This window comes from Peromyscus maniculatus, chromosome X (assembly GCF_049852395.1).
Source record: "Peromyscus maniculatus bairdii isolate BWxNUB_F1_BW_parent chromosome X, HU_Pman_BW_mat_3.1, whole genome shotgun sequence".
Classification (NCBI taxonomy): domain Eukaryota; kingdom Metazoa; phylum Chordata; class Mammalia; order Rodentia; family Cricetidae; genus Peromyscus; species Peromyscus maniculatus.
Window position 1 is genome coordinate 124594813 of NC_134875.1, and position 72089 is coordinate 124666901.

Here is a 72089-nt window from a genome sequence, read left to right on the forward strand (position 1 = left end):
CAGAGACCAGTTCCTTCCAAAACAAATGTCTGCTTCACAATTCTCCTCCACAGCCTTTCCTTTGACTTGTCTCCAGTGGAAGTGAATGTAATTGTGTCAGATATTTAATGTGAACCATTGGTTCCCCGGTGCACAAACACCACTGAGATCAGAGAACAGTTGAGCAACTCACCAGAGGTGCAGACCATCCTCTTATAAGCTGCCTGGTTCCCAGTATGAGTTCTAAGAGAACTAAAAGTAGCCCAGAGCTGACATCACCATCCATCTAAAATGTCATCTGCAAGGAGGGCACTTGTGTCTCACACCTGCCTTTTGACATTGACTCTTAAGTTGGGGCAGACCCTCTCCTGAGTTAGAGCTCTTCTGTTGTTTTTTTTAAGTGAGACTCTGGTTTGTTAGCATCAGCTGTTGTGTGCTGAGGCAGTAAGTTTGACTTAATTCTTAAACTCTACTAGCCAAGAGTTTAGTTTAGAAAGAAACATCTGGATGCTGCTTTTACATCTTTGGTACCTAAAATGACTCTACCCCTTTTTAAAACCTAGTTCGAACAATCCATAGAGAAGTATCAGCATCATAGGAACGAATGTCAATTAGATGTCAAACCAGAAAAGCATTCCTTGACAACTCTTTCAAAATAGGACCTAAAAACAAACTTTTTCCTGCTTTCAGTTTTCATAGACATTTGTCAAATTAGCAGATACATCTTATCACCAAGTTCTGGCAAATTGTAAAGAGCAAAAGTAAAGTTTTTGTGTTCATTTTATATTCCAAAGCAGAGGATGCTAACTGTGGCCCATTTGGAACATATAGGCAACCATGTTTTGGACACTCAAGCCTTGGGGATCAGTAAAAGGAGGGTCTGTCTGTTGTGCTGCTTTTTGAGAAGGCCTAAAGTGGATATGAGAATACATAGCACAGGCTATCATCTTCTCAGAACACCATTAAAAGGGCACAAAAGAATCTCTAAATGTCCCAGTCTACCTTCAAGTCTTGGCCAGTGGCAAATTTGCCTGGCTATCTATGCTGTATATGCTGAAGAAACTGAGACCAAAAAAGAAGTGAATAGCATGAAGCACTGATGGTTTGCTGTTGAAAGCAGTTTCAGAAAGTGATCATCCTGGTATTTATAGATAGGTACCTGCAAGGGTGCTTGGGGGCTGATTATGATGATTCTACTTGCAGGCCTTGGAGGAACAGGGGATGCTTTTCAGCTTTGTGGGTATGCAATCTGTGGATATATATAGTGCTGGAAGTGCTGTGGATATATATAGTGCTTTACATTTAAAGTGTAACTTCACAGTAGGGCTGTTTCCTCCTAGGTTTTCTTTTTTAACCTAAATCTACCTGATCCTTCTTTTTGGCATATTCCCACTAAGATAATTAAATGAGAAAACCATAAAGATTCATTGACTAGCTGGAAAGAAACTTTTAAAGCAGAATAGGGGGGATTTAACATGCAATGATGGGACTTTCTGGTGAACTTTTTCTAGAAAGCTGACAGAGTGTATTTGGGGAGAATTTTCTAGAAAATGACATCAAAGTGTGTTTTAACTGTGAATATTAAAGACTTGGAATTATCTGCAACCTTTATGTGCAATAAGGAAAACTGCAGTAGGAACCCAAAAGTGCTTTCCCTCGCTCCCCTTTTATTTACTGTTTGCCTTCAGATAGCTGTTTAGATTGCTATTGTAAAGCTAGCCTCGTGGTTTCCTGGCCTTTACTAATATTTAACATGTTTTTCCTCTAAGCTTTTTTTTTTTTTTTTTTTTTACAAAACTCAAAATAAAAAGATTAACTGGCCGAGCTAATGATGTTTTGTGTTTTCAGAGTCCCTTTTCCTATATGTATACAGTGTGGTCTTATTTCCAGTATGTTTCTTTTTCTCACTGAGAAGTTACTTCTTTTTTTTAGAACTATTTCTCTTCAGGGGAATTCATTCAAACTATAGTTGGCAAGAAATACTTGGACCCCGAGCAAATCCAGCCCACAGCCTGTGTTTGTCAATGAAGTTTTATTGGCATCCATTACACTAATTGCTTGGCATGCTATCTGGAGTTTCTTTATGCTACAGTGACAGAACTGAGGAGTTGTGATAGAGATTCTGTGGCACAGAATATAGTACAGTAAATAGCCTGAACTATTTACTATCTGACCTTTTACTTAGAAAACGCTTGCCAATCCCTAATTTAGGTACTTTTAAATTTTTAGCTTTGGAATAGGGTATCATGGGGGCTAGAGAGATGGCTCAGTGGTTAAGAGTACTTACTACTCTTGCAGAAGATCAGGAATCAGTTCCCAGAACCTACATAAGCCAGCTTATAACCACCTATAACTCTAGATCCAGGGGATTCAGTGCCCTCTTCTGGCTTCTGTTAGTACTTCATGGATGTGGTACACATAATCAAATATAGGCAAACATACATACACATAAAGCTTTAGGAGAAAAGAGAATAGGGTGTCATTTGGATATACTAGTACACACCTGACCCAACACTTAGTAGGCAGGTGCAAGGTTGAGACCAGCTTCAGCTGCACAGACAGGTTGACACTGGGGTCTGTGAAACCCACGGTAACATCTTTTTGAGACGTTTAGAGTTAAAAGAAACAGTTTAAACTTGGCCTCATCCTGGGATTCCTCCTGCCCCTAAGAGTCTCACAGGCTTTGGGTACGGAACCTTAAAAGAATGCATCACCAGGAGCTGGCAACATGATTCTGTGAGACTGAAGGATGTAAACTTGACATTGTAATTTTATGGTTTCTTACAGAATGACTGCTAAAATTCTTGAATCCAAGTGGCATATAGATGGCTCAGTAGTTGAGGGAATTGGCTTCTCTTCCAGAGGACTGGGATTTGATTCTCAGCATTCATATGTCAGCTTACAACTATCTGTAACTCCTGTTCCAGGGGATCTAATTCCCTCTTCTGGCCTTCATGGGAACTAGGCATGTACATGGTACACAGACATACATGCAGACAAAACACCCATGCAGGTAAAATACAATTTAAAAAGAAAAAATTCTTGAACCCTTGTAGCTGGAGTTTTCCTGTGTCCCACCCAGTCTGCAGCCGCTCAGACCCAAGTAAACACACAGAGGCTTAGATTAATTAAAACTGCTCAGCCATTAGCTCAGGCTTATGACTGACTAGCTTTTACACTTAAACTCAGCCCATTTCTGTTAATCTATATGTTGCCACATGTTCTGTGGCTTTACCTCTGTGCCATTACATGCTGCTCCCTGGATAGCAGGCTGGCATCTCCTGACTCAGCCTTCCTCTTCCCAGAATTCTCCTTGTCTGCTTATCCCGCCTATACTTCCTGCCTGGCTACTGGCCAATCAGCATTTTATTCATCAACCAATCAGAACAACACATTTACCACAGTGTTTAGACATCCTACAGCAAACTCTATATACAGTTTCCTTCATGGTTCTTATATTTCTTTTATATAGGCTACCTTTATTGAATTCATGCAATTGAGCCATTTCCCAAAATCTGCTTGGCACAAGAAAAAATCATGTCATTAGCATGATGCTAGAGTCATTTAACTGCATAGTTAAAAAATCACTAAATAGAACAATTTGAAAGCAAAAGAAAGTTTCAATTTATTGCAGCTCTCCCACCCTCAGTGAAAACTGACTTTTTAAAAAATGGTTCTACAGGAGGAGGGCTAATTGAAGGAAACCTAGATGAGTCCTTTTGGAAACAATACCAGCCAGAACTTCTTTTTAATATGAAGTAATTTAATCAAGATAGACACAACTGCACTTGGCTCTTGTTCACATTGATGATTTTGTCCAGATATCTGCTGATGTGAAATGGAATCATCTCGCATCTTCTTTGTTGTGAGGATGCCTTGTTGAAATGTCTCCAACAGAGCCAAGTTCCATCTCAGAACTAAACCTTTTCCTATTTTATAGCCATGAATATCCACATTGCACTGTTACTTCCTCTCTGGAAACTTCATCTCAGCCAGTGTGTCTGTCATTACTTAACAGCTTGTAATATTCCTGACCAGCAGATTTGCACAGCAGTTGGTACCAAATTGGTCCCAGTCTCTGACAGTGTGGTAGATTGCCTCCACCTTGCAGCCTCTTCACTGTTGGTGCAGCATGCTGAGCTCACATGTTTGTGGCCACTGACCTGGAAGGGAAAGAACAAAAGATGTTTGACCTTCATAGAAATCCATAGTGTGTTGAACCCCAGTGATTTAAACTACAGTTTTCTTTATCCAAGTTATATTACCAAGTATTGAAAATGCATACCAAGTCAGTGCCTATTATTTCTGGTTTGTAAAAGAGACAAGGAGAAAATGCAACTTGAGGTGTTCAGTGAAGGTGAAAAGAAGATAATACAGGCCCCTCTGCAAATATTGCTGTGCTTTATACAGCTACCAAGGTGGGATGCCTGTTGAAAAGAGCTTTCTGGCACTCTGGCTAGGGAAGCAGGTAGGCTAACTGCAGATTTTTTCCTCTCCCTCTGCTCCTCCAAATCCACTCTCCAGTTTAATCCCCAGCTCTACAGCAGATCACCTGTTGCAGCCTCCCTTTCCTACCTGTTCCTACCTCCAGTAGATTTCATAGATCTTCCCCTAACTCCAGCAGGTACTCCCTTGAAACACACAGGCCACTCCTGCTGAGGAAGCAGGTAAGCTAACTGCAGATGTTCACTTCTCTCTCACTTCCTCCAAATCCAATACCCCAGTCTCTTCCCTGGCTCATAGCACACCTGCTGTAGACTGTCCTTGTGGAAGGAGATTAATAAAACATCTTGAGATATGAAAGTGGAAATAGCATCAGTAAGAGAAACCCAAACGAAGGGGAATCTGGAAGTGAAAAATTGAGGAACTTCAACAGGTACCACAGGCATCTTCACCCATGGAATACCAGGAGATGGAAGAGAGAATCTTGGGTGCTGAAGACACCATAGAAAAAAATAGATAAATCATTCCGCAAGTGCTAAATCTAAAAACTCCTGGCTCAAAAAATCCAGGAAATCAGAGACACTGTGAAAAGACCAAATCTAAGAATAATAGGAACAGAGGAAAGAGAAGCAAGATGGGCCAAAGGCACAGGAAATATTTTCAACAGAATCTTAGAAAAATTCCCTGACCCAAAGGAGGTGCCTATCAGGGTGCAAGAATCATACTGAGAAGATTGGACCAGAAAATAAAGCCCCCTCAGCACATAATAATCAAAATAGTAAATGTACAGAGTAAAAAAAAGAATATTAAAAGCTACAATGAGAAAGACCAAGTAACATATAAAGGCAGACCTCTTAGAATTACACCTGACTTCTCAATGGAGACTAAATGCCAGAAGGGCCTGGAGAGATGTGCTGCAGAATCTTTATGAGACCATGGATGCCAGCCCAGACTGCTACATCCATCAAAACTTTCAATCACCATAGATGGAGAAAGTAAGATATTCCATGAAAAATCCAAATTTAAACGATCTACAAATTCAGCCCTACAGAAGGGGCTAGAAGGAAAACTCCAACCTAAAGAGATTACACCCAAGAAAACACAGGCAATAAATAATTCCAGATCAGCTAAATGAAAAGATGTATACACACCGAACAGCCACCACCAACAACAACATCAAAATAACAGGAAACAACAATGACTTGTCAGTGATATCTCTTATCAGTGGTCTCAATTACACAATAGAGACAAAGACAGAAGGATGTGAAAACAGTATCCATCCTTCTGCTGCATCCAAGATACACACCTTAACACCAAGGATAGATATTACCTCAGAGTAGTGTTGAAAAAGTTATTCCAAGTAAATGCAAGTGAGTTTAGCCATTTTAATATCTGACAAAATAGAACAAACCAAAACTAATCAGAAGAGATAGAGAAGGACAATGCATACTTGTTAAAGGGAACATGCACCAAGATGACATTTCAGTTCTTAGCATCTATGTACCAAACGTGACACCCAAAATCATAAACACTACATACAGCTTATATCACATACTGACTGTCACACACTGATTCTGAAAGACTTCGATACCCCACTCTCACCAATAGACGAGTCGTCCAGATCCCTCCCCAAAAATCGGAACAGAGAAATGCTAGAGCTAATAGACATTATAAACCAAATAAGCTCAACATATTTACAGAACATTTCACCAAACACAAAAGAATATACCTTCTTCCAAGAACTTCATGGAATTTTTTCCAAAATTGACTGCATACTCAGAAACAAACAAGTACCAACAGATACAAGAAAATCAAAACAAGCCCCCTGCATCCTATCTGACCACATGGATTAAAGCTGGATATCAACAGCAGAAAGCTTACAAACTCAAGGAAAATGAACAACTCTATACTGAATGAAAAATGCAAGAGAGAAATAAACTAAAGACTTTCTTTTTCTTCATTTTCATTCAATTCTAGAAATTAAAGACTTTCTAAAATTGAATGAAAATAAATATACAACATACCCAAACTTATGGGACACAAGGAAAGTGGTTCTAAGAAGCAAGTTCATATCACTAAGTGCCTACATGAAAAACACTGGAGAGATCTCATACTAACAGCTTAACAGCACATCTGAAAGCTCTAGAACAAAATGAAAAAAAAATCACCCAGAAGGAGTAGAGATGGCAAGAAATAATCAAACTCAGGGCTAAAATCAATTATAGAGAAACAGAAAGACAATACAAATAATCAGAAACAAATAGCTGATTCTTTGAGAAAAATCAACAAGACTGACAAACCCTTATCCAAACTAACTAAAAGGTAAAGAGAAAATATCCAAATTAACAAAATCAGAAACAAAAGGGGGAACAGAACAACAGACACCAAGGACATTCAGAGAATCATAAGGCCATAAAAACCTGTACTCCACCAAATTGGAAAATATAAAAGAAATGGATAATTAGCTTGATAGGTACCACTTACCTTAAATCAAGATCAGATAAGCAACTTAAATATACCCAGTGAAATAGAAGCAGTTATTAAAAGTTTCCCAACCAAGAAAAGCCCAGGGCCAGACGATTTTAGTGCAGAATTCTACCAGACTTTCAAAGAAGAGTTAATACCAATACTACTCAAATTATTCCACAAAATAGAAACAGAAGGAACATTGCCCAATTCATTTTATGAGACCATAGTTACCCTGATACCCAAACCACATAAGTACCCAACAAATAGAATTACAGACCAATTTCCCCTATGAACATAGATGGAAAAATACTTGCAAACTGAATCCAAGAGCACGTCAAAAAAGATCATCCACCATGATCAAGTAGGTTTCTTCCCAGAGATGCAGAGATGGTTCATTATATGAAAATCAGTCAATGTAATCCACCATATAAATAAACTGAGAGAAAAAAAATCACACGATCATCTCAGATGCTGAAAAAGCCTTTGACAAAATCCAATATCCCTTTATGATAAAACTCCTGGAGAGATTAGGGATACAGGGGGCCTATCTAAACATAATAAAGGCAATTTACACCAAGCCCATCACCAACATCAAATTAAATGGAGAGAAATTCAAAGCAATTGCACTAAAATCAGGAATAAGACAATGTTGTTCACTCTCTATATACCTGTTTATCTTATTTAGGGTTTCTATTGCTGTGAAGAGACACTATGACCACAGCAACTTTTAAAGTAGCTCGATATAAAATTAACTCACAAAAATCAGTAGTCCTCCTGTATACAATGATAAATGATATAGCCCTCCTATATACAAATGGTAAACAGAAGGAGAAAGAAATCAGGGAAACAAGACCTTTCACAATAGTCTCAAATAATATATAGTATCTAATGAAGTAAGTGAAAGACTTGTATGATAAAACTTCAGGTCATTGAAGAAAGAGATTGAATAAGGTATCAGAAGTTGGGAAGATCTCCCTCCTCTCAGATAACTTTAGCTTATGTCAAGTTGTCATAAAACTAGCCGGTACAGGAGGGAACCTCAATTAAGAAAATGCCTACATAAGATCTGGCTGTAAGGCATTTTCTTAATTAGTGATTGACTCGGGAGGTCCCAGCCCATTGTGGGTGGTACATCCATGGGCTGGTGGTTCTGGGTTCTATAAGAGAGCAGGCTGAGAAAGCCATGGCAGCAAAGCCAGTAAACAGCACTCTTCCATGGCCTCTGCATCAGCTCCTGTTTCCAGGCTCCAGATCTGTTTGAGTTCCTGTTCTGACTTTCTTCAATGATGAACAGTGATATGGAAGTGTAAGCCAAATAAACCCTTTCCTCCTCAAGTTGCTTTAGACATGGTGTTTCATCACAACAAATAAGACTAAGCAACTAAGTTCTCTTTTCAGATAACTTTAGCTTGTGTCAAGCTGACATAAAACTAGCCAGCACAGTCAGCAACCCCATCCTGGCTGTAACCAAGTAGGGTGCCAGTGTACTGCTAGTGGAGGCTTGCTAAAATGATTGAAACAAGATTCAGAGATAAAGAACATAATACCCTAAATGTGCAAAATATAAAGAGTACTCACTTCTCAAACAAAGAACCAATAAAATTTCACCCTGAATGAGAAAAACACCTGACAGATTGCAATACTGACACAACACTATTATTAAAATAACCAGAAACAAGCTTAAAGCGGGGTTATGGCTAATTGTGGTTGTCAGCTTGACCTGGATTTGGAGTCAACTAAAAGGCAAGCTGCTGGGCACACCAGTGAAGTATTTTTCTAATTAGGTTACTTGAAGTGGTATGTCTACCCTAAATGTGGGTGGTACCTTTTGGTGTTAGCCCAGATAAAAAGAAAAAATGATTAAAAAAAAGTTTTTGCCTTAATTCCACTCTTGTGAGCTACTTCATCTACACTACACTGCTGTTGCTGCTTCTACGTGCATTGCTAATACCAGAACCCAGCCTCTTCAGGTTTCCAACATGGAGTGAAGACCAGCCGCTCTTCTGGAAAATTTCCCCTACCTTCTGCACCAGATTGGGACTGCTGAGGCATTCTGACCCATAGACAAAGAACCTACTGTGTTCTTAACTTCTCCAGTATGAAGACAGTCTATGTTAGATGACTCAGACCATATAGAATAAGACAATCTAATAAATCTTTTATTTTTTTTTTATTTTTTTTTTTATTTTTTTATTTTTTTTTTTTTGGTTTTTTGAGACAGGGTTTCTCTGTGTAGCTTTGCGCCTTTCCTGGAGCTCACTTGGTAGCCCAGGCTGGCCTCGAACTCACAGAGATCCGCCTGGCTCTGCCTCCCGAGTGCTGGGATTAAAGGCGTGCGCCACCAACGCCCGGCCAAATCTTTTATTTTTTAATATATATTCATTCTATAGGTTTTGTTCCTCTAGAGAACCCTGATGAATATAAGCAGTTGCCATTAAAGTGCTTCAACTAGCTCTTACAGACACAATTGAAATAAAAAAATGACAAATGTTCACCAAAGAAATATATTTTTAGGGAATCAAATGGAAAACAAATTTTTTGAAACAAGGTCTTACTATATGACTCAGGTTAGCCTTGACTTTGTAATCCTCCTGTCTTAGACTTCTGAGTACTGGGATTACAGGTATGTGCAACAATACCTGACAACCAGCTGGAAATTTTAGACCTGTAAACTACAATAACCATCCAGAGAGGTTTTTAGAATTACTTAATCTGAAAACAAAACAAGATTACTTAATGCAAATTAAAGACAACATAGTGAAAAAAGATGAAGAGAGGGCCAGGTATGGTAATCCTAATACTTGGAGGCAGAGGCAGGCAGATCTCTGAGTTTGCAGTCAACCTGGTCTACAGAGTGAGCACCAGGCCACACAAAGCTACATAGAGAGACCCTGTCTCAAAACAAAACGAAACAACAAAAAAGATGAATAGAGCTGCAAAGAATGGTATTCTGCAATAACTGATCTACTTTCATGCCATCAGAGTTCCAGTAAGAGGCTAAAAGAGTACTTGAAGAAATATGGTTGAAATTTCCATAAATTTGACAAAAGACATTAATCTACAGATTCAGTAAGGTCTGAGAACGTTAATCAAGAAAGACCCAACCGGGCAGTGGTGGCACACACCTTTAATCCCAGCACTCGGGAGGCAGAGCCAGGCAGATCTCTGTGAGTTCGAGGCCAGCCTGGTCTACAGAGTGAGATCCAGGAAAGGCACAAAGCTACACAGAGAAACCCTGTCCAAAAAAAAAAAAAAAACAAAGAAAGAAAGAAAGAAAGAAAGAAAGAAAGAAAGAAAGAAAGAAAGAAAGAAAGAAAGAAAGAAAGAAAGAAAGAAAGAAAGAAAGAAAGACCCAAAGAAATCTTCCCCCAAACACATCACAATCAAGTTTCAGAAAAGTAAATTCTAGCCAGGCATGGTGGTGCACACCTATAATACCAGCACCTGAGTGGTGTAAGCAGGAAGATCATGAATTTGAAGCTATCCTGGGCTAAATAGACTCTGTTTCAATAATTTAATTAGGTTAATTGATTAATCAAATTAAGAAAAGTCCAAGAAAAATTCTTGAAAGTAACTAGAGAAAAATGACATTATTTATGGGACAATGTAATGGATTTCATGCCTGAAAGCATGGGTGTTTGAAGTGATGGAAAGAAAGTAACTGTCAACCCAGATTTCTATATCCCATAATAATATTCTTCAGGAATCATTTTGAAATAATGACTTTCTCACTGGAAAGTAAAGTTTGTTGCTGTACAATAACTGCTAAAGGAAGTTATTCCAACTGAAAGCAAATGATAAAGGAAAAGTACCACATATCACAAATAAAGAGAGAACAGTGTAAGAAAATACAAGTAAACAAAGGGACCATTTTCTCACATTTTAAAATTTATGTTTGCTATGTGTGTGTGTCTGCACTCAGGTGGGACAGCTATGCATGCTCATGAATGCAAAAGGACAAAAGAAAATGCTGGGTGTACTGCTCTATCACTCTCCACCTTATTCCTTTGAGATGAGGTCCTGAACCTGGAGCTAGGCTGGTAGCCAGCAAACTCCAGCCATCCTCCTGTCTCTACAGCACTATGGTTGCAGATATACAAGCCCATGTCCCATGTTTTATATGGGCTTTTTGTATCTATACTCAGGTTCATTCCATTTGCTTGTTTGGTTGGTTGGTTTTATTTTGTCAAGACAGGGTCTCTCTGTGTAGCCCTGGCTGTCCTGGATCTCACTTTGTAGACCAGGCTGGCCTCAAACTCACAGAGATCTGCCTGCCTCTGCCTCCCAAGTGCTGGGATTAAAGGCATGTGCCACCACCACCTGGCTGCAGGTTCTTTTTTAAATTCTTCATTTATTTTACATACCAACCACAGTTTCCCCTCCCTCCTCTCTCCCTGTTCCTTCCTCCATTTCCCATCTAACCCCCCCCCCAATCCACTCTGTGCAGCAAGTGCTCTTATCTGATGAGCCATCTTCCTCAGAGCACAAATTATATTTGATTTTAAGGCAAATTTACATTGTATGATTTTGCTTGCAATATATACAGAGAAAATGTTTAAGAGAATCATAAAAAGGGAACATGTTAAAGACACCCCAATACAGATTGGTTTTGTATACTTCTCTAGATGCAGAAAATAATTGACTCAAGTAGGCTATGATAAGTTGCAAATGTACAAGCCAAAGGAACCACTGAAATAAACAGACATAGAGGTCTGCTCAGAAATACTGCAGGGAAATTAAAGTGAAGTTTTGAAAAAAATATTCAAATAAGAAAAGGCAGAAAGGGGAAACCAGAAAAATGACGGATAGACAAATTCAGTTTGAAAAACAGCAGATGTAAGCCTTAAAATTATCAATAATCATAAATGCACTAATTCCTCAAAAGCACAAAAATACCATAACTCTGCCAGTATGAAATGGACAATTGGAAAAATTCCATAATACTGAAAACTGGAGTTAATAACTCCCCCAAAGGAAATCTCCTGGCCCATATAGTTTCAATGGATAATTCTACCAAATTATTTAAAGTAGAATTGACATCAATATGATACAATGTTTTCCATAAAATTTTAGGCCAGTTTTACTTAGATACTAAAGCCAGACAGACATGGTAAAAACTGCCTATCAGTAGCTCTCATAAACTTACATGTAATTGTTTTTTATATTTTTTGTTGTTCTTTGAAACAGGGTTGTCTTTTTTATTGAAAATAGATTCTTCTCTCATATAATAATCCAGACCACAGTTTCCCCTTCCTCCATTCCCCCCAGCTCCCCCCATACCTCCCTTCTCCTCCAGATCCACTCCCCCTCCATTTCCCTTAAGAAAAGAGCAGGCCTCCAAAAGACAACAACCAAACACGACAAAACAAGCTACAATAAGACAAAGCAAAAGTCATATTGAGGCTGGACAAAGTAACCCATTATGTAGCCCAGGTTGTCCTGGAAATTACTATGTAGCCCAGACTGGCCTAGAATACATGGCCTTCTATATGCTGAAATTAGCATATGCTCAGAAAACAATTGTACACAACCACATCCAGCTTAGATTTTTCTTTAGTCGCCCCCCTCCCTGCCCGAGACAGGGTTTCTCTGTATAGCCCTGGCTGTCCTAGAACTCACTTTGTAGACCAGGCTGGCCTTGAACTCACAGAGATCCACCTGCCTCTGCCTCCTGAGTGCTTGGATTAAAGGTATATGCCACCATGCCTGGCTTCCTGCTTAGTTTTTTTTTTTTTTTTTTTTTTTTTTTATCAAAAGATCACCAAATCAAGTTCAACAAAATATAAATGGATTTATATATCATGACAAAACTGGGTCAATCATCAGTCCATGTAATAATACTCATAGGCTAAAGAAGAAAAAATACATGATTATTTCTCATCAGTTGATACAAAATGATTTTGACAACATTTAGCACCCTTTCCTGATTAAAAAACCTAGTAAACTAGGCTAGGCATAAAGAGTACTTTAACTTGATAAGGAACATTTGCATAAACCTACTTGTAGATTCATTTTTTTTGGTTAAAGACCAAACATTTTCCTCTTAAGATCTAGAAAAAGAAAAGGTATTTGCGCATTTCAACTTTTCACTCTTGGATGATAACCCACTACCACTGAAGCAGCCAGATTCTTATTCAGCACAGTACATAGTCCTAGTCAAGGCCACAAGAACAGAAAGAGGAAAGTCATACTTTCTTGAAAGGAAAATAGATTCCTGTTTGCAGGTGACATGATTATATATGTAGAAATACTGTGAATGTATTAAACAGCAAAATAAGTGAATTTAGCAAATCTTCAAAATAAAAGATCTCTCTCTCTCTCTCTCTCTCTCTCTCTCTCTCTCTCTCTCTCTCTCTCTCTCTCTGTGTGTGTGTGTGTGCGTGTGTGTGTGTGTGTGTGTGTGTGTGTGTGTTTTGCCTGTATGTCAGTGTACCATATACATGCCTAGTACTTTCAGAAGTCAGAAGAGAGTGTCAGATCCCCTGGGACTGAAGTTATGTAGATGGTTGTGAGCTGCCATGTAGGTGCTGGAAATTGAACCCCCAATGCTCTGGAAGAACAGCTAGTGCTTGTAAATTCAGAACCATCTCTCCAGTCCCTCTGCCTTATGTTTTAAGAAAGGGCATCTTACTGAACCAGAAGCTCACCATTTCAACTATGCTGGCTGGCCAATAAGCCTCTAGGGTCTTCCAGTTTCTGCTGTCATAGTGCTGGGTTTACAGACATGTGCCATGTGCCCAAATTTTGCATGAGTGCTGGGCATCAATGTTTTAGTAGCAAGCACTTTATCCATTGAACTATCTCCCCAGACACAAGTTCAATTATTTTTTAAAAAATTCTTATTTCTCAACATTAGAAATGATCATGTCAAAGTCAAATTTTAAAATTAATATTATTTATAGTAACAAAGTAAATTAAATAACTATAATTCTAATAAATTGTCTTAAAACCTATAAATATCATGGAAAGAAGCCAAACAAGAGTTAAAACAACAGAGGTGTACTGTGTTGGTGGATTCAAAGACTCAGTTTCAGCTGGGTGTGGGGGTGCTCACCTGTAATCCCAGCACTATGGAAATATAGACAGGGGGACTGGGCCTGTGTACCAAGGCCAGCCTGTGGTACACAGATAAAAACTATCTCAAAATAATAACAAAAAGATATTTATTCATAAAAACTGATGTCTAAGATCACAAAATTCCTGTCAAATTCTATCAATTATATTACAGATACAGAGAATTTTCTTCTAAAACACATTAAAAGGGAAGGAAACTAGAGGTTCAGAGCTAGTTCAGTTGCTAAAGTCCTTGCCTTGTAAACATGAAGACCTGAGTTTGCTCCCTAAAACTCAAGTCATAATGTTGGGTATGGTGAGAAGATTTATAATCCCAGTGCTGAGGAGGCAGAGATGACTGGAGTTCAATGGCCAGCTAGTCTAGCATAATTGGTGAACTCCAGGCCAATGAGTTTTTATCTCCTTTCAAAGGAGATAAACAGCATTTTTTAAGATGGTACCTGATATCTTCTCCTGGTCTTTACACACACTTGCACATGTACTTAAAACAACAACAACAACAGCAACAACAACAACAAAAATCAATTTCCTAAGTCTGAACACATTAAAGAAGTCCAGGAATGTATTTCACATAGCCAGTCAAAAACCTGTCAAGGCTGAAGACAAAACAAAACCGGTTACTACTTAAGAAAATAAACATGTATGATGAAAAGGCTATCAGAATGAACAGAGTTTTTGTAACTATATAGAAGGTACTTGCAAAGTTTTCAAAAAGCTTCTCTCAAACCTGCACAGAAAGAGCTGACCTATCCCTCAGCAGCAGCATGAAAACGAAACAGCTTAAGTTGATTAATGGCTCAGCTGTACTGTAGTGATGATGTATCAAATTTTCCCAAGGAGCAATAAATTGAATGTTTTATACAAAACAACAATAATAAGAGGGACTGAAGAGATGGCACATCAGTTATGAACACTTGTGGTTCTTATGGTTCAATTCCCAGCTCCCACATGGCAGCTCACAAATGCCTGTAACGCCAGTTCCAGGGGATCTGACACCCTCTCTGGCCTCAGCAGACACCAGGTACCAACATAAAGCACATTTTTCCCTGCAGGCAAAACACTCATACACACAAAAAATAAAATAAACCTTTTTTTCAAAAGAGGAGGGGGGAAATGAGAAAACTGAGACAGCCAGTACATTTTTTTGAGAAATAATAAAGTAGGAAAAAATCATTCTAATTAATGTTAGATACTACATAGCTGCATTAAACACCGTGTGGAGCAGAAGGTCACATTCCCAGTCAATGGAGCAGAAGGAGAACTCAGAAATAGATCTGGGGTGTATGGCTGCTTTTTTACAAAGATGCAAATGAAGAATGAAGATGTCTTCTCAATAAATGATGCTGTAGCAGTTACACACCCATATGAAAAAACTAATCCTTCATTTAAAATTTATGTGCCATGTAAAAATCAACTCAAAATGAACTATAGAATTAAAAGCAAAATAAAAATATAAAACTTTTTAAAGAAAGCATAGGAGAAAAATCTATAGACCCCTAGGATTAGGCAGAGTTCTTAGGCATGGTATCAGATGGATTGTCCACAAAAGGGAAAAAATGATAAATTAAACAGCAAAATTAAATAATTTTGGGGACATGGAGTCTTTTCCCTTAAGGACATCAATGAATGAACCTGTTTCTTTTAATCACTGTCTGTCTCTTGTGGTTTTTTGGTAGCAGGGCTAGGAGTGTACACATTAGTGCAGACAGATTCCAGCAACAATACAACTAGCCTTTCTTAAAGTGCTTCAGCCACACGGGTCTGTTTTATTATTTTTTATGTGTATGGGTGTTTTGATTGCATATATGTCTGTGTACTTCTTTCATGCCTGGTACCTGCAGAGGTTGTTGAAACTCCTGAAACTAGCATTATAGACAATTTTGAACTGCCATGTGGGAGCCGGAAACAGAACTGAGGTCCTCTGCAAGAGCAGCTAGTGATTTTAACCACTGAGCCATCTCTCCAGCAAATCAGCTGGACCGATCTTTGCTCATATTTACAATGCCAAGCTCTTTCCTACCTTGGGACCTTTATAGATCCTATGCAGTCTGTTTGAAATGATCTACCTTTCCTCTCTGTCATGGCTGGATTATTACACTTTAAGCATCAACTTAAATTTCAGTTCCTTAGAGAGATCTTCAAAGACCCATCTAAATTTCACAGTTTTTATGTCCTTCACTTAAGTCCTTGTTCTCCACTGTAAACCCAATACCTAGCAGTTTTTTTACATAGAGGGAGACACCTCAACTTTTATCTGCAGAATGGGTAATAAAAAAAATCATTACTGGGTTCTCAGCCTCTCTTGCAGGATCAGGCGAAATTACATGATTTTTAAAAGGCTTTGCAAGCCTGGCATGGTGGCTCATACCTATAATACCAGCATTCAAGAGACTGAGGCAGGAAGATGGCTGCCAGGGCAAGGATAGCCCAGGGTGCATAGGTTCAGGACAGCAGGGTTACAAAGTGAAACTCTGCTGTAACAAACAAAGCCTTTTCAAACAGGGAAATAAAGAATGAGTAAGAACAAACTAGGTTGAGGATGTATTAGGAGGGGTCTGGAAGTAGGAGAAAGGAATCACACATTTGAGGGACACGAAAGACATTCTGGGGCTGGGTTGCTATTCAGTGGTAGATGACTTTCTTAGTTTGTGTGTAAGATGCCCAGTTTAGTCCTCAGCACTGCAATAAATAAATAACATTTACTTTTCAAAACATTTTAGAATGAAAAGACAAAATTGACACTGGGAGAAAATACTTATAACCACATATCTGATGAAGAACTTGTATCTAAAATATATAAATAACCCTCAACATTAAATAGTTTAAAAGTCTAATTAGAAAATGGGCAAAACATCTGGACAAGCATTTCACCAAAAAGGAGAGGTAGAGATAGCAAATGAGCACTTGAAAACATGTTCCACATCACCAGCCATCAGGAAAATGCAAATGGAAACTATAATGAGGTGTCAGTATGTACTTTTTATTTCTTGGTTTTTTTTTTTTTTGAGACAGGGTTTCTGTGTGTAGTTTTGGTGCCTGTCCTGGATCTCGCTCTATATACCAGGCTGGCCTCGAATTCACAGAGATCTGCCTGGCTCTGCCTCCCGAGTGCTGGGATTAAAGGCGTGTGCCACCACCACCTGGCCCAGCATGTGTTCTTTAAAACAGCTGCAGCATGGTCACAGTACCAAGTGCTGATGAGGAAACAAGTAACTTGAGCCCATATATAACTGGAAGGGATGTAAATGTGAACGGTCATCCTACAAAACAGTTTGATGTATTTTCAGAAAATTGAAAGTGCACTTGCCCATAATCCAATAATTGCTTCCCTGGGTATTCACTTCTAAGAATTGAGTGCTTCTATCTATAAAAACTTGTACATACTTCAATAGTCAAAGCAATCTCAAGCAAAAAGAACAATACTGGAAATATCACCAGACTTAATTTCAAGTTACACTACATTATGCTGGCACACACACACACACACACACACACACACACACACACACGCCAACAAAAAAACTATGTAGAACAATAGAATATAATATTGGATCCAGAATAAGCCCACACTACTGCTGTGGATATCACTGTATAAATAAAATGCTGATTGGCCAGTAGCCAGGCAGGAAGTATAGGCGGGACAAAGAGAATTCTGGTAAGTGGTAGACTGAGGCAGAGAGACACTGCCAGCTGCCACCATGACAAGCAGCATGTGAAGATGCTAGTAAGCCACAAGCCATGTGACAAGGTATAGATTTATAGAAATGGGTTAATTTAAGATATAAGAACAGTTAACAAGAAGCCTGAGCCATTAGGCCAAACAGTTTAAATAATATAAGCATCCGTGTGTTTATTTTATAAATGGGCTGTCGGACTGCCAGGGCTTGGTGGGACCCAGAGAGAAAACTCTCGAGCTACACACTACCATAGTTGCCTGATTTTTGACAAAAGGGGTAAAAAAACACATCAGAGAAAAGAAAGCCTCTTAACTAAATGGTGCTGGGAAACTGAATATTGGCATGTAGAAGAATGAAAGTTGATCCATACCTCTTGCCCTGCACAAAAATCAATTTAAGATGCATCAAAGGCTCGACTTACAGACCTGAAATTCTGGAACTTCTGGAGGAAATACTTCAAGATATAGATATATGCAAGAACTTTCTGAAAAATGACTCTAACCACTTAGGAAATAAAATCAAGAACTGACAAATGGGGTTGCATGAAATTAGAAAGCTCCTGCACAACAAGGAAAGAATCCAGTCAAAAGAGAGTCCAGTAGGCGTGTCCAACCTTTCTGCATTGCAACATCATGTTCTCATCTAAAAACATTATGCTCAAAAACTGTGTAATTGAGTTACAATAAAAACTGCAAAATGAAATCTCAGAATAGTTTATGTAAGTTTATGATGTTGTGTTATGCTGCATTCATAGCTATCCTCTGACACATACACAGAATGGGAAAATACTCTAGCTATACCCTGGACAGAGAATTAATATCTATAACATATTAAACACACAGAAAACTATTAGGAAGAAACCAAGCAATCTAATAAAGTGAAGAGACAGTACTCAAAAGAAGATGTACAAATGACTAAGTATATAAGAAGGTACTTAGTCTGCTTAGCCATCAGAGAGCTACAAACTCAAGTTGCACTGAGATTGCATCTCCACTCAGTCATTAAGGAGTCAAGTAGCAAACACTGGCAAGTGTGAAGAGGTTTAAGGCTACTGGTAGCAATGTAAACTCGTGAAGCCACTATGGAAGTCAGAATGAAAAAGAGAAATTAAAAAAAGGACATGACTGCTCCTAGGTATGGTGGAGGAGATGGTTTATTGTAAATAAAAGGGGGGGCATAGGCAGAGGCAGGAACCTCTGGGAGACTCCAGAGTGAACATGACCAGACTGAGCTGGGCTATGTGAGGAGAGATGGGAGAGGAGTATCCAACCAAGAGGGGCAGCCTGGGCCAAGAAACAGGCATAGCCAAGATGGTTGAGCTATGTTGGGGCCAGAGGAACCGGGAGGAGGAAAGCCCAGCCCAATACCTGTGTTGGGGAGTTCAGGGTAGGGGATGGGGTATACCAGCCAGAAGGGTCCTCGAATGGGTAGACTGTGGGGTACTGGGAGAATCTGGTAGCCATCTTCTGCTTTGATATGTACCTCAGTTAACCATTTGTTCCAGGTTTGAGATCTAACAGTCAGTATGGAGGTTCCTCATAAGAAGTGAAAAGAGGGGCTGGAAATTTAATAAACTCAGTTGGTCAAGTGCTTGCCTACCAAGCAGGAAACCCTGGGTTCCATCCCCAGCACAGCACAAAACTGGGAGTGGTAGTGCACACCTATAATTCTAGCACTCAGGAGATGGAGGCAGGAGGATAAGGAGTTTAAATTCACACTTGGCTGGAAGTTTGAGGCTGTCCTGGGCTACATATGAGCCAGTCTCTTCCTTTTGGCCCAGCTATATTACTCCTGGGTTTATACCTGTGACCATACCACAGAGATGCTTGAGCATCTATACTTAACTGCAGCACTATTCACAATAGCCAACATATGGAATCAACCTCAGTGTCCATAAATAGATCAATGGATAAAGAAAATGTGGTGTACATACAAAATGATTTGATCCAGCCATAAAGAAGAATGAAATTGGGCTGGAGAGATGGCTCAGAAGTTACGAGCATGGGCTGCTCTTTCAGAGGACCTGTGTTCAATTCCCAGAAACTACATGGCAGCTCACAGCTGTCTATAACTCCAGTTCCAGGGGATCTGACACCCTCACACAGACATTCTTGAAAAGAAAACCGTTATAGAAATGGAGAACAAATTAGTGTTTGCCATGGAAAATGGTATGATTAGACAACCAGTTGCCAGCACAGCTTCTTTGTGTTGATACAATGATTCTGTCTTGGTTTCAATGGTGTTTATAGAAATTTGTGAGTGATACACTTACACAGATCTCTGCATATGCATACACATAAGTGCATGTAAAAACTTGAAAGTAGAATATTAAGCCTTTAGGCTACACCAACATTAATTTCCTGGTATTGATGTTAATCTATTAATAAGACATCCCTTTGGAGGAAAATAGGTGAAAGGTACACTGGACCTAAGTATGTTGTTTTTGCAACTTCCTGTGAGTCTATAATCATCCAAAGAGAAAAGTTAAGAAAATTTTCTTATCACTGTTTCTTTGTGTGGTGTGTTCAGCATGTCACTTGGGTTGCTTTAAGGACCCAGAAATAAGCTTGGCAGGAACACAGTGAAGTCTTGTCAGTGACTAACCAAGTACTAAATGTTGCCAAGTCAGATCTCATTTCCTAACACCCATTTGTGGAAAGTACTCTCAGTCCAACCCCTGGACCATAAACTCTTTGCATCCTTTTATTAAACATTTTTATGTCCAAATCTTTTATTACTTTTTGCTTAGTTATTTGTGAGACAGATTCTCATATATATCAAGCTGGCCTCAAACTAGCTATGGAGCCAAGGATGACCTGCAACTCTTGATTCTCCTTCCTCCCAAATGCAGGGATTACAGGCATGTTCTACCACATGCAATTTACTGTTTTTGAAAAGAATGTTTTTAGGCCAGGTGGTGGTGGTGTACGCCTTTAATCCCAGCACTCGGGAGGCAGAGGCAGGTGGATCTCTGTGAGTTCGAGGCCAGCCTGGTCTCCAAAGTGAGTTCCAGGAAAGGCGCAAAGCTACACAGAGAAACCCTGTCTCGAAAAACCAAAAAGAAAAAAAAAAAAAAGAATGTTTTTAGTTAGCACACAAAGTACATTGATAACATTTTGAAAGTCTACCTGAAAAGTTGCTTTTCATTCAACTTCAATTGTTATTTTTGGCAGTGCTTTAGGTTGAGTCCAGGGCCTTATGCATGCTAAGTGTGGATTCCACCCCTGAGCTGCATAGACTTTTGATCAAATCACGAGTGGGACAAAGTGAGAGGAGGTGAGAGGAGGGAGTGCTGGAAAAACTGTTGCAGCCTTCAGGGTATTGTGTAGGTGGCAATCTACCAAAGGTTCTTTCTTTCTGCACACTAGAAATGGACTCCTATCCTTTTGTGTTTGGTTCAGAATGTCACTGAGCTACAATAATCATGCTTCGATAGACTTATACCTGCATGAATTCGACAGTTCCCCAAATAGATGCTAATCAACCATCAGGTAATTTCCTTCTAGTGGTTGTGTTCAAAACATAAATATGCCCAGGAATTCTTGGTCTGATGTTCCCCAAAATCTACTTAGCCCAATGTACCTTAGGTATAGATATTAAGCATTTAATTAGCTCCAGACTCCAATTCTTTTCTTTCAAATTTCATTTTATATGTATGGATATTTTGCCTGCATGTACACTGTATACCATATTCATAACATGTATTACACATGTAAGCCAGAAGACATGTCGGATCCCCTGGGGCTGGATAGTTGTGAGCTGTCATATGGGTTCTGGGAATCAAACCTGAGTCCTCTAAAGACGAGCCAGTGCTCTTAACCACTGGGTCATCTCTCCAGCTCCTAGACTCCAATTTAAGAATATTATGGGGCTATGTTCATACAGAGCAATGAAATATGAAATTTGCTGTATATTTTCTAAATGAAACACTTCACTTATCAACAAGCTACACTGACCCTCAGTAGCTCACTTTGTCCCGTTTTCCAGCCAGCAGATGGGAAACAATGAAAAGTTCAATGCTAAGCTCCTAAATTTCTTGACCTAGAGACTTGGCAGCATGAAAACATTTGACACATTGTCTGAAATGAATATAGACACTCTGGCTGTGCATAGGTTTAAACTATTAGAAATCTAGCTTGTATGATAACAGAATATGAACCATTAATAAAAGACAGAGCAACTAGTGTAAGAAAAAAATCAAAGAGGTTTCTACATTTCATTGTTTTGAGAAGTACATGTTAAGAGGATTGGTTTTAATATATGGCATTGATGTGTGAGGTCACTCATTAATATTCAATGAAATTGCAAATTGGCTTTCACTTTCTAAAATGGATTGTTTAAAAATCAGTCATATTCCAATGAGCTGACCTACTAATAGCCTTAGTGCCACCAAAGAAAGACTTCCTTCTGGGTGTGCTGCAATTTGTGTATCCTGAACTGCAGATTTTTGGCCCTGCTGAGGTTCTCCTGGTTGTAGTAGAATAACTCAGGAAGGCAGGCTTAGTGTTTTAATGGTACCATTTCCAACCTTTGAAGCTAGGACAGGGAGGGGCAAGAATCAACTTCCTGCTGGTTTTAAAGTTTGAGAACAGAGGCTCAACCAGCTGAACTTGCCGCTCCATCTTTCTCTCTGGCCTTTCTGACCCTTTCAGGTCAGACAAGGAGCCACAGTCCTGCCAAGTAGATTTCGATCTCCACACCCCCACAGATGCTTAGAACTTTTGACCTGCCTCTCTTCCTTTCAAATTTTCTGGTCTTGCCTGGAGAGTGGAGGTTATGTGCTGAAGATACTTCTTTATCCTGTTCCTCTTCACCTACTCATGCCAGGTGAGGAACCATGGAGAGTGACTACCCAAAGCTACCTAACAGATGCTCAAAATAAGAGTTGGCACTTAACACTTGGACTGAGAGCTGAGATTTCCGGGTATTCAGCAAGTCCCATCCTCAGGGCTTGGTTACTATTTCCCAGCTCATTGTCACAGCCTTCCTCCAGGACCACTTCCAGAGCAAATGGGCTGGCACATGTGGTAGTCTCCTTTTCAATTGACACTACTTCTGGTGGAAGCTTCTCTTAGCTACTCGACTGGGAACCACACTGTAAATGACACTAACATCTGAGGCTTATCTGATAGCCCAGGTTAAGCTTTCTTAACCTTCCTGCTTGCACTTCAAATCAGTGAAATACTGAGCCAAGGAAAAAGGAAATGACTGATAGTGTTGACAATGGAGCTATTAAGTTGTTTTGTTGTAAGGGACTTGCTTAGAGGCAATGGTAAGATAATTCTCAAAATGTGGGAGTGCCAGCATCTCTTCATTGTGGCTCTGAAACAAAGTATAATTAGAAATGGTTAGTTTGCTGATTGACACACACACACACACACACACACACACACACACACACACACACACACACACACACCTCCCTGAAATGGACTGCAAGAAACATAAATGTCAAACATGATTTCCAGACTTGCAATCTAAGACATTAAGTGGCAGTGTCAAGGAATGGCTGGTTAATATTTTCATTAGTTCACTACAGTCTCAGCCTTATTTAACTTGAAACAACTCTCAAGTCAAAAAATGGGTCGAGTTGAAAAATCAAAGCAGAAAACTCTTGCCTAGGAAGTGTATGTGGAGGTTGGGAGAAAAGCTAGGGACCCAGATAGCCCCAGAGAATGGCTGAGAAGACCTTGGTCTGGCTATTCCTACCATCTAGCCATCCTGGGAGGAATTCAGATTGAAACTTCAATGTACTTGATAATTCAAATCCTGGGATTGACCAAGGCCAAAAATTAAATGCCCATTAGATCTCCTCTAATAGAGTAGAATAAAATAATAACATTCTCAATCTTATTATAATCTCCACAACTAAAAATCCCCCAAATTTCTGACCTTACTTGAGAATAAATGAATACACACTAAACTAGTATTAATAAAACTGACATTGTTACATACAATTATAGCTTAATTTTTTTTAATGTATGTGTACATGCCTGCATGAGTTTATGTGCACCACACATGTGCACAGCATAGATGCCCAAGAAGGTAATCGGATCCCATGGAACTGGAGTGACAGTGGATTCAAGCTGCCTGGGATGGGGTGTTGGGAACTGAATCTGGATCCTTTGCAAGAGCTCTGAAATTTGGAGCCATCTCCAGTCACCAATCTTTTTTTTTATGTGTTTTTGTTAGCTGGGGACTGAACCTAGAGCCTCACACATGCTAAGCAAATACTCTACAACTGTGACAAATCTCCAACCACTATGCATCAGTTTTAAAACTAAAACTAAAACTAAAACTAAGAAAAATAAAAACAACAACAAAAAAAAAACAATAAAAGTGGGAAATAGCTGAGCTTGCCTGTTTGAGATTTTTTTCCTTTTGTTGAACAATTCTGAGATATCATTTCTGTTGTGCCCATTTCCATTGGCATATGTGGTTGCTTTTTTTGAGTAAAATTGCTCTCAACTGAAGCAAAGGAATCGAGCCAGTATTTTATAGTATCTATTCAGATGGGCTATCTGCAGATGTTTCCCAGCCACCACTAAGGATGAAAAGGCTTAAGAGGGCATAATAGGTCTGGGAAGTGACCAGAGTTTAGACCTATTCAGGGAGCCATTTGGTTCCCACATAGTTGTGAACCCAGGGAAAAAAGCAGCACCTGTGTGTTAAAGGCTGATTAACTGATCAGAACTTCAGTAGTTGTGGAGAGCCAGAATTTTACACAGCCAGAGGCAAATTACCTTGTTATCTTTACTTCCCTTAATAGCCATTCACTGCATACCTTTCTGTTTGGTGTTTGAACTAACATCCATACTGTGATCATTAGGTAACAGAGTTTTAGAGTGTGCAAACAGACCATTAGTTTCCACCAACTCAATTGCTAAGAATGTTATGAGAGAGCATTTGAGGCCTATAGCAGATTTTTCCACTTTGCTATAACCTACCTACTCAATATTTCCACCAATGTATCTTGAAATTGCTTCAATTTATATTTTGTTGCTGTTGTTTTGTTACCGTAAAAACTGCATAAAACTGCTATCACACTGGTACTTGAGGTAAGCCTGAATCTGGTGCCATGATCACACATATTTAGCTCCAAAATAAACTATCTCTCATCTCCTTTGAGGCAAGTGCTATGTGTTGGCATTGACAGATTTTGGCATCCAATGTGATTACATTTTATCCAAATGCTAAGTTTGTCTGTTTTCCCATTAGGTTGAAGTTTTCCCTCACAAATAGTCACTGCCTTAACAGTAGAAAGATTCCTTTAGAAAGAATTATTCATGCTGGGTGGTGGTGGTGCTTGCCTTTAATCCTAGCACTTGGGAGGCAGAGGCAGGCAGATTTCTGTGAGTTTGAGACCAGCCTGGTCTACAGAGCTAGTTCCAGGACAGCTAGGGCTACACAGAGAAACCCTGTCTTGAAAAACAAAAGCAACAAAAAAGAATTGCTCCTCCCTGTGACATTCCTGCTATACTGCATAGCAATTGTAGAACCAATTTTAATGGATAATATGTAAATTTATATATAAAATTTGGCCTGTAATACAATTTCCGTTGTGCCTATCATCATTTAGATTGGTCCTAGTGGTCAAAACTGAATAAAGCTTTTGGATTTCTTAGCAAAACACACTCCCATTAGTTTTTATAAATCTAAAACCTACTGTTTTTGGAAAACATCCATTATCTCCTAATGTCCTGGTTAGTTTTTTTTCTGTTAACTTGGCACAAACTAGAGTTATGTGGGAAGAAGAACTTCAATTGAGAAAGTGCCTCCATCACATTGTCTTCCCAGCACCTTGACACTCCAGCTGCAAGGTAAATACTTCACAGAAAAGGCTTCAAATCTATAAGTAAAAATATGTCACCTCCGTGACTATTTTGGGATGTGATTCTACAAAGCAGTCTTTACTATCCTGTTCAGGAGGAGATCTTTTGGCTCAGAATACAGTCAGTTCAGTACTTAAGTCGAATTGTAGTAGTCCTCTTCCCTAGCCTCTTCCCCTCTCTACTTAAAAATAGTCACTACTGGCTGACATTCTAATTTATTCTCAGTCTCTAGCAGAATGGTCTTTAATATGAACAAGGCCAGCTGCAGAAATATCAGGCTAGCTTGTTGGCTTTATGCCTGTCCATTGAAGGGGAAGGGAGCAGAGCTGAAGGGTTCTAATTCTCATGGAGACATCACTGAGCTCTGCAACTTTTCTCCAACTGAAACGGCTTCCTGTTCAGCTTCCAAACAATTCTCCACTTCCCAGTGTTCTTGAACTTGGGCCAGAACTGTTTCTTAGTCTCTACTGTTCTTATTCTATACTGCACTCAAGCAGACACACTGCTTTCAGCAGAGTTAGTTCCTTCAGTTCCACTCGGAAGCATGAGGAAGGGGAGCCAGAAGACATGACAAATTGAGCTTTGCTTGGGAGCCACCTCGTAGACCAGAATGTCAGACACACACAGCAAGACCAGAGAGTATCTTTAGTTACATTCCTTCTGGACTACTCATGGTGGAAACAGACTAAGAAGAGGCATATTTAAAGAATTTTAAACAAGCTGCTTGTGAGTTTTTTTTAAAAGAATCACTTCCAATTATTTATATTGCATTTGTATTCACAAGGAAAAAAAAAACCTCAGCCAAAACTAAAAACAAACTTTTAGACAATGCTCTGAATGCTGCTTTTAAAACTGCAAGGAGCTGGGAGTGTGGTACAGTGATAGAGGGCTTGCCTAGCTTGGGAAAGGCTCTGGGTTCCATCCCTAGCACATGGGGAGGGGTGTAGAATGGATTCCCAAAGGATTCCAAAGTGACATGATACTCATTAAGTGCCTATTTTGTGCATTGCCTTCCTTGCTGAATATGTTATCTCCTTTCTCATCTCAGCTCCCTATATCGAGGTGATAAAACAAGCTCACACTAGTTTTTAAACTAGTGTCTGTCAAATGTATAGAAATCATGGAAGCATATAAGAAAAAGAGTTTGATAGCACAAAAGGGTGTGAATACCCACCAGTCTCCATTCCTAGAATCAAGCACTATAGTTCTTATAGATGTGTTTCATGCAAATTCATAAAATTTCATGCAAATTCAAACAAATATAATGGTGTCTTAATGCACAAGTAAGACTAAACTATATTGTCCTGTACTTTCCCCCATATTTAGTGTTTTGGTAATCTTTCTTTGTTATCTCCTTTTCTGTGGTTATGCTATATTTTATTGTAGTATTATGACATATTCACCTAGTTCCACACTGTAGGTAGGACATTTAAGTTGTTCTAGGCTTGTTTTTTGTTTGTTTGTTTTGTTTTTATTTTCATTGCATGAAGACTGAGCGACATCTTCAGTCAATAACCTCTTATACTTAATCAAGTACCAACCAAGAGACCCAGGCCCTGAAGCCTGGATTCCTGTGTCCTAATGTAACAACTGACTTCATATAAGTCAAGGAATGACTGTTAGTACTTTTGGCTTATACCCCACTTTGCAGGACTACTTTTCTCCCAATCCTCACTCACCAGACTTAAGGAATATTACTGTTTCCTAAACAAGCACCAAACCCACCATCAACTGAGGAGTCTTGCCAAAGAAGGCAGGCCCAGAAGGAACTCAGACAATGTCTGAATCAAAAATAAGTACAAATCTCACTCACAAGGGGTAGGAATGATTTGGACATGGGTACATTTTAGAAAATTGTCTGTGTGCTACTGAAGCCCTGTCACTCATATCTACGTATTGGTGTGCACACACAATCATAACCTATCTGTTTGCACATTCATACAAATATACACCCCACCATCACCATCTCAATGTCCTGGCCTCTGCCTCAAACACAGTACACAGCTTAATTTGCTATTGAAAGTCAGAAGAGATAAAGGTTCTATATAGAAGCAGTATTTTTAAAATGCATGTTATTCAGTAGTCTGTGTTTAAACCAAATGTGGACATTCCAATAATAATCATACATATTCTCACATGGAACTTTGGGGTTCAATTCACTGATTTAAATGGAATTAGTTCCAAAATGGTGGTGACTGGTCATTTCTTTTGTTTAGAATGATTTCCTGGGAAAGTTTCCTAATTGTTAGGATCTAAGCTACAGGGCACTGCCTCTGTCTCTAGTTTCTTTCAAAGGCAGCATATATCCTATCAAGAACAAAGACCTAAAAATCTTAAGGCCTTGTGGTACTAGTTCAGTGGTAGAACATATGTTCAACATGCTTAAGGCTCTGGGTCTATCATCAGCATGTGTATGTATGCACAAACATGCACATGCACACATACATAATACACACATATAAGGGAAGTATGGACAGAGTCTTGTATGCTGGCTAGTTTATGCCAACTCGATACAAGGTAGAGTTATCTGAAAGGAGGTTAACATCAGTTGAGAAAAATGCCTCCATTAGCTCTGTCTGTAAGGCAAATTTTCTTCATTAGTGATTGATGGGGGAGGGCCCAGCCCACTGTGCATGGTGCCATCCCTGGGATGGTAATCCTTGGTTCTATAAGAAAACAGGCTGAGAAAGCCATGAATAGCAAGCCAGTAAGCAGCACCCCTCTATGGCCTCTGCATCAGCTCTTGCCTCCAGGTTCCTGCCCTGTTTGAGTTCCTGTTATGACTACCTTCAGTGATGAACAGCAATGCTGAAGTATAAGCAAAATAAACCCTTTCCTCTCCAACTTGCTTTAGATCACGGTGTTTCATTGCAGCAATAGGAACTCTAAGACATCTTGCATCCTACCAGAGGTTGAGGGCAAAGGGGAACATGCTGAAAAGGGCAGGACAGCAGATCAGTCTGTACAGAACAGGAGTAGATAGTGTTTGTGCAATGATGGACTCTTAGAGGTGAAGCTAAAGACAGCAAAACATCTGAAGACATATACAGATGATAAACAGCCCTATGTATAATTTCCCTTCCCATAATAACACCCTTTATCTGCAAAGAACTTCATAGTTTCAAGTTCTTTCACATAAAACACTGTGCCAGAGTTTGCTGCTTATTAACAGCTCATGAGTCCCCATTTTGACCTTGCTCCATGCCAGAGAATGAATCTTTGGTCTAACTCAAGTAGTTTGCAGTTTGGACTGTACAGTAGAATCACCTTGGGAGTTTTGAAAACCCTAATGCTTGGGTCTGGAGACCTCATCATAGACTGAATGGATCCGATCTCCTGGGCTTGGGGTGAAGCTCAATAGTGGAGTGCCTACTGTGGGATGGTCTTTCTGTATGCTGTGAATATGTGTTGCTCTCATTGGTTGATAAAGTTGTTTGGCCAATGGCAAGGTAGAAATAAGGTTAGGTGGTACTATCAAACTGAAGATGGAGATGAAGAAGGGTGGAGTTGGGCAGACTCCACCAGCTGCCAAGGAAGCAAGATATATAGAAAATGAGGGAACAAGCCACAAACCATGTGGCAGAGCATAGATAATAAATATAGGTTAATTTAAATGTAAGAGCTAGCTAATAATAAGCCTGAGCCACCGGCCAAATATTTATAACTAATATAAGCCTCTGAGTGATTATTTGGAAATGGCTGTGGGACAGGGTGGGACAGAGAAAAGCCTCTGGTTACATATAACATGTGTTGGTCTGTGGGTTTTATCTCCAACACCAAGCTCTGTCTCACAAACATCTCTGGTGGGGAATGGGGTGACTCAGGCATGGGCATTTTTCTAAAAGCTCCTCAGCTGGATGTATAGTAATGATTCTCTCCTACCCATATGATTTTCCTTTCTCAGGCTCCAATTACCTACTATCAACCACAGCCTTAGTAATACAAAATTGCAGAAATTATTTATAAGCTTTGCTATGCTGCTCTGAGTAGCACAATGAACTGTCACACAGTCCTGCTCTATTCTAGTGAGATGGAAACCATCCTTTGTCCAGAATATTCACATTGATCCACACTGTATACACTACCTGCCTCATGGCAGCCCAGAAACAATACACTGGGACAACTTTTATTATAATCCATTATTATAATCATTCTATCTTATTATTACTGTTAATATTTTAATGTATCTAATATAAAAATTAAATTTTCTCATAGGTATGTATGAATAGGGAAGATCATGGTACATATAAGGTGCAGTAGTATCCAAGGGTTTCAGAAACATACTCACCAAATAAGACAACTGTAGTTTTCACAGAATTGAGAACTGCTGCTAAGAGCCACTCAATATGCTTCCAATCCCTTATGCCAATTATTGGCCTAGGGCAGGCCATACGAGCTAGTTCTAGCCAGTGAGAAGTCAGCTAGTAGGTCTAGTAGCTGGTGAGTTCTGAGAAAGATGTTTATAACCAGATTACCTTCCTAGGAGCCAGGAATACAAACATTTTAATAACTCCACACATTGATATTAAGTGTCCAATGCAGGAGGAAGAGCTCAGTCACAAGGCTACAGGAGCAGAGACTCAGGATCAAAAGCTACAAGAGCCTAAAACTTCTACCCAGATGTCCCTGTAGTTCTACAGAGCAGCCCCATTAGACTTCCAAATACAAGCACCAGCATCTCCATTCACAGTCACTATCACCCACACAGACTTACATTCCCAGAGTACAAAGTCCTATACCCTCATCTCTATTTCCCTGCCCCAGACATCATTCAGTGTGTCAAAACAAATTAGGGGAAGAGGTGGAAAAATGTTCCTAGGAGATTGTCATGTCTTAAAACCATAAAACGCTTCAGCTTTTTCCCACAGGAGGCATTTCCTGTGGTCTGTGAAAGTGAGTTAGGGACCATTATATTCCATATGTAAATATGGTGTAACTGATGATAGGATGTTTTTGTTAAGATGTGGGGAGTCAAAAAAAAAAAAAAGATGTGAGGAGTCTAACGCTCTGGCTGGCTTTTGGGAACCTATTCCTCAGTTGCCTTGCCCAGCTTTAATACAAGGGGAGATGCGTAGTCTTACTGCAACTTAAAATGCCATGCTTTGTTGATATCCATGGGAGGATATGGAAAAGAAACAGAGGAGGAGTAGATTGGGGTGGGGGAGGGGGAGGGAGGTGGGGGAATAAAATGGGAGGAGAGAAGGGAAGGGAAACTGTAGTTGGTCTGTAAAATAAATAAATTTAATTTAAAAAAAAGATGGGAGGAGTCACCCTGTGCCTTACCATCCTTCATTCTAGAAATCAGGAAAGAACAGAGACTTCCTAGCAATTATACAAACTGACTTGATTACTGGGAGAAACAAATTCAGTTAGCCAGCTTCCTGAAACCACTCTGAAACCCTAGGTCTATTAACCAAAAAAAAAAAAATCCATCTTCATTAACATCTTCAACCTTTGTCCCTCCATCCCATCCCAGGGGAATATTGAATTACACCATAAAATAATGAATAGAAACTTAAGTCATTTCCGGCTCTTTTTTCCTCTTCTGGTCTGCACTGTACAGATGGCAGCAGGCACTCTTCCAATTTACAGTGTTTGGGGAAATGCTGCTGACTAGATTCCTATGGTGAGCATCATGCTAAACAAGCTTTCCCTCAGCCCAATGTTACACAGCATCTATTAAACCAACACTGGACACATACAGAGACTGTTCCAGGCCATTTAAGCAACCACTTTATAGAGAATGAACAAAAAAGAGATTTACTTGATAAATTGTTAACTGCCAATCTAAGATCCCATCTATCAAAATCGACAGAATGGAGGTGGGGAAAGTCCAGCTCAGCCTTCTTAGAGCACTACAGGAAGCTGACCAAGCAGCTTTTGTGACCTGATACAAACGGGATATGGTCAGATATCCTGCAAACAGCAGTCAGCCTCTAGAGAGAGGGGAAAGGAGAGACAGGAAGGGAGAAGGGCATACACAAGCCAGGGAAAAGAAATGTCAGTTGTACTTGTTTAAAATAGGGTTGGAGATACACAACTGTGCATAAACTGTCACAAGAGCTGCCTGACAGTGCTCACATGCTGAGTACTCAGGAAGAATGCTCTGGAGCCTGAGGAGAAGAGAGGCAAAATATCAGGCAGAAAAATTATGGATAAGTAGGGGCAGAATTCACACTTTTTTGTGACACCTTGTTTTTGGTTTTGTTTTCCTCCTCTGGAGGCAGACACCATGGCAAAAGGCTGCTCCACAGGACAAAGCCATCAACTTCAGAACCATCAGTTTCGAAGGGTTCTCTAAATCCTATGCTCCACTCTTCATGTCAGTTCCCAGTCTCAAGTTGCATTAGGATGCTTTAAGCTTTCTCTACTGTCTTTGGACCTCTGATGTCTTAAAAAGGGGATATGGGAGAGCAGTGCTCTGGATGCTGCTTCAGCTACACTTACACATCTTCTCTCACTTCTAAGTCCTCCTCTGAGAAGGGAGGTGGCTAAACAAGTGAACCATTGAAACACCTCAATTCTACCAAGCAGGACTTTCTTGGACGTGTTCTGACAGCATGCGATTCAGGACAGCACTGTCTCCTCTAGCCACCCTCCAACTCCCTCTTCCCCACTGCTGGTCATTTCAGGATCCCTCAAACACCATTCCTTATAATCTGCCCTGTCTCGAGTCACCTTACCTGGATCAGCCCCGGGGCAGGGTTCAAGATCAGGGTGTTACGTGGCCCAATTGGCCTTGGTCTCCAGGGGTGTCTCCCCTTCCCTGGCGGTCTCCACATCGCCCTTGTCTCTGCTGCGAGGGTAGGCCAGCAGTCGCATGGCGGGGGCACAGGCGGCCTCCACCTGGCGCACCTGCTCTTGGCTCAGACGTTCTCGCCAGGCGTACACAGCCTCTCGGGCGTCCCGAGCAGACAAGTGGAAGGGCCGATCGGCGCCGTAGGCTGAGCCGCGTGTCATGTTGAACGCGAAGGCATCAAGCGAGGCAAGCGCCCGCAGCCCAGAGAAGCGCAGCAGGCGGCGCAGCTGGGCTTGCGGCTGCCACACCAGGTCCTCATAGCGCAGCCTCAGGTAGCGACGCCTCAGCCAAGTGGGCGCGCCGCGCGCGAATAGCAGATCGCGCAGCCAGGCCTCACAGATCACCTCGAGCGCGCTGGTTAGGAAGAAATCGGCTCGCGGCGCGGAGGGCAGCGCTCGGGTCTGGCCTCCCGGACGGGCACCCACGCCGTGCGCCAGAAGCACCCGGTGGAAACGGTCCCCCCTCTGGCGCGTGCGTAGCACCTGGATGCTCTCGCGCAGCAGCCCGTGCCTCGACTTGAGACGAGAGTTGTGCACCGCCCGCGGGTCACGGAAGAGCTGCACCACCTTCAGGTTGAGGCCGGGGTCACGGAGCAGGGGCACTAGTACGCCCAGGTCGAGCAGCCGGACGTCCTTGATGACCACCACCGGGTACTTGCGGCACTCGGCCTCCAGGGCGCGGAGCGGCACGGGCGGGCAGCTACTTTCGCAGGCTTTGTCCTCGACGAGGCCAACCTCGGAGCGAGCGCGGGGCGCGGCAGGGCACAGCGGCGGCGAGCAGATGACCTTGTTGGTCCGCCAGCGGAAGAGCATGGCCGTAGTGAGGTTGGCCGAGTCCGGTGCCCCCGCTGTGGGGTCTCCGGACTGCGCGTACAGCCGCAGCACGGAGAAGTCACAGCGGAAGAGGGAGCGCAGCATGTCTCTCAGCGCGCCTTGCAGGCTCTCAGCGTCGCCCGGATACAGCGCCTGCCACAGATGCCACATAGGCTCGTACAAGTAGAAAACGTCCGGGTGCTGGTTGAAGAGTTCGCCTAGAAAGGACGAGCCGGTACGCCAGGTGGCATGCACATAGATGTGTTGCTTCTCCTGGGCCACCGCCTCACCGACTGCGCTGAGGTTGCTTGGGGACCCAGGGGATCTACCCGCGTCTCCTTCGGCCCGGGACCGCACCTCCGCGCCCTGCTCACGCTCTCCAGCCGCCGCCGCCTCCAAGCTCCACACGCCCAAGCTGCGCTGCAGTCCGGGGCAGTTCCTGACGCCCTTGTCCTGCTCGCTGCCACTGTCCAGTACAGAGGGGACAAGCAGTAGCAGAAGCGTGTACAGCACCAAGAGCAGCGTGAACTTGCAGTACTCTCGGCGCCGCCGCCGCCGGCCCTTCATAGTTCACCGAGCCCCCCGCCCCTCCACCTCGCCCAGGGTAGAGCAGGCGCCTAGCGGTTCTCTCCCCTGCCTTCGAAATCCCACCCAGAGTCGGCGGCTCCCGCCTCTTCGGGTCGCTCTGAGCTGGGTGGAGCGGGGCGCCGGGCGGTACATTCACTAGAGGAAACTTGGGAGGCGGTGGTGCCGGCTAGCTCTACTGGCTCAGCCTCTTGAGAGCGTTCATTGGCCGGTTCAGCAGCTGCCGGCCCTGCCCACAGTACCCGCAGTTTCTCCCCGCCCTCTTACCCTCCCCGGTTTGCTCACTGCCTAGACAGATCCCGCACGGGCTGCCACAGGCCAGGGACCCCCTCTGGGGTGCACTTAGCCATACTCCACCTCTCCTCAACTACTTCAAAACGAAGTTAAGTCTTCGTTAACAAACTGACTTCAGGTGAGGGAGGGTCACATGTGTAGAGAAAGTATCCAGTGAATGGACATGAGCTCCACCCAGGAGAACGCCGCTGTTTTGTTCTTCTTCTTCTTGTTGTTGTTTGCTTGTTTTGTGCCTTGCCATCCTGGTCATAGGCAAATGATCACTCGCCATGATCTACACCCATCGGGAGTGCCCTCATCAAACCCGCAGTGGGTGTTGCAGCATTCTGGATAGAGCACTCAGTGAAGACGAAAGATACCCACCTATACCTTACGTGGTGGTTGATGGGGGGGGGGGAGACATTGATGCATTTGCGCAACAAATTTAGTGGGTAAAGATTTAGTAGCCTTCGTGAAATTCTAAGTGTTCTGTTCTACACATTTTACAAAGCATTCAGTTTGCTCATTTGCACTATGATTAATTTCCAGAGCCAGTTATCCTAAGGTTCCAACCCTTAGAGGTTGATACTACAGTTTAATCCATGTACACAAGGATAGTTGCAGAACCAAAGTGGCAAAATGGTGAATTTCCCCCAAGAAATGAGTGCTTAAAAGAACACATAGAGATGTGTACCAAATAACAGATGAAAAGGTAACAGGAAAAAATCCAAGAGGCAGAGTAAGCTTAAAATCACTAAAATTTAAAAGAGAACTGAAAAACTGTTGTTTTCCTCTGTTTCAACTGGGTGGTGAACAGGGAAAAGAGAGCTAGCTCTCGCCCACCTTGATAAGGTGTGGAAAGGTTAGCAAAATACCTGAAAGTAAATGTATTCATCTCTACCAAGGGGAGGTGTTTAGACTGAGAGAAGGAGAACATCTGTCAAGATCTTTGATCTTTCTTTTCATCAAAGCTTCCACATTGGTCAAACAACTGACTCAAGAATTGCTTTCTGTCCATATTTCTCTTACGTTTCAGCCTCTTGTATATATCTTTTATTTCTGAACCGCCTTGCCCACTCCCCTTACTTTGTTCTCAAATCTTCATGTTCAGCTAAAAGACTCTGGGGCCATTCTTTTTCTTTTTTTTAATTTTAAATTTCTGTTTGTGTGTGTGCACATGCATTTGGGAGTCATTGGACAACCCGAGGGAGTTGGTTCTCTTCTTCTGCCATGTATATCCTGGTGCTCTCACTGAGTCATCTCACTAGTTCTGGGCCCTTATTTTAATGACACTGGTGCCAATAAATTAAACTTCCTTACCCTCTGTCATTTCATTACTTATCTATCAAAGCCACTCTCACCAAAAACCTGCTTTTGGCTTTCTCTGGACCCACAGGCATCATTGCAAAAAGTTTCCATAAAGGTATGTTGGCATCCAGAGAAATTTAACACCATCAACCTCAGATAGTCTTTGGAATCCCATATTCATCATGTCAATTCCAAAATTCAAGCCAACAGTACTATCACATTCTCTGCTCTTCTCCAACCAGGGGTAGCCTTGTACCCCTTTCCTTATTTCCTACTCTTTTGTCCGAAGAAACCATGTTGAACCTCTTCATTTTCCACCAGTAACACGTGTATCCACTTGTGTATTAATCTCCTTTGTAGCAAGGATATTATTTTGCAACATAAAATTCATAGCTTTTGGTATGGTTTTATTTTTCCCTTTTCATTTTCAAGCAAATAATGTGGTTCTGGGCTCACTTGGGCAAAGGATATGGCTTGGCAGAATGTAAATAACTTTTGGTATTTCTTTCCAAAAACCTCAAGCCCAGCAGTGAAGACATTAAAAATACAATTATCCCACACCAACTCTGAGATGGGAGAGGGCCTGGAGTCCTAGCTCAGTTGATAGACGGCTTGCTTCCTATGCATGACACCCTGGGTTCTTCCACCCACAGCACTGGGGACAGAGGGATGGGAGGGAGAAGGAAGTATTGTTGGACAAAAGGATTTACAGGGGGCACAGATGACAGGTGCTAGGTAGGAGTGGCAAGGATCATGCTCAAGCTACCCCTCTTGAGTGCAATGCCTACCAACAAAACTGCTAGTAAAGACAAAGATGAAGGGAGGCATCCTCTTAACCTGTCCAAGGCCTGCTTCCAAAGACCTTGGTACAGTCAGAACCTTGGCTGAAAACCCCACAAGAGCTTTGGCAGGAGTTTTGGAATGAATGGGATTCCTTAAGTACATTGTGGCTTTATCACAGTCTGGCCTAGTCAGTATAGATAATAAAGATGATATCGATGAGAAGTGGGATTGGAGGAATTGATTTGGAGATGACCTGGAAGCCTCCTCAATGAGGAATAGTTCTCATTACAGAAAGCAGTCATGCAAGCTACCAACAGAGAAAAGCAGTCAGTAGTCCTACCCAGCTACAATACCCAAGAACCACAGAAACCAGCAAGGCAAGACATTTAAAAGGAGCAAATAGGTGCACTTACATCCTGGGACATCTGCTTCAAGATAGTCACCTGTAAAAAAGCAAATATGAACAAACAGCGTATGAAGTGGGGGGCAGGGATAAGGAGATGGAAGTGAATCTGGAAGGGATTGAGGGGGGAGGAGTGGGTGGTGAACATGATCAAGATATATTGTATAAAATTCTCAAAGAATTAATAAAATATTGTATGGTTAAAATATAAGAGATTCCAGCAATGAAGTAGGTAAGCTAACTGCATATATTCTCCTTTCCCTCTATTTCTCTAAGTCCAATCCACCAGTCTCATCCCCAGCTCTGTAGCTGACTATGTACTGCTGCTTCTCCTCCCTCTCTATCCCCATTCTTATGGTACTAACATGATCCTTGTGGAACAGACTGCTTTACTCCTTCCTGCAGAACCCCTCAGCACTCCCCACTCCTAGCCCATCGCCATTCTTATGTATCAGCTCCCAATAACTAGAAAAACCTAGAAACTCCAGTGGTCACACTTATCAGGATCTGTCTTAATCACTGTTCTATTGCTGTGAAGAGACATCATAACCAAGGCAACACTTATGAAAGAAAGCATTTAACCCCAGTTAAACTTAACTGCTTGATTGCAGTTTCAAAGGTTTAGTCCATTATTATCATGACAGCAAGCAGGCAGGCTCTGGAGTAATAGCTACATCTTGATCTGTAGGCAGAAAGCAACACCGGGCCCCATGGGTTTTTAAAAACCTTGAACCCCCCCCCCAGTGATACACTTTCTCCAACAAGTCCACATATCCTAATCTTTCTAATTCTTTCAAAAAGTGCCACTCCCTGGTGACTAAACATTCAAATATATGAGCCTATGGTGGCTATTCTTATTCAAACTACCACAGGATCCCAGAATTTCCTACCAGGCAACACACAGCCACCAGAATCTTCTAAGAACAAGAGACGGCAACAGAAACCAAAGAACCCACCCAACAAAGACAAGACAGGTATCAACACCTAGAATTACAGTCTTTCTAAACCCAGATGCCTAGACTCCAGGGTAAAAACACAGCCAATAACAGCCAGGATAATATGTCTCCACTACAGCCCAGCAACCCTGCTAAAACAGGCCTTGAGTATTGCAACATAGCAGAAGCCCTAGAAAAAAGACCGTAATATAGACTTGATGAATATGATAGAGGTCCATAAAGAGAAAAACAAATTAATCCTTTAAGGAAATATATGAAACCACACACAAACAGTGGAAGGATATTACTAAAAAGGTTCAAGACTTGAAAGTGGAAATAGAATCAATAAAGAAAACTGAGCAGAATCTGGAAATGAAAAATTTAGGAGCTTGAACAGGAACCTGAGAGGCAAGCCTCACCAACAGGGTACAAGAGATGGACGAGTGACTCTCAGGCACTGAAGACAGGATAGAGAAAATGTATACCTTGATCAAAGAAAATGTTAAGCCTCAAAAAATTCTAGCACAAAACATCCAGGAAATCTGGGACACCATGAAAAGACCAAATCTAAGAATAATAAGGATAGAGGAAGGAGAAGAAACACAGGTCAAAGTCACAGGAAATATTTTCAACAAAATCACAGAAGAAAACTTCCCTAGCCTAAAGAAAGAAATGCCTAACATGATACAAGAAGCATATGGAACACTAAATAGATTGGACCAGAAAAGAAAGTCCCCTCACTACATAATAATCAAAACACTAAGCATACATAATAAAGAAAGAATATTAAGAGCTGCAAAGGAAAAAGGCCAAGTAACATAAAAGGCAGACCTGTTAGAATTACAGCTTGCTTCTCAATAGAGACTCTAAAAGTCAGAAGGACCTGGACAGATGTCCTGCAGACTCTAAGAGACCATGGATGGCAGCCCACACTACTATACCCAGCAAAACATTCAATCACAATACATGGAGAAAATAAGGTATTGCATGATAAAATCAAATTTAAGCAATATCTATCTAAAATATAGCCCTACAGAAGGCATTAGGTGGAAAATACCAACCTGAGAAAGTTAACCACACCCAAGAAAATACAAGGAATAAATTATCCCTGATGAGCAAATCAAGAGGACACCCCCCCCACCAACAGTAACAACAAAATAATAGGAATCAACAATCATTGGTCATTGATATTTCTCAACATCAATGATCCCAATTCCTCCCAAAAAAAGACATAGGCTAACAGAATGAATGCAAAAACAGGATCCATCCTTTTGTTACATCCAAGAAACATACTTTAACAGCAAGATATCACCTCAGGACAAAAAGATGGAAAAAGACATTCCAAGCAGATGAACCTTGTAAGCAAACTGGTGTAGCCATTTTAATATCTGACAAAATAGATTTCAAACCAAAACTAATCAGAAGAGATAGGGAAGGACAATCATACTGGTTAAAGGAAAAATCCACCAAGAGGACATTACAATTCTTAACATCTTGGCACAAACACTAGGGCACTCAAGTTCATGAAAAGTTTAAAGCACTAATACAGCATAAATCTCATGTTGACCCTCACACACTGATAGTGGGAGACTTCAATACTCCACTCTCATGAATAGACAGGCCATCCAGACAAAACATAAACAGAAAAGTACTGGAGCTAACTGAAGTTATCAATCAAATGGACCTAACTGATATTTACAGAACATTTCACTCAAACACAACAGAATATATCTTCTTCTCAGCGCCTCCTGGAACTTTTTCTAAAATTGACTTCGAATTACCTCACAAAGTAGAAGCAGAAGGAACACCACCACGTTTTATAAGGCCACAGTTATCCTGACTTCACCAAAACCACAAAAAAGCCTAAAATAGAAGAGAATTATAGACCAATTTCCCTTATTAACATAGATGCAAATTTTCTCAATAAAATAACTGAATCCAAGAATACATCAAAAAACAGCATCACCATGATCTAGTGAGATTTGTCCCAGAGATTCAGGGATGGTTTGACATAAGTAAATCAATAAATGCACCCTGCCATATAAACAAACTGAGGGATAAAAACTGCATGAACATTTCATTAGATGCAGAAAAGGCCTCTGACAAAATCCAATACCTCTTCATGATAAAAGTCCTGGAGAGATTAGGGATACAAGGGACAAAACATAATAAAGGCAGTTTACTGCAAGCTGACAGGCAACATTGACTTAAATGGGGAGAAACTCAAAACATTTCCATTAAAATCAGGAACAAGACAAGGCTCTTAACTCTCTCAGTAATACCTATCCAATATAGTACTTGAAGTCTTAGGTTGAGCAATAAGATAACTGAAGGAGATCAAGGGGATACAAATTGGAAAGGAAGAAGTTAAAGAATCTCTATTTGAGGTGATATGATAGCATACACAAGTGACCCTAAAAATTCCACAGGGAAAGTCCTGATAAACACTTTCAGCAAAGTAGCTGGATACAAGAGTAACTCAAAAAAATCGGTAGCCCTTCTATAACTCACAAAAGGACTGGGAAAGAAATCAGGGAAACAACATCTTTCATAATTGCCTCAAATAATAGAAAATATCTTGGGATAACTCTAACCAAGCAAGTGAAAGACTTGTGTGACAAAAACTTTAAGACATTGAAGAAAGAAATTAAGGAAGATATCAGAAGTTGGAAAGATCTCCCATGCTCATGGGTTGATAGGATTAATATAGTAAAAATGGACATCCTACCAAAAGCCATCTACAGATTCAATGCAATTCCCGCTAGAATTTGAATTCACAGATTTTGAAAGGACAATTTTCAGCTTCATGTGGAAACACAAGAAAACCAGAATAGCTAAAACAATCCTGAATAAAAGAACTGTAGGAGGTATCACCACCCCAAATTTCAAGTTATATCACAGAGCTACAGTAATAAACACAGAATAGTACTACTGGCATAAAAACAGACATGTTAATTAATGGAATTGAATGGAAGAATCAGACATCAATCCACTATGAACACCTGAATTTTGATAAAGAAGCCAGAAATACACTGGAAAAAAAGACAGCATATCTTCAACCAATGGTGCTGGTCAAACTTGATGGCTGAATGTAGAAGAATGCAAATAGATCCATAATTCTCACCCTGAACAAAACACAATTCCAAATGGATCAAAGACAAATACACCAAACAAATACACCAAATAACAGAAAGTGGAGAATAACCTTCAACACATTGGCACAGGAGACAAGTTTCTGAACAGAACATCATTAGCACAGGCACTAAAATCAACAATTAATAAATGGGACCTCATGAAACTGAGAAGCTTCTGTAAGGCAAAGGACACCATCATTCAGACATAGCAGCAGCACACAGAAAGTAAAAAAAAAAAAATTTTACCAACTACACATCTGATAGAGGAATAATACCCAAACTACATAAAGAACAAAACAAAAGCTCCTGTAGCTACCATGAAAACAAATAACCAAATTAAAAATGGGGTGAGAGCTAAACAAAGAACCGTCCCCTCCCAAAAAAAAAAAAAGAAAAGAAAAAGAAACTCAAATGTCTCAAATGTCTGAGAAAAACTTAAAGAAAATTTCAACATTGTAGCAATTAGAGAAATGTAAATCAAAACTACTTAGAGTTGAATGGCTAAGAACAATAAAACAAGTGACAACTCATGCTAGCAAGGATGTAGACTAAAAGGAACACTCATACACTACTTTTGGGAGTTCAAACTTGTACAGCCACTATGGAAAACAGTGTGGCATTTCCTCAGAAAGATGGGAATCAATCTATGTCAAGATCCAGTTCAGTCACTTGCATGCATACCCTAAGGATGCTTCAACCTTACCACAGAGACACTTGCTCAACCATATTTATTGCTGCTCTGTTCATAATAGCCAGACATTTAAAACAATCTAGGTGTCCCACAACAGAAGAATGGATAAAGAAGATGTGGTACATTTACATTACTCAGCCATTAAGAAAATGAAATTCTCAGGAAAGTGGATGGAACTAGAAAAAAAAAGCATCTCGAATGAGCTATTTCAGACCTAGAAAGAGAAATATGCTGCATATTTCCTTATATGTGGATATTAGCTGTTAAATCAATTATATACAAGCTATAATCCATAGAACCAAACATATTAGGTATAGAGTAAGGGACTGGTGAGACAGATCTCCCTAGGAAAGGGAAATAGAATAGATAGTTGTGGTTGGGAGTGGGACTGGAATTGTAGGATCAAGTAGGTAGGGGGAGGGAAGGGAAGATAAGAGAGGGAATGCAGAAAAACACAGGTAACATTGAAGGCACTTCGAAGAATAGTATTAAAGCAATACAGTAGAATTTTCCTAAATTATATACATATATAAAGGCAATTTAATGGAAATTGCCAAATAATGGGGACAACAGAACCCCAACTAGCCATCTCTTGTCACCAAATGAAGCTTCCAGTCCTGGGATTGGGTTACATCTGATTGAGTTGTTGGCCAAATGGGTCCCATGGGAATCCCCAATCAACCCAGAGTATTGCCAAGAATGTGGCTTGCTCTTCACAAACTGATGGCATGGCTCAATTGCTGAAGACAACACCAGTACAACTCATTGAACATGAAGAAGTACAGCTTGTGCCTGCATAGAGCCTTCACCTCTATGTTCTAGCGTCTACATGCTATCAAAAAAGGAAGGTATTCTACATGCTACAAAAAAAGAAATGTAAATACCAAGCCAGCCACACACCCTTTATTTTACAATGGTGTCCTTCCTGCAAGATATGCTAGAGCAATGATGGCACAAAGATGGTGGGAGTAACCAATCAATATCTGATTTGATCTAAGGCTCACTCCATAAGATGGAACCCATATCCAACATTGCTTGGGTGAGACTAAATAGCCTTGGGACCTAGGACAAAATAAAATACTACTTGTCCTAAAAAGTGTAGCATGACATGACTCCTAACAACATTCTGCCATACTCATAGATCAGTGCCTTGCTCAGTCATCACAAGAGAGGTTTCCTCCTGCAGCATATGGGAACATATACAGAGACCTATAGCCAGTCAATATGCAGAGAGACCTTGGAACACTCAGCCCTAAAGGGTATGTCTGCATCAAATCCTTACCTTCAAGGATCAGGGAATTCTGTAAAAGAGGAGGCAGAAAGAATTTAAGGTACAGAATGGGTAGAGGATACAAAGAAGACAAGTAGTAGCTGAGAGCTTTATATCATGATATGCAGGCAGAGAGAGAGAGAGAGAGACTTGGTGTGGGCTTTTGAAACCCCAAAGCCCACCACCAGTGACACACCTTCTCCAACAAAGCCACACCTCCTAATCACTCTCAAACAGTTTCACTCACTGGTGACTAAGCATTCAAATATATGAGCCTATGGGAACCATTCTTATTCAAACTGCCACAGTTGGGTTGAAATTCAAGTCCAAAAACTCTCTTGCTCCACTGAAAAGTAGTCGTAGAAAATAAAATAGTTTTTTCAAAGTTATCCCAAATCAAGGAGAGAGACCTGAGTCCATGTCACTTATATATGAGATACAAGGTGACTTGTAGAAAGATGTAACTTCAGGCAAAGCAGTTCTTGTTGGACAAGACAGTCCTAGAAGGAGCTGGCACCATTGCTAGCATATGGGAAATATTTTTTTTTGTTCTTAAAGGAGAATCTGGACCACATTTACTACACTCTATGATCTATTCTAAAGAGGGCAGAAATGTTGACATCATACTGAAATTCAATGGTGGCACACTTGCCAGGGAGCTTTGGGTTTTCAAATAGAAATTCCAATGAACAAATTCTGGCCAAAAATGTCTTCACCTGGGATTTTTAATTATTTTTTATAGTTCTACACTGTTTTCTTCCTGATTGTAATACATGTAATTTATCTGGTTAAAAGGAAAACCTAAAGTTTAATGAAACACTTTGTTCAGTGTATTCCTTTCAACCCCTTTCTTAGCAGAAAAGAAAAATAATGATTACATGGTATAGGCCAGGACATTTCTGTAATGCATTCAGTCTTTCACATGCAGAAGATGTTGGCTTTTTTATGTGGGGAGTAATAGACATGTTCTTCAGCACTGGCCCAAATGTGGTGGTTTTAATAGGAATGGCTCCCATAGACTCATATGCTTGAATGCTTGGCCCATAGGAAGTGGAACTATTAAGATATGTGGCCTTGTGGGATGAGGTATGACCTTGTTGGAAGAAATATGTCACTGTGGGAGTAGGTTTTGAGGTCTCATAAGCTCAAGCTATACCCAGTGTGGCAAACAGTCTCCTTCTATTGCCTACAGATCCATATGTAGAACTCTCAGCTCCTCCTCCAGCATTATGTCTACCTGCATGCTGCCATGTCCCGCCATGATGATAATGGACTAAATCTCTGAAACTGTAAGCCAGACCAATTAAATGTTTTCCTTTATGAGAGTTTCTGTGGTCATGGTATTTCTTCATATCAATGGAAACCCCAAATAAAGCAGAAGTTGGTACCAGGGACTGGCATATTGGTGTGATAGGCTGGACCATGTTTTTTCTTTGGAGGAATAGGGGTTTGGGGACTGTGGATTAGAAAAGCAGTTGAATGTTTTAAATGGGGCCTAACGGGCCATCCTAGTAGGAACATGGAAAACAGTGGTACTAGGGTTGATTTGAACTGCTTGGGCTCAAGAGGTTTCAGAGGAGAAGAATATTGGTATGTGGCCTAAAGACTGGTCTTGTGATATTTTGATGAAGAATGTGGCTTCTTTTTCCCTTGTTTAAAAAGTCTGCCTGAGGCTAAAGTGAAGAGTTTCCCATTGGCAGAGGAAATTTCAAAACAGCCTAGTATTGACTCTGTCATATGGTTATTAGTGCTCACACTTAATGAAAAGGAGCAAGCTTGACAAGGAAAGACACAAAATGTACAATTTGAAGAGAAAACGGCACCAGGAAGTAGAATGGAACTAAATCTTGTGTTGAAAGAGATAGATTAAAGGAAAACCTGACATTAAATAGAATAAAGGAAGTGGAGACCTCAGGGTAAGACCCCACCCAAATAAGCTCCCAACTTGTGAAAAAGAATTAAAGAATAGTTTAGGTGTAGGCATTGTGGTATGTGCTTTTAATCCCAGCATTCATAAAACAGAGGTATACATATCTCTGAGTTCAAGACCAGCCTAGTCTACAGAGCAAGTTCCAGGACAGTCAAGCTTAGGCAGTGAAGGAAACCATGGAAAACAGAAAGCTGGTAAAGATGTAATTGAGTGAAGGGCCATGTTCCAGGCTCAGCAAGCAGTAGGATTTAGCAGCTTCAACCACATGGTTCTGGCTTTAGAGTCAAGGGTAGAAGAAATGAATTCTGGAATCACCCTCTGAGACTAAGGAAAGTTGCTGAGGCCAGGCATGTGTCAGGGGTGTCCCTGCACAGAGGCCCAGAGAGGCCATTGTGTGAAGCTGTGAAGGTGAACCCTGGATTGCCCTGGAGACCCCAAGATTTTGGAGATGTCAGAGCCATGGGATACATGCCAAGGAAATCTGCTAATAGGGAATGGAATCCGCCCAAGAGAAAGAGATGTGTTTCATTCAACAAAGCTGAAAGGAGTTGGCGATCTGAAGAGAACTTTGACATCAGGTATGGGGATGCAGGGTTTGGAGTTTGCTCAGCTCGTTTTCAGTCTTGCTTTGGTCTAGTATTTCCTTACTATGTTCCCTTTCCTCCATTTTGAAATGGTAATGTATATCCTGTGCCATTATATATTGCAAGTATGTGATCTGCTTTTTAATTTTGATTTTACTGGTGTTACATTAAGAAATTGCGTGAGTCTCAAGAGAGACATTGAACTTTGAACTTTTAAACAGTGCTAATACTGTGATAGACTATGGGGACTTTTGAAGTTGGATTAAATGCATTTTGCATTATGTCATGACTACAAGCCTATGGGGGCCAGGGAGTAGAATGTGGTGGTTTGGATGAGTATGGCCCCCATAGACTCATGTGCTTGAATGCTTGGTCCATATGGAATGGCACTATTAATAGAAGTGGCCTTGTTGGAAGAAGTGTGGTGTTGTTGGAGGAAGTATGTTACTATGGGGATGGGCTTTGCAGTCTCATATGCTCAAGCTATGCCCAGTGTGGCACAGTCTCCTGCTGCCTGTGGATCAAGATGGAGAACTCTCAGTTCCTTCTCCAGCACCATATCTGCCTGCATATTGCCATGTTTCCTGCCATGATGATAAAAGACTAAACCTCTGAACTGTAAGCCAGCCCCAATTCCTTTCTAAGAATTGCCATGGTCATGGTGTCTCTTTACAGCAATAGAAACCCTAACTAAAACAGATAGATGGTTTTAGTTTTGGTAGGTGGTGCTGTCTATGTGCTTAGTTTTATGGCCTGAATGGTACTTCTATGGTATCAGTTGTGCTAAGGTCTGGGGGCCTGTTACAGTTAGGTTCTCCTCCAATATCCATGACTTCACTGCGTGGTCAGTTAAGTTTCCAGTACAAGGCATGGTTTCTCTCTTGTTAAAAGAGTCTTACAACAAGCAGTGGTGGTGCGCACCTTTTATCCCAGCACTCGGGAGGCAGAGCCAGGAGGATCTCTGTGAGTTCAAGGCCAGCCTGGTCTACAGAGCAAGATCTAGGACAGGCACCAAAACTACACAGAGAAACTCTGTCTCAAAAAAAACGAGAGAGAGAGAGAGAGAGAGAGAGAGAGAGACACTTATGTCCAATTAGAGAGCTGTTGGTTACTGTCAATGTATGAATGCTACTGTTGTACCCTTGGTGTTATTGTGACATGTTGGTCATTGATATGGTTTTTAAGTGTCAGACTGGGTAAGAATATTGATTTCCTCCCTCTTTGGAAGCTTGCATGGTGCTTTCTAGTAACATGAAAGCTAGTCTTCAGTGAGGGGCATTCAAGGTCAGTTCCAGCTCAGGGGCTTCTGGGCCCTGTTTCTGAAGGGCATGGTGTCTTAAGCAATAGGACTTACATTTTCCTCTGAGGGGTGACCAAGAACAATAATAGCAATAAGCTGTATGTTTTGGGGCATCTCTTAGACAGCCTAGGCTAACAGCTCAAAAGAGGACCTCTTATGGTGTTGGGGTTTTGTTAGGGTGTCTTTGGCTCTTGGAGGGAGCATAATAAACTCAGATTAGGAAATGTCATTAAAATGATATATGTATGTTTGTACACAATATTGTATGTATTATAGGGATTCTTAGGTAAATAGATAATAGTAAGATTTCATATGACTTTTTGAGACATCCTTATTGTTATTTTACTTTTCCCCTCATTTTTCTGTATTTACCTTCCTTACCCTTCCTAAAGAGCCCCCTTCCATTTCCTAGCAGTGGTCCATTTTATTTTCCATGCTTCTGTAGATACTCATGGATGTGTACTTACATCTGAAGATTTAGAGCTAGGAGCTTCCAATTAGAGAGAACATGTGACATTTGTCTTTCTAGCTCTGGGTTACCTCACTCAATATTATCTTTTCTAGTTCCATCCATTTGTCTGCATAGTTCTTGATTCACTCTTCTTTACAGTGCAATAGTATTTCATAGTGTATATGTATCACATCTTCATTATCCATTCATTGGTTTAAGGACATTTAGGTTGTTTCCATTTCCCAGCTATTGTGAATAGAGCAGCAGTGAACATGACTGAGCAAATATCTGTAGAGTAGAATGCTGAATCTTTTGGGTATAACTAGGCTTTTTGGAGGCTTCACATCTTGTGTGATATCTAAAACTTTGTCTTCTCCCAGTGGCCTCATGTAAGTAGCAAAAGACTTTTTTATAATGGTTGAATCACTTTATTTCTTCAGCATGTGTATGGAACTATAAAACACTTGGCAAGATGCTGCCATATTCCCACCTGAGTGTTCTAATTCAAAGCAACTGGTCTTTGTGCAGAGCGCAGAATGTTATAGTGCGGAGCCCATTTATTAATAAAGACCAATGCCAAAATTTTGTGGTTGGTATCAAATCATCTCATCCATCCACCTTTGCTTCATTCACATCAAACTTGTTTTGTTTATGTGCAATTTTCATCTCCTCTAGAACTTGCCTGAGTCCATCTTCCTTGAAGGCTAGCAGCTGTCCTCAGGGCTTTTTGTTTGGGCATGCCCAAGTCCTGCTATCCTGTGAATGCCAGGTGTTCTGCCAAAAGATCACTAGGCCTCCAGCTATATTGCTCATATTGTTCAATTTTCCACATTGCTAGCTCCCCTAATGTTTTTTAAAGGTCTCCATCATTAATGCTTCCCATCCTAAGATACTACTGTTCATCAACTCACACTGTGTCTTGTCTCTATTTTGTGTTTATCTCACTTTTTTGTTTGAGACAATGTCTTACTAGGTAGCTTAGGCTGGTTTTCAACTTGTAATAACCGTCCTGCCTCAATTTTCCAAAATTACAGATATGGGCCACCAGCAGAGCATCCATCATCTCTTCTTTTAAAAAATATTTTAGATTTATCTATTCTGTTTTATGTGTATAAATGTTTTGTCTGTCTGTGTGTGTACCATATGTATATGCTTGGTGCTCATAGAGATCAGAAGAAGGCATCAATTAGATCATCTGGAATTCTAAGTTACAGATGGCTGTGAGCCACAATGTATATGCTAGGAATTGAACACAGGTCCTCTGTAAGAGCAATGAGTGCTCTAAACTACTGAGTCATCTCTCCAGACCCCATCTATCTTCTTTTAATTAATCTTTATGCTTCTGTCTTCTACAGCCTCCATACTTGCATGCAATGGCTTTTACATCAACAAGATGATGGCATAGCTTTACAGTACTGTCCTTATTTCTTAGTGCTTCTTGTAAGGGTTATAATAATGATGTACCCATACTGTCTCACTTCCCATCATTTCTCTACCCCACAGTTTGGTTCTCTTGGCACACATTATAGCCAGAGCATTGTGGCTTCCATAAAAAAGTGCAAGATGGTTTGATACTTTTAATTCTGAGTTTAAGTAATTCATTCCTCCTGAAATACTTTCTGCTCATGTCTCAGTCTGTGCTATTCCACACAGATTTAAAAGTCCACATATGAAATCACTTTAATATAACTAATGATTCATTTTATGTATAAGTGTTTTGCATGAATGTACATGCATGCCTGGTGCCTGTGGAGGTCAGAGAACAGCATCGGATTCTCTGGGACTGGAGTTACAGTTATGAGATGCCACTTGAGTGCTGTGAAATCAAACCCCAGTCTTCGATAAGAGCAACAAGTACTCTTAACCTCTGTGCCACAACAATTTTTTTAATAAAAATTATGTGTGTGTGCTGAAGATATGGCTCAGTGGGTAAGAATGCTTGCTGCAGAAGCATGAGGATTTGAGTTCATATTCCAGCATTCGTGTTATAAAACAAGCAAAAGGCTGGAGAAATGGCTCAGAGGATAAGAGCACTGGCTACTCTTCCAAAGGATTCAGGTTCAATTCCCTACAACCACAGTCACACCCACCTGTGACTCCAGTTCTAGGGAATTCTTCACCCTCTTCTGACCTCTGCAGGCACCAGGCATTTATATGGTACACAGACATACATGCAGATAAAACACTCATACACACAAAATATAATTGAAAAATGTTTTAAAGTGCTGAGCATGGTCCTGAATGTACCCGTAACACCAGAGCTGTGGGGAGGCAGAGATGGGAGGCTTGGTGAAGCTTCCTGACTACCAGCCTAGCTCCAGGTTCAGTGAGAGACACTATCTCAAATGAATACCTCAGTGTACAATTTTTCTTGCCTTAAGTCAAGAATTTTCTCCTTTTCATATAAGCGAAATACTTTCCAGTTTTTTGGGAGGGTTGTTTTGTTTGTTTGTCTTTTGGTATTTCTTCCATTTCTCTTTGGTATGGCTGAACTGCCAGCATTATTTTTGCCCTCTGTACCCAAGTGTTGCTTGAACACAAACACTGTGATATTGTAGTAGTTGATCTGCTGGCAGGTAGGACAGCCATTATGAATACAACTAGACTAAACTAATGATGATTTATGTCTAGGACATGACAGAGCAGGAAGACCTGGGATTTAATCCTAGTAGTACTCAGAATGTAATGCAATCTAGGCGTCATGAGTTATTTATGAAATTTTCTAGTCAACATTTTTGGACAGTGGTTGACTGAGTGTAACTGAAATTGCAGGTAGTGAAAACTTATACGGTGGTGGTGTAGTATAATTCCAAAGCACTAACGCAGGGGACAAAGAAGAGTGAGGAAACTGCTGAAGAAAGTAGTGAGAAGAAACAGAGGGATCAATTATTGAAAGCTATATTTGCCCATTTTTACATGTCCTTATTCTTCTGTTTTTGTTAGCAAGTAGGCAGATGTGTGTGATCTAATGCTAAATGAGACAATATCTGACAAAAAGCCCTATGGAAACCAAGGATGAAAAATGTTGCAATTTTTCTCCTGCTTTTTATAATTCATATATATAATGCCATTTTGTAAATAATTTCAAGATGTTGATAAAGGAGAAAGAAAATAAAGACAATTTCTATTTTAGATACTTAGATACACTTGAACAATTTCTCCCATATCTTATTAAACGTCCCCATCTGCTGGATAAAGCAAAGATGTGCAATTCAGCTTGAATGTGTGAAAGGCTATTTTAAGTCCACATGATGATCTAGACTCTAGACTCTAGAGGTTTTTAGCAAGATGGTCACAACAACTCAGGAGCTGATGAGTTAAAAGATCACCTAAACTAATATAGTACTCTGTATTCTGATTTGTTTGAGGCATGCTTTCTTTAATGGGAAATTTACATAGAGTGCCCTTAAGAACATTTTAGGAATAAGCTTTCTTGGGGTTATTCATTGTCTCTTTTCAACTAGCAATTAATTTGGAAGAACTAGGAAATAAAATCAGCCACTACCCAAGTGGGATTTCTAGAATGGCTTAGTGATAAGCTTATCAAATTACCTCCTCAAAAAGCCATGATAAGACCAGGGATGTAGTGCCACCTGTAAAGGACTCGCATTGTAAACACAAGGATCTGAGTTTGAGCTCCAGAATCCTTATTTTTAAAAAGCTGGGCATGAAGCTGGGCAGTGGTGGTATACGCCTTTAATCCCAGCACCTGGGGGGCAGAGGCAGGCAGATTTCTGTGAGTTTGAGGCCAGCCTGGTCTGTAAAGTGAGTTTCAGGACAGTTAGGACTGTTACACAGAGAAACTGTCTCAGAACAAAAAGAAAAAAAAAAGAAAAAGAAAAGAAAAAGAAAAAGCTGGGCATGATGGCATGAACTTGTAACCCCAGGACTGGGGAGATAGAAATAAGCTAATTGCTGAGGCTCACTGGTCATCTGGCCTAGCCTACTTGGTGTGTTCCAGGCCAGTAACAGTCTTTATCTAAAAAAAAAAAAAGATGAACAGTGTCTGAGAAATGACACCTAGGGTATCCTCTGGCTTACATATGCATGCACATGCATGAATATACACATAAACATGCACATATACTTATATAGTAAAACCAAAAAGAAAATAAAACAAACAAAAAAGCCAACCACTTCAGGACTCTGGAAATTGACCAAGAGAGGAAAGAAAGTGACAGAAAGAAGCCAGTTGTCAATACAGAACTTCTTTTTTTTTCCAATTTTTTTGTTAAAGCTATTTTATTCTTTATTAAGAAACTTTTTATTCAGTTTACATACCAATTGCAGATTCCCCTCTCATCCCTCCTCTTGCTCTCACCTAGCCTTCTCACCCAGAATCCACCCCCCCTTCCACTCCTCTGAAAGGGTAAAGTCTCCCATGGGGTGTCAGCAAAGCCTGGTACATTCAGTTGAGGCAGGTCCAAGCCCCTCCCACTTACATCTAGGCAACACAGAACTTCTAAACTTGATCCACTATGCTCAGAAAGCTTCTTCTGCACTCAGGTGGTCCTGGTCTAGATTTTAGTGTCACATCTGGAGAATTACCATTTCCTGACAGAATTTCCTGGTTGTAGTCTTTCTCCACATGTACAGTATCTTGAATCTTGGGTATGGAGGAGGTAAAATATACATAACATGAAATTTACTTTAGCCTTTTAAAAAAAAGATTTATTTATTTATTATGTATACAGTGTTCTGCCTGCATGCCAGAAAAGGACACCAGGTCTAATTATAGATGGTTGTGAGCCACCATGTGGGTGCTGGGAATTAAACTCAGGACCTCAGCAAGAGCAATCAGTGCTCTTAACCTCTGAGCAATCACTCTAGCCTCACTTTTAGCCCTTTTTAATATATTGTTCAGCAATGTTAAGCATGATGACATTGTTAGTAAACCATCATCATATCTCAAACTTGGGATCTGCCAGTCTTCCCCCATTAGTACTGAATGTGATTATTAGTTTTAATTGTCAACTTGGCACAGTATAGAATCACCTGAGATAATGTCCTCTGAAAATGTCTATGAAGGATAATCTTAATTATGTTAATTAATATGTGTGGACCTGCCCATAGTGGGCAGCATTATGCCTTAGGCCTTGGATCGTATAAAACTGGGAAAGGTGGGGCTGGAGAGATTGCTCAATGTCTGCCCTTCCAGAGGACCCAAGTTGATTTCTTAGCACCCACATGGCAACTCACGAACTGTCTATAGCTCCAGTACCAGAGGATCCAATGTCCTCTTCCGGCCTCTGTTGGCACATGGTGCACACACATACATGCAGACAAAATACATATCCACATCTTTAAAAAAGAGTGGAGAAAGTGAATACATGCATTAATTTATGCTGTTTGCTGACTGTGGATGTAAAGTGACTAGCTGTTTTAAGTTCCTACCTTGACTTACCTGCTGTGATGGACTGTAACCTGGAGTTGAATTAAAATAAATCTTTTCTCCTCTAAGTTGCTTTCTAAGAAATTATTCTTCCCATCCTTCCCTTCCCACCCTCCCCTGCCTGTGTATGTGTGCATGAAGAGACACACATGCTACCATAGTGTCCAAGTGGACTTCAGAAGACAACTTGTAGATTTGGTACTGTTCTTTCTTCCACCATGTGGGTATTGGGTATTGAACTCAGGTCTTCAGGCTTGACATTGTGGGGGTGGGGTGGGGGGCAAAACAGCTTGACCACACAACTGCTATGATGGCTTAAATGCCCAGACACAGCTACCAGCAGGCGACACCTGGACCCAGGAAAAGCCATAAGCTGACCCCACCCAGGGAGAGCCTGCATCTAAGGGGAAATACCTGACATTCCAAACATTTCCTATACCCCTAGACAAATGTCAGCCAATCAGGGTCCTGAACCATGGAAATCCCTCACCCCAACCTCTGCTATGATAAAAACCCCACCCTGTATGGGTTTGGGGCTCTCTGCTCTCACCACTGCATCAGACAGAGAGTCCAAGCTCCAAGCTTGAAAATAAAGGCTCTTTGCTTTTACATATGAGATTCGATCTCCATAGTGGTCTTTTGGGGGTCCTTGTGATGTGAGCATAACAATATCAAGTACCTTTACCCATTGAACTATCTTGGTGGCCCCTAAATTGCTTTTGTCAGGGTATTTTATCACAACAACAGAAACAAAACTAAAACACTGTGAGTTACAGGCACCTGCAGCCGTGCTTGGCTTTTTATGTAGATGTTGAGGATTTGAACTCAGTTCCTCATGATTGCAAAGCCATGTTCCTAATCACTAAGCCATCTACCCTGCCCCTCATTATTCTTTAAGCAAAACTTGTTTTAGTTGGTTCTCCACCTTCCATATCTCCCCCATCTTCCTGTGTCCCAACTCACATCCTTCACCCCAGTCTCTTTTCCATTTTCATGTCACATGTGCCAACTGGAGTCATTTTTGTCATAGGTAATACATATTTTTCTGCCATTACTAGGTTCCAGGGAACATGGGCCATTTAGGGCTTTCTCCCCTTGCATTTTGTTAATGCAGAGGATTCTACTAGCTGCATGACCGTACATGTGCAGTTCAGGAGTTAAGCAAGGGTTTTTTTGTCTTATGTCTTCAGTGTGCGCTGGTGACTATGTGCACGTGGTATGGTCATGCAGTCAGCTTATGTGTGGTGTAGCTCTGTATGTCCACTTGCACCTTTAAAGAGCTGTGACTCAGACCCCACCGTCTCTCTCTCCCCCCACCCCACCCACCATCTTTCTCTATGCTCTCGGCACATGCTCCTTCCCAGGCCTGGTTCTCTTGTACCCTGCCCCAAACCCCTTTTCCTCCTAATAAATCTCTGAAACTGATACTGGGTTCTGTCATGACTGAGACCATTCCTCGTGGTAACCAGCGCCAGTAACCAGTGCCATTTATCATTCATTTCAGATAATACTTCCTTGTACATCCTTATGTGCATGCAAATATTTCAATAGGTGAGTTCTTTAAATGCAGTTGCTGGTTAAACAACAAAATAAAAATTTTTTTGAGACTGAGTCTCACTGTATCACCCCATCTAGTCTGAAAATTTGTGTGTAGAACATGCTAGCCTTGAACTCACAGAGATCCACCAGTCTCTGCCTCCTGAATGCTGGGATTAAAGGCATGGGTTGGGCATCACCATGCCCAACTCAAGAAAAAACATTTTGAGGCCTGAAATAACTCAGTAGCTAAGAGCACTTGCTGATCTTGCAGAGGACCAGAGCTCGGTTCCTAGCCCCCATGTTAGGTAACTTACCTGTAATTCTACCTGCAGGGGATCTGACATTCTCTTCTGGCCTCCATGGATACCCACACACATACACACAAATAAAAATCAAATTTAAAAGAAAAATTATAATACTAGGTTAGGTATTGCCTTAAGCACCTTTTTTTTTTTTTTTGAGAGTACTCCTACTCCAATATTCTTATCATCAATAGTGTCTCTTACCTATCTTTTGGATATTTACAAATCTTGTGTATAAGAGACAGTATCACTGCTTAGTTAGCATATTGTACTGGCTAGTCTTATGTCAACTTGATATAAGTTAGAGTCATTGGAGAGGAGGAAGTTTCAGTTGAGAAAAAAATGCCTTCATAAGTTCTGGCTATAGGCAAGCTTGTAGGTCATTTTCTTAATTAGTGATTGGTGAGGGAGATCCCACTACATGGTGGGTGGGGCCACCCCTGGGCTGGTCCTGGGTTCTATAAGAAAGCAGGCTGACCAAGCCATGGGGAGCAAGCCAGTAAGCAGCACCCCTCCATGGCTTCTGCATCAGATCCTGCTTCCGGGTTCCTGCCCTGTTTGAATTCCTGTCCTGACTTACTTCAATGATGGACTGTAATTTGCAAATGTAAGCCAAATAAATCCTTTCCTTCCCAATTTGTTTTGGTCATGGTGTTTCATCACAGCAATTGTAACCCTAATTAAGATACATGTGTTTAAATTTTAGAAAGATTTGTGATCTTTTTGTGTAGGCTACTACAATTTCAGTTGCCAGGAATCTTCTGTCTACTCTGCTGGGTTGCCCTTTCTTACTAGCTTCTTAAAGGACTAGGGTAAAATCCCAGAAAGACCATTGCTGAGTTAAAAGGGGCATTTGCATTGTAGATTTTGATCCAATCATTCCACCACGAAGTGCTATGAACAGTTTATAATATCTTTGGTGTCTATTTCCTATCTTCTTGATTGTACTAAGTATCACCATTTTAAAGGTTGAAGAGTCGAAATGATGGCACATAGTTTGATATTATACATTTATTACTATCTTTCACTTTTATATTAGATTGTGATCTTTTTGTTAATGATTTGTTAGACTTTTAGTGTAAGAAGTAAATTAACCCATTATGTATATTGCACTTTTTTCTTTGATTTTGGTGTTTGGTCATCTTTTAAATTTCTTTTCATCCTGCTGTTTATTAATTTTTAGTATCCACATAGTCATGTCTACCAGTCTTTAGCTATAGGTCTTCTGAATCTAAGGATTTGTTAGACAGGCCTTTGCCACTTCAAAAGTACAAAACTTTGGGGATCTGAAGAGATAGCTCAGTGGTTAAGAGCACTGGCAGCTCTTCCAGAGGTCTTCAGTTCAATTCCCAACACCCACATAGCCACTTACAATCGTTCATAACTGTAGTTTCATGAATTTCAGTACCCCCTTCTGTAGCTGGAAGTTTTCCTGTGTTCTGGCCTGCTGGCAGCAGAACAAATCTCTCCCACTTGTGTCCCTCAAGTAAACAAACAGAGACTTATATTAATTAAAACTGTTCGGCCATTAGCTCAGGCTTACTACTGACTAGCTCTTACACTTAAACTCAGCCAATTTTCTGTTCATGTATATGTTGCCATGTGTTTCATGGCTTTACCTGTGTGTCATTACATGCTGCTTCCTGGATGGCAGGTTGGTGTCTCCTGACTCAGCCTTCCACTTCCTAGAATTCTCCTTGTCTGCTTATCCCACCTATTCCTGCCTGGCTACTGGCCAATCAGCTTTTTATTTATCAACCAATCAAAGCAACACATTCACAGCATACAGAACATCCCACAGCACCCTTCTGGTGTGCAGATATACATGCAGACAAAAACACCCATATATGTTAATAAATCTTTGTTTTTTAAAGTATGAAACTTTAAACTTGTTAGGGTTTAGATTTGATGTGTCCTCAAATGCCCCTGTGCTGAAGACTTGACCCTACCTGGATCAAAAGGCCACTGGAATTCACAACTTGCTGTCTAATTGGGGGCTATTAGAGACTTTAGGATATGGACATTGGTTGGAAGAAGTAAGCCTTTGAGGGAATGACTTTAAAGGATGGCTCTTATTCCCTGCCCTTTACTCTTTGATCTCTCTGCTTGCTGGTTGCTATGAGGTGAGCAGCTCTGCTGTACATACTCTTCAGTAATGATGTACTGCTTTGCCATAGACCCAAAGTAATAGAGCTACCAACCAAGGACTAAAATATCACAAATTGTGAACCCATTGAATTATTTCTCTTGGGTATTTGTCACAGCAACAAAAAGTCAAATAACATGAATACTTATTAATTTTATGGTTACCTTATATACATTTAAATGTGTAATCAATCCATCTATGGTGTCTTTTAAAAAAAAGTAGAATGCATGGCTAGAGAGATGGCTCAGTAGTTAAGAGCACTGGCTGCTCTTCCAGAGGACCTGAATTCAATTCCCAGCACCCACATGGCAGCTCATAACTGATTATAGTCCCAGGGGATCTGACACCCTCTTTTAGCTTCCACAAGCACCAGGCACACAGGTGGTGAACAGCCATATATGAAGGCAAAGCTCCTATACGCATAAAAATAAATAAAATAAATATCTAGAGTGGGAAAGATAATCCAGTTTTTTGTGTTTTCCCCCTCCATAAATGCATTTTTAATATTGTCTGTTCTGCAGAGGTTTATAATGGCTTGACTTTATAGTGTTATGAGAAATACACATTCAATAGAGAGTATACTTTGAGTTATGAATTTGGATTATGTCCTGGGCTAGTTATCTGTGGTCTTATCCTTTGGGGGATGCTGTATGACAGCAGCAAGCTCTTCAGTCTGGCCTCGTAGCCAATGGGATGCCCTGAGGTGACCTCCTGCTGGAGTAAGCTGCCTGTCACTGCCCTTTGGCACACTGGCTTTGGTGTCTCTGCTATTCTGGTGCCCACTCTGGCCAATTTTGATCTTGGGTATACAAATGGTCACATTGCAGTTAACACTACCAGGTGAAGTGTGGGCATGACAGAATTGGATCCATATCATGAACAAGTGGATTCGACCTTTGATAGGAATTGGGGCATTCGTAGAAGGGAGTTTCTGTTTGATGGGGACAAAGCCATTCACAGACCTTTTCCCCTTCTTGTCTGAGTTGGATGCCCAGACCATATACCCTATGGCTTCCTGCTCTTTGTCTCGTGACTGATAAGCTAAGGTTATTTAGTATCTATGTTTAGCACTTTTTTATCTCTGTTTTCCTTAAGTGCCTATACTATTAGCCTCAAGCTGATGATTTCCTGCTCCCTGGGCTACCTGGAAGGCAGTCTCCTCCCTCTCTCTGCCTGTCATAGATATGTTTGTAAGTATTCTTTTCTCCTCTAACTAAAATAAAGTTTGAGTTCCAGAGAAGGGGGCATTGCTAGGGATCAAATCTAAGTCCTCAGAGCCTGGGGTGTTTTTTTATATTAATAGTTACATCTGTATTACTTTGCAGTTTGATCTCTGTTCAATAAGTATGTGTTGAGTGAATGAATTTCCAGGGCAAAATATTTCTAATACCTGATATGTTTTCTCTGTGAAATTAAAAATTATTTTAATTCTATAACTATGTTTTTATTTCATAGCATTTAACACTGGTTACTAAAGTAGACCACTTAGATTTTTATTCCTAATTGCTAGGAGTGACCTGGGACAGTTACCCAGAAGAACCTCTCCAGGGATGTCATGCTTGAGAACTACTATAGCCGCATGTTGTCTGTGGGTGAGGGACTGCTGTACAGTGGGATATAGAATGATACCACCAGTGGTGTCTTCCTCTCCCAGACACAATAGAGAAAATTAGCAAGGCAAGAAATTCTTTTAAAGGTAAAAGAAACTTTTTGAGTTTGTACTACCGCACTGGACAGTTATTGCTTTGGAGAGGCGACTTTTGAAGCTCACATTTCCTATGTGTTTATTATTTCAGAATTATGATGATATTTTATTTGTACTGAAATGTGATTTTATTTGTATGTTAATAAATAATGTTTGCCTGGAGATCAGAGGTCACAGTGAGCCAGGTACAGCAGTCAGGCGGTGGTAGCCCACACCCTTAATCCAATCACATGGCAGGCAGAGTATCTGTGTGGACAAGGACACAGCCAAATGTGGTAAGATGAGCCTTTAATCCCAGTACCAACCATAGAGACCTGGAGGTCTGTAGAGACAGGCAGTGATGAGAAAGTCATGTGGTTGGGTTTAGAGCCAATGAGAAGGCAGAACAGAAAGGCAATAAAAATACAAATCAGGCAGGAAGAAACTCTCTCTGCAGCAAGGTGGTAAGATTAGGTAGTTGTGGCTCTCTGATCTCTTTGGCTATTAACTCTGTATTGGCTCTGTGTTTCTTATTTAATAAGACTGTTTAGAATTTCGTCTACACAGAATAACCAGATAATTGCCCCAGATCTCATCTGTAGATGGAAGACATAGTCCCTGAAAGTGATGTCAGGTCTAAAGGAATGCAGGACAAATGCCAGTGGGTGCTGTGCACTTTGGGGGCAGGTTGTCTAGGAGTGTGTGCACATGTACACGGGCTCTACACTAAACTCAATTCCATGCTTTGGGATGATAGTTGTTATGGTTCCCACTTCCTTAGACTCTCTCCTAGTAGAATTTCTTTTTTCTTCTTGACAGTTTCATACATACAATATACTGTGATTATATTCACAACAACCCATACTCTCTAGTATTCCCTTTTTCCCTTCTGAATTCTTTATTCTTTCCACCTACTCTCCCAGTAACTAAATCATTAGAGAAAATGACACTTCCTTCTCCAGCAACCATTAACAGCCATTAGATACCCAGGAAAGGGCAGGGCCTCATGGGCACCTCCCCTCTCTGGTGGATAGGTGAAGGGCAAAGTCTTGTATAGGTATCCACAGCTCATAGCAGAATTTCAAACAATGCATCTTAAGACATGGATATCTGAACTCTCTAGGATGTTACTCAAATACATATGCCTAGCTACATACTAGATTTTCTTTTTAAAGAAAGTGTGTGTATGTATGTATGTGTGTGTGTTTTTCTGTGGCTGCATGTGTATAGAGGCCAGAAGTCAAACTTAGGTGCTATGCATCTTATTATTTTGAGACAGGGTTTTTCATTGGCCTGGAACTCACTGATTGGGCTAGGCTGGCTGGCCAATGAGCCATAGAGACCAGTGCTGGGATTATAGGCACAACACATGCTCAGCTTGTGTTATGTTTCTATGTGCATATGTATGAGTGCACATTTCATGTGGGTGCATGAGTGTGTGCACAAATGTGGAAGCCAGAAGACAACTTTGGGTGTTGTTCTCAGGCACCCATCCATCATTTTGGGGAAGGGATGACAGGGTCTGCCATTGGCCTGGAGTGGACCTCACTAATTAGGTTAGTTGGCCAGTGAGCCCAAAAAAGACTCTTGGCTCTACCTTCTGAGGATTTCAGACAGGGTGCTGTACCCACAAGCATTTATGTGGGCACTGGGGATCTGAATTATAATCCTCACACTTGTGCAGCAAGCACTTTACCTGCTGAGCCATCTCATCAACCCCAGTCCTAGCTTTTAGAAATGGGTACTATGGCTTAATACAGACTTAGCTATTTCCTCAGTCCCATTCTCATCTTAATATATATATATATGTATATGTATATATATATATATATATATATATATATATATATATATATGGGTTTTTTGCCTGCATGTATGTATGTGCACAAAGTGTGCCTGGTGCCCCTGGAGGCCAGAAGACTGCATGAGATCTCCTGTGAATGGAGTTACAGGCAGTTGTAAAACTCCATGTGGTTGCTTGGAATTGAACCCAGGTCCTCTAGAAGATTACTCGGTGCTCTTAACCACTGAGCTGTGGTGATATATTGTGTATCAAATAAAGCTTACCTGAGGATCAGAGGATAGAACCAGCCACTAGATTAAATATAGAAGCCAGGCAGTGGTGGCACACACCTTTAATCCCAGTCCTTGGGAGTCATATGTCTGTAATCCCAGCACTTGAGATCTCATGCATTTGCTACCAGTATTTGGAAAGCACACAGCCCATTAATCCCAGCACTAGGAAGGAAATGAAATGGCTGGGTGGAGAAAAGCATATAAGGCATGAAGAGACAGTAAAGAGAGCTTTTTGGCTGAGGACTCAGAGGCTTTTAGTCAGAGGATTCATGGAGATAGGATCTCACCTTCCATTTGGCCTGAGGATTTGGTAGTGGTGAGAAGTTTCTCTAGTGGCTTATTCCTTTGTCTTTGATCTTTCAGCATTTACACCAATATCTGGCTCTGGATTTTTATTATAAGACCATTTAGGATTCGAGTTATACTGAGCCATCTTTCTATCCCCCATACTTAGCTTTTTTTAAAATGTGGTTTCTAGGGATCAAAGGTAGGTCCTCATACTACCCTCATGGAGGGTAGACTATGCCTAAGTGTACTTATTGTCTTTTTCAGGATACTACTGTGGTAATTTGAATGTAATTGGTCCCCCCCACCCATAAGCACATAGAAAGTGGCATGATTAGGAGGTGAGGCTTTGTTGGAGTAGGTGTGGCCTTATTGGAGGAATGTGTCATTGTAGGGGTGATCTTTGAGCTCTTCTATGCTTGAACTACAATCAGTGTAGATTCAGTTCACTTCCTTTTGCCTGCAGATCAAGATGTAGAATTCTCAGGTCCTTCTCCAGCATCATGTCTGCCTGCATGCTGCCATGTCCCACCGTAATGATAATGGACTAAACTTCTGAAACTATAAGTGAGCCACCTCAATTAAATGTTTTCCTTTATAAGACTTGTTGTGGTCTTGGTGTCCCTTCACAGCAATAGAAACCCTAATTAAGACAACTGCTGAAAGAGAATATCATGCACAATTACTACAATTTCAGGTGTCACTGGAAACCAAGTATGCTAGCAACACACCAAGCATCCTTACTGCTTACTGGGCAGCAGATGTGGGATTGCCTTGAGCCATGAGGAGGACATTATAGTTGCAAGAAGACATATTCAGGAGAAGCTACAAAGTACTAAAAGCTACATAGGCTGACACAAGGAGGTGCTAGGATAGGGAACACTTGCTGAGTAGCACTGGACTCTGAAGTTATCTAGGAAATCAGAGGTAGATCCTTAGGTCCAATAGCTGATGACAGCTGGTATTCTGAGGCAAATCTCTAAAAAGCAGTGCTTCTTGCTTTTCCTGTGCCTGCAGATTTACCAATGGCTTGTTAAAATGGTAATCTGATTAGATAACTGGGATTGGGTCTGAGTTTCTGCACTTCTCTGCCTTGAACTCTAACCTAGGCTGCTGGTCCATGGGTCACTCTCTGAAGAACAAGAGCATTTTTGAACAGACTCCTTTGGGCTGGGCTCTTGGAGAGGGAATTTCTAATGGAGAGAAAGAGACCAAGAGATCTATAGTTGCCAAAACCCTGTAAGCAGCCCACTGCAAATAATAATACAATAGAAGAAGAAAGGAGCTCAGGACTGAGACTTGGTTCATAGAAGGATGCCACCCCAAAGTGACACCCTGTCTCAAATTTCTTTATTTTTTTGAATAATGAAATATAACAGTAATAAAGACCCCAAGAGTTCAGTGGGAGGGAGGTATTGGATAAGAGAAGGTAACAGGAAATATGAAGTGAGATTGATAAGAACCAGAAAAAAGCAGAAGCAGTGTTAAGGATGACAGTGTTTGACTTCAAAGTAGGGCAGATGAGAAAAGGTGAGGTCCTGGCCTGACTAACACTAGCCAAGAGATGCTGTTCACACCCAATGAACAAGGTAAGATAATTTTCAAAGAAGGCTCCCAATTTGATGCAGAAAGGACCCACAGCATGCCCAATCAAGAGGGCACCACTGCTTTACTTACACCTTTTCTGCTGAGAACACAAAAGTCCAAAGGTAGGGATCCTAAAAGTTCCTTTGTCCAGAAAGGAGAGGAGTGAGATGAGGATGGGTGGGGAACTGCTCACTAGAAACTGGGGAGGGGGTGATATAAATGGGATCTGAGCACATGAAAGGTTTTCTGTCTGAAAACCATGCAGAGAATATGGAAACCGGTAGGAGCCCTGGTGGACAGTCATCAGACCACAGCCATGTCCACAAGTCAGGGTACTGAAAAGAGCTCCCATGAACATCCCAGGGCTTGCTGATAACCAGGCTCACAGCGTGGTCTGAGCTACCTGGAGTGTGCTCACCCAGACAGTTCCTCATCTGGGTTCCTTTGTCTGCCACCGAGGCCTCTTGTTCTAGCCTGAAAAACCACATCTGGCTGGGCAATCAGATACCCTGTCCAGGAGAAACAACATAGGACTTTCTTACTAATGCTGGGGGCATTCCAGACTAAGGCCTATAACTTTTTGCTCTTTGAAGGTGCATAGCCTGTGACTGCCCTCTGCATGAGGCCATTGCCTCTCCGAGACGAGTACCCCATCCAGAGTCCAGCTGGGACTAGGCAAACTGGACAGTGTGCCTCCTCACCAAACTCACTGAAGGTTTCATGTCCTTCTTTCCTGCAGCATCTGGGAGAGGGAGACACTACTGGTTGTAGCCAAATTTCTAAGTGGTCTTATTTAATAAAGAACATGGAGCCAAATATAGGGGTGAAAGCCTTAGAGATCAGGGAAATAGTGAGAGCCACCAACCACCTTACCTTACCAGCTCTGCAGCTCCCAAAAGTGAGTCACTTCCTGTCTACCCATGCCTTTATTGCCTTGCTGTTCTGCCCTCTCATTGGCTGTTAGCCCAGCTACCTCACTTCCTTGTTACTGTCTGTCTGTACAGACCTCCAGGTCTCTATGGTTGGTACTGGGATTAAAGGCCTGTGTCACCACGCTTGGCTCTGTTCCCTAGTGTGGCCTTGAATACACAGGGACCCTGCCTGGCAAGTGATCAGATTATGGGCTTGTGCCTGACTTTTGTTAATGTCTTGCTATTTCCTCTGATCTCCAGGCAAAATTTATTTATTAACATACAAATAAAATATCACCACAACTGGTGGCATCATTCTATAACCCACTGTGCATGAGTCCCTCACCCACAGACAACATGCAGCTGTAGTTCTCAAGCATGATATCCCTGAGAAGAGTCCAGTTGCTGCCATTCCTTCAGGGTGAAGTTCACAAACACATCCCTGAAAGTCAGTGATACCTGTAATAGTACAATTCTCTTTAGCACAAAGGAGGATCAAATGACCCTTTGGGCACACAGCGAGTTTATTTTGTACCTGTTTTAAGGCCTGTCAGTGTGCTAAAGTCTTTACCAGAACCCTAGAAGAAAGCTGACAGATGAGTAATGTGAGTGTCACAGAGTGTATTCATCCCAGACACAGAGCTAGGAATCAGTGTCTGGCTTCAATATCCACTTTTTAAAAAATGATAGTATGTCTCTTTCTATATAGTTGTTTTTATGGTGTTTGATCACCAGTTACTGTAGAAGTAACCGTCTTATTCAATAAGAAACACAGAACCAATGCAAAGATGAAAGCTCAAGAGGTCAGAGCTAAGAGCCTTACCCTTCACTCTGAAGCTATCCTCTTCAGCCAAGAGAGCTACTTCCTGTGTGTTTGTCTTTATAAAGACTTTCTGTTCTGCCTTCTCATTGGTTGTAAACCCAACCACATATCCTCCTCCTCACTGCCTGTCTGTACAGACCTCCAGGTCTTCTATGGTTGGTATTGAGATTAAAGGCGTGTGTCTACAATGCTGGCTGTATCCTTGAACACACAGAGATCTACCTATCTCTGCCTACCAAGTGCTGGGATTAAAGGCATGCACCACCACCGCCCAGCTTTCCTATGGCTTGCTAATAGCTCTGACCCCTGGGCAACTTTATTTATTGACATATAAATCACATTTTAGTACAAATAAAGTATCACCATAAGTTACAATTTGACATTGTATATGATAATAGAATCCCTTATCCATCAGGTTTTACAACTCCTAGTGGAGACTTGAGACTACAAGAAGCACTTGGCTTCTTGAAATTGGAAGAAGCAGAAGAAAACAACCTTATGAATAACATCATGAAGAAGGTAGAGGCTTGTGTAGAGGAAAAGACAAAAAAATGGGAAGAACGCTATAAATAACTAGAGGAAAGGGCAAACAAATTAGAAGAAAACAATAAAGTCCTGGAAGAAAACAATAAAGTCCTGGAAGAAAATGACGCCCCTTCTCCCCAAGGTTTCATATTTTTCAGGGTTATGGATAATGGTTATAGTTTTGGGGTAGAAGAAAATAATAAACTCAGTATTCTCTTTAAGAAAAGAAAAAGTGTCTCAAAAAAGGAGAAAAGAAGAAATGGAATGGATAGGTATAAGATATTATGGTAGATTATTGTATATACTAGTAAACAAATTTAGTAAAATAGCAGCCTTAGATACTTTGCACTGTAATTTGCAGTTATGGATTCTTATATGTTGATACAAATGTAAACTATTTTTATATTCCTGTTTAAGTTAATTTGTATATTGATACAAATACAGAACTATATTTGTTATAATGTACATATATTTCTACTCTTATTTGAAATATTTGTATATTGATGCAAATGTAAATTTATATCTGTCATACTTTATGTATGTTATACTTCTATTTAGGATATTCTGTATATTGATATATATTTGAGATTATTGTCATATTGCATATTGCACTATATATTCCTACCTCTGTGTATTATCTTGTGTATTGTCACAATTTTGAAGTCATTGTTCTTTACCATACATTTGCTTTTAGACTGTTTACCTTGTTTACATGAAGCCTTAGTCCTTAGGTTATTTCGGTAGATAAGACTTATAGATTCATAGTCACCTATGCTTGTCATCTCTATAGTTACATTAGTTAGGTTATCTGGATTTACAGATACATATGTCAGATGAACAGGTAATCTTCAAACACTTCATAGACCTAGAGAATATGGCATTTAAATAACTTAGAATTCTGTTGACATGAGACACAGTTGCACCTGGCTGCACCAATTTGATCCTGAGAGAATGTTGGGCTTCTAAGACATTTCCATTTGGAAATTTGTCTTTTTGGCACAAAATGGCCTACTGGGCAAAGAACTGCCCTTGTCTTGACTGCTGACAGTACGAATGCTGTCCTTTCTGGACAAGCGGGACACAAAGAAAGTGACCACTGTACTCTGCCAAGACAGGGTAAGATGGTCTTTCAGATCCGGATGTGCTGCTCTCTCTTGGTTCCTGGACCCTGGACACTAGAGGTAGACTGAGCAGAGTTCTCCAGAGAACACCGCCAGACTGTGCTACGTCTTCCCCAGACCCTGCAACCTATCTATCCCTTCATTTGTAAGTTATGCCGCTAAATAAACCTCCCTTTTAACTACGTGGAGTGGCCTTAATAATTCCACCAATATTAGGAAGTATATGAAAGGGATGCTCCCAGCCTAATCTGTATAGGTGAGTTATAGAGATTCAATTCATTGGAGAAAAGGCTTAGATGAATTGCTTACAGACCTTTTATTTCCAGGTCATTTTTGTTTGTTTGTTTATTTTGTTTTGTTTTATTTTTAGAAACAGGGTTTCTCTGTATAGCCCTGGCTGTTCTGGAACTCACTTTGTACACCAGGCTAGCCTCGAACTCACAGAGATCTGCCTGCCTCCGCTTCCTGAGTGCTGGGATTAAGGGTGTGTACCACCACTGCCTGATCCAGGTCATATCTTGTATCATGGCCAGGAATCACATGTGTCATGGTCTTAGTTAGGATTTCTATTGCTATAATGAAACACTATGACCAAAGCAACTTGGGGAGGAAAGGGTTTATTTGGCTTCCACTTCCATATCACTGTTCATCATTGAAGGAAGTCAAGACAGAAACTCAAACAGGAGGCAGGAGCTGATGCAGAAGCCATGGAAGAATGCTGCTTACTGTCTTATTCATCATGGCTTGCTCAGTCCAGGGATGGTACTACCCACCATGGGCTGGGCTCTCCCCTATCAATCACTAATTAAGAATATTTCCTACAGACTTACCTACAGCACAATCTTAAGAGGCATTTCCTTAATTGAGGTTCCTTCCTCACAGATTACTTCAGCTTGTGCCAAGTTGACATAAAACTAGCCAGCACACTCACTCTGGTTTCTGTTGTTCAAAGGAGCATCTCTAGAGCTCTGAGACCAGAAATGGCTTTTGGCAGACCTGGCATGGTATTTGTTTTCCATTGTCTTCTCCCATGCAACATGGAACATGCTGTTGTTGTTCTTATTGTGCCTTCTCTTTTGCCGGCCCTTGCACAATTGCACCTATGCATTGTACTGTACCAACCTTTTCCAGGAATCTCCTTTTATATCCAACTGAAAACTTTTTTTTTTCATTCAAGAGTTAGTTGTCTTGGGCTGGAGAGATAGCTCAGTGATTAAGAGCACTTACTGCTTCCAGAGGACAGGAGTTTGGCTCGCAGGACCCACATATGGCTGCTCACAACCATTTGTAATGCCAGCTCTAGGGGATCCATTACCCTTTTCTGGCCTTCCTAGACTGTGCATTCACACACACACACACACACACACACACACACACACACACACACACACACACACACACACACTTAAAAGGAGTCTTTTAAAAATGAGTTAGTTGTCTTTTTTCATTTTTTCTTTTATTGAAAATAGATTCTTTTCTCATGCAATATATTGTGATTATAGTTTCCCCTCCTCTATGCCTCCCAGTTCCTCTCCACCTCCACTCCTCTCCAGATTTATTCCCTTTCTGTCTCTCATTATAAAAGAACAAGCTTCTAAGAGATAACAACCAAACATGACATGACAAAATAAAATATAATAAGATGAAGCAAAACCCATTACATCAAGGCTGGACAAGGCAATTCAACAGAAGGGAAAGAGTCCCAAGAACAGGTACAAGAATCAGAGACCCACACACTTAGGAGTCCCATGGAAACAATAAGCTGAAAGCTATAATGTATACACAGAGGACCTGGTGCAGACCTGTGTAGGCCCTGTGCTTGCTGCTTCAGTCTCTCTGACTTTATATGAGCCTTGTTCACTTGATTTAGTTGACCTTGTTTGCTTGTTATCCTCCATACCCTCTGGCTCTTATACTCTTTCTCCTCCTCTTCTGCAGGGTTCCTTGGGCTCTGAGGGGAGGGATTTGATGGAGACATTCCATTTAGAGCTCTGTGTTCCAAGGTCTCCCCTGACCTTTCTCTCTGCATAATTTCTGGCTCTGGGTCTCTGAGTTAGTTACCTTATTAAGTTGATTTTCATATATTTTATATGTGATGATATTTTTCAGTTTTATTGGTATTTTATTTCCATTATCTTCTTCCATGCAATATGGAATATGCCAATGTTTTCCTTATTGTGCCTTCTCTTTTGCCAGCCCTTTGTACAATTGCACCTATGCCTGGTGCCAACCTTTTCCAGGAATCTCCTTTTATATCCAACTAAAAACATTTTTCATGTGAGAGTTAGTCATCTTGGGCTGAAGACAGCCTAGTGGATTAGACTTTCTAAAATTCATTTTAATCTTCCTCTTGGAGAATTACTTGCCAGGTCATTTATTAGAAAGTTCCAAATCTAAGCAATATCTACTGGGAGGTACCTCTGGGCCTTTTCAACATTGGAGGTACAGAGATTCTGAGTAATTGAAGTGGCATTAACTGAGTCATGTTTGCTCACTTTCTGTGGTGTAGTGTTTTGCTGAGGGTCCCTATTGCTTGCCCTCTTCTGGATGCTTTCCATCCATTGAGTGTGGTGATGGGCCCATGATAATGCCCTACTGTAAATTGTGTGTATTCCTGTGGGTAAGAGAAGGTCAACTACAAATGCTCATTTCTTGGCTGAACAACATTGCTTTCTGTGTGACTGCTCCTGTACATTATTTTCATAGGTTAGAGAACATGCAGAATTGCATGAATCTAGAGTTGATAGTAGAATGTTATGATTTGAATGAGTCCCTTCCCCTATTGGAGGCCATGGGAGTATAAGGCAGGTAACAACTAGTGTTCCACAGGTCAACCCACTGGATGAATAACTCTCTAATGGGGAGTGCCACCTGGCAAGGACCATAGAGTCACTGACTAAATGGTTGCTTCTGTCTGTAGCTTTTCTCATGTGCTACTACATTTCTTCCCTAAAAACTGCTGTGGATATTTTTCCCACTGCTTGTGTCTTTATCTCATGTATATATTCTATCTTTTGAACACATATATAACCGTGGATGGTCAAGAAGATGATTTCTGCTAAGGCTGTATAATTCTGATGACAAGAAATAATACTATGCCGGGCGGTGGTGGTGTACGCCTTTAATCCCAGCACTCGGGAGGTAGAGCCAGGTGGATCTCTGTGAGTTCAAGGCCAGCCTGGGCTACAGAGTGAGTTCCAGGACAGGCACCAAAGCTACACAGAGAAACCCTGTCTTGAAAAACCAAAAAAAAAAAAAAGAAATAATACTATGTTATTTTTCATAACTGACATAGGAAGGTAACAGTATTCTCAGTCACAAAGACAGCCTTTTACACATTTAGCTAGACCTCAAAACAAATTCAAAACAGACTAGCTGTTCATGCAGAGAATACACAAAGACAAGCTCCCAAGTGTTTGTTGAATCAGACCCAGGCATGAAGCAACTTTGGTAGACACAACCCTCTGCAGTAATTTATTTTCTGCACATACCCCTACCACTTAAGGTTCAGCCAACTGTTTATTGCTTAGGTCCTGAGTTTCAATGCCACTTTCTTTCTGGGAACCCTGACCGCTCAGGCTGTGTGCATGGCCAAGCGATACTCACTGGCTGGTCAGTGTGACAGCTCTAGCTTGAGAGAAACTGTGTGACTTATCATGTGTTATGAGAATGGGTCAGACCCTGAAAATGTAACATATAATTGTCCAGAGTTTGGCTGTTAAAGTATGTGGTGTGTGTGTGTGTGTGTGTGTGTGTGTGTGTGTGTGTGCTGAAAGGGAGATGTAGCTAGTGTCTATATAGAGAGAATGTATTGAGAATGTGTGGAGATTTGTAACTGTGTGGAGACAAGGAAGATGAAGATGTATAGAAAAGAAATATGTATGTAGGGCAGAAATGTGTGTGAAGAAGAGAGTGAGTGAGTGAAGAGTGAGTGAATGATGTAGTAGTGTGTGAAGGAATGTAGCAAAGTAGAGAGAAGAAATGTGTATAGAAGAGAAATGTGGAGCTATATAAAAAAAGAGATGTAATTGTATATAGAAATATATGGCTGTGCAGGAGAGAGATATATGTATATAAAGAGAGATCTATAACTGTATGTTAAAAATGTAGCTTGTGGAGATAAAGAGATTTTAAAGATGAAGTAAAAGAGAAAGTTACCATTAGAAAACGTGTATGTGTCCAATTTACCCCTCAGATAGAAAAAGCCTAGCCCTCACCACTTTCATGGATTTTTTTTTTCTTTGCATACCCTGGTGCTGCCTGGAATCTGGCCCTCCAGTTAGCAATAGTCCCTTAAAGCTTATATGTTGAAACCTTAATCCCAAAAACAACAGTGTAAAGGAGTAGTACCTTCCTGGTGTGATTAGGTCATGAGTGAATTAATATCATTATCACAGGTGGATTTGTCATAAAAGTATACTTAGACTTCTCCTCTTTTCCCCTATACTCTCTTGCCCTTCTGTCTTTTACTGTAAGATGAAGCAGCAAGAAAGCCTCATCAGATGCTGATCAAATTCTGTTGCCATGCCATTGTACTTTTCAGTCTTCAGAAATGTGATTCAAATAAATTACCCAATTCAAATGTATTGCTGTTGTGTTGAAGATTGTTAGAGAAATGTTTTACCATTGAGCTACACCCTAACTCCCAGCTTAAGTATTCTGTTACAGCAATACAAAATGAATTTAGACAAAGGTAATGGGGACTCCTTAAGGAACTGGTTAATTGTTTCAAAAAAATATCATGAAATTAATCATGTGGCCATATGGTGGCTCCCAGTTAGAGCTCTAGTCTTTGGGTAATTGTAACTATTGTTGAGCTGTGTGTGCATCAAAATAAACTTTTTTTTCATAATAACTCTGAAAATGAAAGATTGTATCCAGCCCCCAGTAGGCATTACTTTTTCTATCTCTCTGTGTTTTTGAAAACTTCTGTATAAAGCCCAAGCATAAAACTTTGTGTGGACTTAGATCACGACAACTATAATACTATGTGATTTATATCGATTACCTCAAAATTAGTGTTGCTCATTATTATACCTTGTCCTATAGATGAGGAGACTAAAACCAACAAATGTAAATCAATTCAAGCAAAGCTTGAGTAAAATCACAATTTAAGATCAGGCAGTTTGGTTTCAAAACACATAACACTTATACCATTCTTCAGCCACTAGAAAGCCCCACTTAAGAGGATTAGAGCAACTTTCTTAATTTTGTACTGTGGTGATATTTTATTTGTGCTGAAATGTGGTGATATTTATTTGTATGTCAATAAATAAAGTTTGCCTGGAGATCAGAGGAAATATCAAGACATTAACACAAAAGTCAGGCAGTAGTAGCACATGCCCATAATCTGATCACTTGGCAGGCAGGGTCTCTGTGTGTTTAAGGTCACACTAGGGAACAGAGCCAAGTGTGGTGACATGTGCCTTTAATCCCAGTACCAACCATAGAGACGTGGAGGTCTGTACAGACAGACAGTGACAAGGAAGTAAGGCAGCTGGGCTAAGAGCCAATGAGAGAGCAGAACAGCAAGGCAATAAAGGCATGGGTAGACAGGAAGTGACTCACTTTTGGGAGCTGCAGAGCTGGTAAGGTAAGGTGGTTGATGGCTTTCACTATTTCTCAGATCTCTAAGGCTTTCACCCCTATATTTGGCTCCATGTTCTTTATTAAATAAAATGGCTTAGAAATCTGTCTACATTGTACAGACAATAAGAGGCAGAAATAACACTACAACCTGGAACACTTGACTCCAAATCTGGTTCTGTTTTTCAGGCTGACCTTTGTTTTGTCACATGTTCTCTGGAGCAGAGTACATCTTGGACTTGAATGCTCAATGACAACTGCGTTGGAATCTTGTTAAACTGTAGGTTCTGATTCAGTGGTTCTGTGGTGAATCTGTATTTCTAACATTTATAACAAGCTCCTAGGTAATGCTAATTTTACTCATTCACAGTTTGAATAACAATGATGTTCAAGCAAACCTATGATTTAGCAGCTGTGGCTTCCTAGCAGAAGTTTCCTAATTATACATGTATGAAAACTTGAAGAGGAAGGGATAAGGCATGAGACTGGTAGACTCTGACTCTCACTACTAAATTCCCTCAGCAGTTCCCCTTTGGGAGGCTAAGACTGTAATGTCCAAGATATTGTTTTGTAGGATGGGCCTAAAACTCATTCCATTTGACTTTTAACCCATCTTCCTGCCTCTCCTCTTCCACCCTTCATTGCATAGGGCTTTCTTAGGAGGAAAGTAACAAAGGAGGAACATTGTTTAATATAGTGTTGTTTATGGCTTCACTGAGAAAACAAGGATAAACTCTATTCTGCTTCTTATCTTTTCCTTTCAGAGTGCACTGAACAAAGGATTTTGCATCTTAGGAGGGCCCAGCTGTATTCAGCCTAGCAAAACAGGTCAAATCAGATCCTTAAATTAATTTGCCATGCAGATGCCACTCTGGGGAAGAGTCTTCTCTCTCTCTCTCTCTCTCTCTCTCTCTCTCTCTCTCTCTCTCTCTCTCTCTCTCTTCAAAAAGATGTTTCTTTATTTCATGCATATGAGGTTTTTTCCCAAATATCTCCCAGCAGAACTGGAGTTACAGGTTGTTGTAAGATATCATGTATGTGCTGAGACATCAACCAGGGTTTTCTGGAAGAGCAGCCAGTTTTCTTAACTTCTTGACCATTTCTCCATCCCCAGACATAAATATTTCTAAGAATGGATTTAGAAAACCAGAGATATTCTCCTTTGAGGATGCTGAAATCATGGAGAAAGTTGTCCCCAGAAAGGGTGTGGAGGCTCAGCACCCCTGTAGTTTCTTCTATCCATCTCTTCATTGCATCCTCTGTAATATCCTTTTATTTTGTTTTTCAAGAAAGGTTTTCTCTGTGTGACAGCCCTGGGGAAGAGTTTTTAAATATGATTAGACACTGTTGGTAAGACCAATTGCCTGGGCGGCGGCGGCG

The 72089-nt window shown here is 40.8% G+C and overlaps 2 protein-coding genes across 2 annotated transcripts in view; one reads left to right on the forward strand and one right to left on the reverse strand.

Annotated features, from left to right (window-relative positions):
- Slc9a7 (solute carrier family 9 member A7) overlaps positions 1-1762 on the forward strand; it is a 176259-nt gene extending 174497 nt beyond the window's left edge. The window contains exon 17 of the mRNA XM_016009685.3: positions 1-1762. This exon is cut by the window's left edge and continues 5517 nt beyond it. The gene's annotated coding sequence lies outside the window, so the exon portion shown is untranslated.
- A 1817-nt stretch (positions 1763-3579) lies between these two features.
- On the reverse strand, positions 3580-33855 carry Chst7 (carbohydrate sulfotransferase 7). Its single transcript, XM_006991400.3, has 2 exons — positions 32158-33855; positions 3580-4142 (listed from the first exon to the last, which is right to left on the reverse strand). Exon 1 carries the CDS (start codon positions 33650-33652, stop codon positions 32195-32197), a length of 1458 nt encoding a protein of 485 aa, XP_006991462.1. The 5' UTR covers positions 33653-33855; the 3' UTR covers positions 3580-4142; positions 32158-32194.
- Between the last annotated feature and the right edge of the window lie 38234 nt (positions 33856-72089).

Excerpts from the sequence above, each read along its gene's own strand:
- Chst7 (XM_006991400.3), bottom strand. The coding sequence starts at position 33,652 with ATGAAGGGCCGGCGGCGGCGGCGCCGAGAGTACTGCAAGTTCACGCTG.